The sequence below is a fragment of the Panicum hallii genome, chromosome 7 (genome assembly GCF_002211085.1).
Source record: "Panicum hallii strain FIL2 chromosome 7, PHallii_v3.1, whole genome shotgun sequence".
Classification (NCBI taxonomy): domain Eukaryota; kingdom Viridiplantae; phylum Streptophyta; class Magnoliopsida; order Poales; family Poaceae; genus Panicum; species Panicum hallii.
The window spans coordinates 37,528,166-37,581,242 of NC_038048.1; the positions used below are offsets into that span (position 1 = coordinate 37,528,166).

The window sequence follows — 53,077 nt, forward strand, 5'->3', positions numbered from 1 at the left end:
CAACACCAGTTTCATTAAATTAATCGTGATATATATCTTGATAATATATTTATGTAGTATTGTAAAGTTTGGCTTAGCATAAAACTAAGACAATCTATATTTTGAAGCAAAGGGTGTACCACTAAAATTTTTGCTCCTAAAGTGGTGCTAGCATGCGAAGCTCATGCTCCAACAAAACTTACGCCAATGTTGGGAGGCGCTGTAATCTGATTTAGCTTTTGAAAAAAAGAAAATTCGATTTCGATTTGGCACAGAGCCACGGAGTTCGTCTCAGAGAGAGAGAGGGTGGGCGGGGCCCAGGTGCACGTGGTGCATGTGCAGCCAGTGCCGGCCCAAAATGCCAGCGTTTCAAAATTTCAAATCGAAAACACTCAGGGCGCCTAAGCCCGCGAGTGCCTCGAAAATTTCGAGCTCGGGCTCAAAAATTTCAGCGTCCCGCCCATCTCGCATTTTCGATTCGGATTTCTTCCCTTTTTGAACTAGAGCCGCCGCCACCGCGGGCTGAACCATTCTTCCACCAGGCGCCCAGATTGGATTTCAGACCGAGCAAACTGTGAGAAATTTCGGGATTTCCGCCCCCCTTTCCCACCCATTTCGTGGTGTTCTGATGCGATTAAGGGTTATTTTTCTTGCAATGGTGAAGCTCTAGGATCAGCGGCCGGAGCGGGAGCAGGGATTTGGGCCAGGCAAGTGAGGAGCGCGAGAAATTTTTGGTTGCTACCAGCACATTTTGGGGCTGCTGCCGTGGTCGCCGGAGGGAGGGAGGGGCGCGGGGGCCGGCTTCGGTCGCCCACGGGCCGCCGTCAGGTCAGTCGGCGCCGTCACAAGCGCCCGTCTCTTACTCCCATCCCGCAGCCTCCCGACCTCATCGCCATCGCCGGCTTCGGTCCACCACCCGCCGCCGCACCGCCGCGCCTCCGCCTCCGCCCATTTCCCCATCCCAGCAGCCACCACTCGCCGTTGCTCCCCTTCTCCACTCTATTGATGCGTTTACTGGCTTCTGAACTCTCCAATATGTCTCTCCCCCCGCTGTGTGCGTCTTGCAGGGCCCCGAGATGCCTGAGTCCAGGGATGGCAGGAGGGCGGCCCTCGCCGACCTCTCCAGCGGTGTTGGGGGCGGAGGGTTCTTCATCAGGAGGGTGGGCTCGCCGGGAGCACTGGCGGCGAGGGGCATCCGTAAGCCGCTGGCGCGGCGGTACATTTCGCCTTCGAGGAACAAGGAGAACCTGCTCCCGGTTTGGGCCTTGAGGGCCACGCCGAAGCAGAGGAGGAGCCCGCTTCCTGAATGGTATCCCAGGACGCCGCTCCGCGACATCACGGCAATTGCAAAGGTAATGGACAGAATTCCATGTGCTGTGATGTGAGAAATTGAACTGTTCGAAGATTTGCAATTCTAGTTGACCTGTTGCCTGCTGATTCTAGTCAAAGTACAATTATCACCAAAGTGAGCTTGCGGGATTTCAGCACACAGTTATCTATTGGCCTTAGTAGACTGTAGTGCTGTGCTTTTACTAGCTAGTTGTACTCAGGAGTTTTTTACTTTTGAATTTTATCATATTAGCCCCCTGTTAACTTCTACATATCCAGAGTTCCAGAGCCACGACCGATGTTTAGTGCCAGATATATAGAGTAAAAAGGATGCTAGTGGTTCATAATTCAGAGTTATTATGCTTGACACAGTCTGATTTAGGGACCTTCTGGTCCTGGATGCTGTTATTGTTCCTTTTGAAAACATTACTTTGTGTTTTTTTATGTTTTTAATAAAACCATATAGTACTGGCAGTAGCAATTATTGAAAGAGAAATGATAATTCTGCAGTACAATTTCCTACTTTGGTGTCCTCTATTTTTTTTGAATAGTTTTATGAATCTAGTGAGAAAATTTGACTCAATAAGCTGACTAAATTGGCACTGTTCAAAATGAAGTACAAGCTATACTTGACAATCTTCTGCCTCCTATCTTATGACCGTGCAATGTACAATTTATATAGCCAAAGTTAAAATGCTTCTGAAATATTGCCCACATAATAAGCTGGACTTACTTCAACTATATTCTGAATGTCTATTTGCTGGGTGGATAGGTAATCTTTTAATGTTTGTGCTCATGTCCACCATGTTGTGTAAAATCAGTGCGGGTATACTATTATGTTTACGGGTGGATCTGTATTTTTGTAAATATGCCATCTGTGCTTAGAGATTCCTCTGCTACACTTACCTTTTTTGCATAGATTTTATCTGTGTCAACAAGAAAGTTCAATTATTCACTTAGCTGCTGTTACTATTTCTCAATAGTCCGGTTTATTTTTAAAGCATGCTAAAGTTTATCCCTACATCATTAGTTCATTACAAGATGCTGAACTATGCATTCAGCATATGTCTTTGCCCTTTGATAGCTGCCTGTCTGCTATCCTATTCTGACTATGCCTTGCTTGCAGGCTATTCAGAGAAGCCGTTTAAGGATTGCTGCTGCTCAGCAGCAAAGTCAAAGGCCTGAGCAGTCTCCGCAATCTGTAAACCTGACTACTACTCCAGCACAAGCAGAGCAGAACACACCTCACAGCGCTGATGCTTCCCTGGCAGTTGCCTCTGGTTCTGGCTCAACTGAAAGAGAAACTGTAGCATGCCCTGCAACTGCCTTGGCTGGTGACAATGTTAGGGTGTGTTCCTCACCAGTGGAAAGCTCATTGGAGACTCCATCCAAACCAATGGATCCTGCCGTTGCTGGTATTGTTGAGAAGAAACTGTCCAGCTCAATAGAGAAGATAGAGAAGTTGGTGAGGAGAAACCTGAAGCGAACACCAAAGGCTGCTCAGGCCTCTAGGAGGGCCACCCAGAGGCGCAATCTGATGTCCATGCGATGAATTGGCTGCTGTAATTCATGGTGGGGGAGAGGAGAAAGTCCACCTCATGCTTCTCCTTCCCCTTGTCTGCTGCTTCCATAGCTGCTAGCTTAACCTGCAACACATGCCATGGCATGATGCCAAGGAGCCTTCCTGGTTCTCTCCTCGAGGACCAAAGAAAATGTGGCTATTGGCTCTTTGTTTGAGGTTCTAGGGTTTGCAGCTGCTAGTGTGAGGTGCCATGAGGTCCATGCTACTGTTGTATAATTATGCTTACTTTTCTGTGTATCCCAGTGGGTGGTTGAACAGATGAATCTTGAGTTTTCTTCTGTTCTGCAATATTACCATAGCCCCTAGTGTCTGAATGCTTTCTGTTGTGGCTGCTTGTATGGAGTTTATGTTGTGTAGGTACTCTGAGAAATATAGCAGTGTCAAATCCTTTCTATAACTTCTATATCCATGTTCTTCAGGCCTAAGACCCATAACAATTCTACAAACTCTGGTTCTCAGTTAAGATCCTGTTCTTATGTTTTTACCCCTTTGACATTAATCTGATTCTTTCCATTTTTCGTGTTAGGTGTCTCATTTTCTTTTCTTGTTTTCCTGCAGTGGATGGTAGGCTGGTAGCCCTCGTAAGCTCAATGGCACAAGTGCCCAAGCGAGGACTGAAGAATACTGAGCAATTCTGCTTGGCTGTGGCTGTTGGGCACGGGATGAGAAACATAGCAGCCTTGGTCACTTTGATGTAGCCGTGTGTTCTTGTGCAGCCTTCCTGTTGCATCCGTGTAATTCGAAGCTTAAAGTGCAACCTCTTTATTTTGTAAAGTAGTTGTTGTAAAATAGATTTTAATCACAAAAAACTGCATAACGGCTAAGGTAAAAAAATATTGTTCATATGACTTGGTCATAAACTTCATAAACTCTGAGTTAATAAAGGATCTTTCCCCACCTGATTCATAACACCGTAGCTGGTCACCATTTAGCACTTAGCTTATAAACTTATCAGTGTTAAAAAAACACAGGTTAACAAAACTAACATAAACATCTCACCTCAAGAAACCGGACCAACAAATTTCACAATTCACACTAGTCAGTTCTGAAGAAGCAGTTCCAATTCTGAAAACACTTTTCTACGATATTAAAGAACAAGAATCATCTGTTGCCTAGCAGCAGTTCCAGTTTTAATCCAGAATACAATGTTCTACGGTCTACACACATCATCAGCACTCCTGTCCTGTGTCTTGAAGAAATGGAACACATGGTTTAACATCTTGCGCTATAGATCTACGCTTCATCACAAAAGGAACACGTTCTCTTAAAGCCACGCTTCTTCTGCAAGTCTTGTTCCGATCCAGACCCCTTCCAGGGCAATAATCTCATGCCGGTTCGTTCAAAGAGAAAAGTGAGTACTAGCATTAGGGGTACAGCCAAATTGCACAGAATCCAGGCTGAATGATTAGAAGCGCAATTCGTAATTTCTAGACTGATATCACAGTAAAACTGATGTTTGTCTGAAACTATCACAAAACCTCTGGATTGTTTCTTTTCTGTCCCTGGAAGCGGAAATGCAAGAGGTGGCCTTGACAAAACCCATGTGGTCCTCTGGGGTGCAGGAGGATGCGTTCTTCCTCGGAGTCTCGCAACTAGGAATGCAAGTTATATTTATTTTAGATCATTATTTCGAATCAAAAATTTGATAAATAAATTAGAATAATATTATGCATAATTAATTTGAAAGAAGAAATGAACTAAAATAGCGTACCAATACTTAGTTGACCTGTAAAATACATTGCATACCACTTGCATCCCTGCTCGCAACCGGAACGTGGGCTGCCCGTGCTCGACATTTTTGAGTGGACGGTTGCGGAAACGGAGGTGGGCTTGAGGGGCTCCTAACGGGTTCGTTTTCCCCTGAAGCAAAAGGCCCAGTCGCCCCACCGATAACAAATCGCGGCCTATACTTGCACAAACACAAGCTGATGCACACGGATCGCGGGTCATGGGTGTCTTCAGTCTTGTGGCACAAAAGCTCAAAGGCCCTCCGAGCTCTGATCTAGTCATGTATACCTGTGCAGCTGTGCTGTGCATTTGCTTACGAGGAAAACATTGGCGGCGTTCCTGCCTGCATCCATCTTCCGGGGCACCGAGTGCCATTTGCTTGCGGAACAACAAAGTTTTCCAATTTCAACCACAACCCATTTTTTTTTTCCTCACGAGTTCATCGCAAAAACAGCTTCAAATTACGAAAAAAAAAGCAGGCCCTTGTTTCGAGTGACTTGGCGCTAAACTTCGAAAATGCTGGAGTTAGAAGTGGATGTCGTTCTGATTCAGAGTAGACCCTAGCTGGATGGTCGTTGTTCATAATAGTGTCCAAGGCATCATGATTTAGCCGGGAAAATGAAACGCAGAGATTTTTTTTTTAACTAGTGGAACCATGCAACCTTTGGTAAAGCAAGCGTGCTAAACTCAGGGCAATGAGCAAAATGAGAACAAAAGAAGAAGGCAATGGATGAAATATCGAGAAAGAAACCAAGGGACCAGCAAAGTTCAAAAGGACTCGATATCGCATTACTTTTTCTTGAACATTCAGTTCTGAAGGAGGCAGTAGACCCTAAACTGAGCTGGGGTTTGCCCAGCACGGCAACAAGAGTGAGCAAAAGGTAAATGCCCTGAGCCCACGGCACTATTCCATTGCCGATGGTCAAAATACTTCAATTGCAACGAGGACAATAAAGCTCCAGCGTGACAAATAAAATAGGATAAAATAAAGGGGCTTCTTTGGTTAAAGCAAACGAGGCCCCCAACCCAAAAGCCTCCGAATTGCTTTTGCTTTCAGCACAAGTACGCACTTTGCCCTTTGCCCCCTCTTGGTTCCATCATGTAAACTGAATATGTAATAACCCAGCAGAGAAACATTTCCTGGATCAAAAAAAAGTGATTTGATTTCGTTTTTTCTTCTTCTATACGATGTTAAAAGCAACCGCCATTTTGAAGTCAAGATTTATGATCTGCTTACAAGGCAGCGACCATTTTATTTCGAGCTAACTCTGCACACTTCAGAATTCAATCTTGGAGAAAACAATGACCGTCAGAGATGTATTGCTTCAAAATTGCCACGGGTCTTTCATCCCCTGAAACTAGTTACCTGACAAGGAAGGAATACAGGATCCAAAAGAAAGTAGCTGCATATACAGGCAGTTTCCTGAGAATGATCTCGGGAGTCTTCACCAACACTCGTCCTCAGTCCTATTCAAATCCAGGCAGATGCATCCCCACCAACTCGTCGTGATGCACGTCGACTCGAATCACATGACCTCAGCTTTAGTGATCTTTTTACATCACAGCCCGTATCCACAATTGCTTCAAGCTTCTGCAAGGAAGTGTTCGTACAGTCCCTTGCTCGCCTCGTGCCACCTTGCATGCCTTCCCTTGCCGGCGACGGGGAAGCCGACCACCTAACCGACAGGCGGACACGTCGGGAGCGAACGCCCGGCGCGGCCATCCCTCGCCGGCCTCGCCGGTCATGCCGGTCATGGCGTACCCGTATGTGTTCCGTGCGCAGGCGCCACCAGTGAGAGTGGAGGATCACAAGGCCGCCAAGGACGCGGCGGCGCCTGTGCCACAGGCCAGGGAGCAGTGGCCGGCCGGTGCCAGCAGAAGCGCGCGCCCACACGGCGCCGGTGCCGGGTGGCTGGGCGGCCTTGGCTCCGGGGAGGGGCTGGCGAGCGCCTACGACCTCGTGGAGACGATGCAGTATCTGTACGTGCGCGTCGTCAAGGCGCGCGGGCTCCCGGAGAGCGCCGTCACCGGCGGGTGCAGTCCCTACGTCGAGGCGCGCGTCGGCAACTACCACGGCGCGACGCGGCACCTCGAGGGGAAGTCCAGCCCCGAGTGGAACCAGGTGTTCGCCTTCTCGAGGGACCGCGTCCAGGCCACGGCGCTCGAGGTGTTGGTCAGGGACAAGGACGCCCTGGCGCGCGACGACTGCGTCGGCAGGGTCGCGTTCGATATCGCCGAGGCGCCCGTGCGCGTGCCACCGGACAGCCCGCTCGCGCCGCAGTGGTACCGCCTCGAGGGGACTGGCGGCAAGATGGCGGCGAACGGCGAGGTCATGCTCGCCGTCTGGGTCGGCACGCAGGCGGACGAGGCGTTCGCGGACGCGTGGCACGCCGACGCCGCGTCGGTCCACGGCGGTGGCGGCGGTGGTGACGGCGCGGCGGCCGTGCAGAGCATGCGGTCCAAGGTGTACGTGACGCCGAAGCTGTGGTACCTCCGGATAAGCGTGCTCGAGGCTCAGGACGTCGTGCCGCCCGGCACCGGCGGCATTGCGGACAAAGGCCGGCACGCCGACGTCTTCGCCAAGGTGCAAGTCGGCGGCATGGTGCTCAGGACTAGGCCTTGCGCCACGAGGAGTCCGACGAGCCTGGCGTGGAACGAGGAGCTCGTGTTCGCCGTGGCAGAGCCGTTCGACGAGCCGGCGGTGCTCATCATCGAGGCCCGCGCGCACCCCGGGAAGGACGAGATCATTGGGCGCGCCGTGCTGCCGCTCACGCTCTTCGAGAAGCGGCTGGATCGCCGCCAGGTCCAGGCGCAGTGGTTCAGCCTGGAGCCATTCGGGCGCCCGGCGCGGCCGCCGGAAGCCGTCTTCGCCGGCCGTGTGCAACTCCGTGCGTGCCTCGAGGGCGCGTACCACGTCATGGAGGAGCCGACCATGTACGCCAGCGACACGCGCCCTACCGCCCGGCAGCTGTGGCGCCCGCCGATCGCCGTGCTGGAGGTTGGCGTCCTCGGCGCGCAGGGGCTCACCCCGATGAAGACGCTCGACGGCCGGGGCATGACGGACGCGTACTGCGTCGCCAAGTACGGGCAGAAGTGGGTGCGCACGCGCACCGTCGTGGACTCGTGCAGCCCCCGGTGGAACGAGCAGTACACGTGGGAGGTCTACGACCCGTGCACGGTGCTCACGCTCGCCGTGTTCGACAACTGCCAACTCGGCAACGCCGCCGCCGGCAGCGGCGCCGCCGTCAGGGACCAGAGGATCGGCAAGGTCAGGATCCGGCTCTCGACGCTGGAGATGGACAGGGTGTACACCACCGCGCACCCGCTCGTCGTGCTGCACCCGTCCGGCCTGCGCAAGAACGGCGAGCTCCGCCTCGCCGTGCGCCTCACCTGCCTCTCCCTCGGCAGCGTCGTGTACCTCTACGGCCAGCCCTTCCTCCCCAAGATGCACTACGTCCACCCGTTCACCGTCCTGCAGCTGGACAATCTGCGGCGGCAGGCGATGGGCATCGTGGCGTCGAGGCTGAGCCGGGCCGAGCCGCCGCTGCGCCGGGAGGTGGTGGAGTACATGCTGGACGCGGACTCGCACGCGTGGAGCATCCGGCAGAGCAAGGCCAACTTCTTCCGCGTCACGGCACTGCTCTCCGGCGCGGCCAGCACGGCGCGGTGGCTCGCCGACGTGTGCCGCTGGAAGAACCCGGCGGCGACGATCCTCGTGCACGTCCTGTTCGTGACCCTCACGTGCTTCCCGGACCTCATCCTGCCGACCATGTTTCTGTACATGTCCGCGGCTGGGCTCTGGAACTACCGGCGGCGGCCGCGCCGCCCGCCGCACATGGACGCGAGGCTCTCGTGCGCCGAGGCGGTCCACCCCGACGAGCTCGACGAGGAGCTGGACACGTTCCCGACGTCGAGGCCCAACGCCGTGGTGCGCCTGCGGTACGACCGGCTGCGGAGCGTCGCCGGGCGGATCCAGACGGTGGTCGGGGACGTGGCGACGCAGGGAGAGCGGGTGCGGTCGCTGCTCGCGTGGAGGGACCCGAGGGCCACGGCGCTGTTCACGGCCTTCTGCCTCGTCGCCGCCGTCGTGCTCTACGTCACACCCATCCGGGTCGTGGCGCTCGTCGTCGGGCTGTACGTGCTCCGCCACCCGCGGTTCCGGAGCCGCATGCCGTCGGCTGCCGGCAACTTCTTCAAGAGGCTGCCGTCCCGGGCTGACACTATGCTGTAGCCGGCACCTCACTTCGTATCCTCTGCTCCTGCAGTTTGATTGCAAGCTGGCCCGCAGTTTTCATGGCGAATGTATTGGTGTCCAACAGTAGTAGATTTTTGCTGTGCAGGCTACAATGGAGTTTGACAACGGTTCATGCTCAGATGCAGTATGCGCATGATACACGGATTCATCATAATGCCTGTAGCAATTATCTCAATAATTCCACAACACCCAACTCAGAATTCCTCATCTAAACAGCACATTCAACCACCAAAACAGTCAAATCAAGAAAAATGCATTCACAATTTGATATGACAATTTAAATGGTGAGACAAGATCATCCGGAGTATTGGAGTGACCTGAGGTGAAAGCATAACAACCTTAACTGACAAAGGAAACACCAAATGCACAAATCTGATCATACTCCAGACCCCAGAGCATGCAAGGTGAAATCAAAGCCATGGAAGAATGCACAAATTTCAGGACAGGACTCAGTTGTGGATAGCTTACATATATTATAGTAGTATTGTGCAAAGCAATGCTAAATTAAGGAGCAATGACTTCATTAAAGATTTGACAGTAATTCAAACGGAAACCAAAGGTTCGCCAGTCAGATACAAAATTCGAGAGCGCACTCAGGTAGACCAGGCAAAGTGACTATGGAGCTTCACACCTAGCACCAACTAATCTAGAAAACCATCTCATGAGGCTTGTCACCATCCCTGAGAGAGAACCGTGCACCAAGGTAGGTTTTCAGATCCGGCACAGCCTCAATAGCTTTGATCAGCGCAGCATCCAGAGCCTTCTGGTCATCCTTCTTGAACTGCGGCAGGTCCTCAGTGGCCTGAAAGATACAGACAGATCCCTTGTAAGTAATGCAATGCAGGGTTGCATAAAAAAAGGAAATCAAGCTTGAAATTGTTTATAGACGACCTTCTCTGTCTCGAAAAGTTCACCCTCGGTCTTCTTTGCCTTCGTTTTCTTTTCCCTGGCAAAGTAGCTGTCATCAAACTTATCCACGTTAACACCAGAGACATCAACCTTTGTGGAGGTTGCAATGACGTAGGTCTGGTTCACACGGCGGATTGGGACTCCGTTGATCTTGAAAGGTCCTGAAAGAGATGGAATACTAGTATTAATACACAAGAAATATACAACACTATGATAAGAGCATGCAACATAGCTTGGCAAACAAAGAACTAATAGTAGCTCACAACCCACTCGGATTTGATGATACCATGGCAGCTGGTACTAGCATGCAAGCATATACTCTACTCCATCATGTACAAGTACAACTGATACTAATAAAGCAGCTGATACACATCATATAGAGATGCAAAATGTGCATGAGCAAATGATACACATCAAGTGCTCCTGAATCTTACAAACAGAAATCATGTTTTAACACCATGCGTTATCATTCAAGTTTATTCATGTCAAACAGGTTTTGAGTTTGCAAATGCACAAACCATAATTGCCAGTGTCAAAGTCAGCACAAGGTCTGATACAGCATAGTATTTCTTTTGAAGTAAACCAATTGTACATATTCTTGATAAAAGAGCAAAACATTAAATGCACTAGGACCATCCATTCAGTATTTGTTTTGAAAATATGGCACACAATCAAAATATCGAGAAAACTAAAAGAAAAAAGATGTTGCAATACATCTAGAGACTCACAACCTGTAATTTCTCACTTAAAAAGATCATGTAACAGGGCTGAAGCAGAAATTGAGATAAATTCTACACTGGCACACCATTTCCCATGGTCAAATACAACAATGCAACTAATTTGCTATAGGCTCAACTGAGACCTTCCATTTCCAAATAACATAAGTCCATAGAACCAACCAATATTACTGCAATAACTTCAAATTTCACACCCAAAGACGAATGTAAGTATGGAACTGAAATATGACAACACCCTCAATTTCAGCAAGTACATGTGGTTTCCTCAATCATACAAGTGCAGTTGACAGCAGTCAGCAAACAGCAAGGCAATAGTAAGATAAAGCATGTTAACCAACGCTCAAACCAGAACATTCCACAACAGAATAAGACCAGTAAATGCTTACACGAAACTTTCAATATAGCCATTCCCTACAAATAATGCATTTGTAACATTCCCATTAATTCTCCACATATTCAGCAAACACTAGACTTGAGCTTAGGATACCAAATATCACGAAGCAATCAAACAGAATTCGAACTAAACTGTGTCAGATTGCAAAGCAGGCTCACCAGTAACAAGGAGCATGCCAGATTTTAGCTGCTTGAGGAAAACAACCCTCTTCCCCATGAACCTCCCAGCGAGCAGGATCAGCACGGTGCCCGGAGTGATGGACGACCTGCACGCATAAGAAACCGTCAGGACTCGCAGCTCACAGCAAGAAATTCGAAACGAAGAAATCATGGTACTGCGGGGAACCTGAGCTTGGTGGGTTTCGGCTTGCGGGTGCTGGGTTTGCGCGGTTTCACGTCATCAGCGGGATAGAACTTGGGCTCGGCGGCAGCGGCGGGCTTCTCGGCCTTGGGGAAGGTGCCACCGTGCTTGGCTTTGATCGCCCACAGCCCGCGGCGGTGGTAGGAGTGGGACCGCGAGGCCTTCTTGATGCCCAGCGACAGCTTAGACGACGGCGCCATTGGATCGGCTCGCGGGGCGGCGGCGGGCGGCGGCGGCAGGTAGTGGAGGCGGAGGTGGAAGAGAAGCGGGAGTGGGGGTTAGGGCTCCGCTTTTATATCTCGCGGCGGCGTGGGAATTGTGAGGTGGTAAACCCTAGTCTTCGAGTGGAGTAAGATGGGCCGGAAATTTGGGCCTATCGGCCCATTTTTTCTGTTTGGTTGTGGGCTTGCGGCTCACCGCTCACACTCAGAGCCTGGTGCTCCTTTTCTTTTCTGATAAATCTACTTTCTTTTTTTTGAAAATTTTAAAAAATCTACTTCATTTTTATCATTTCAAGAAACTTCATTTATATTTATTTATCGACCAAGAATTTGGTATAATATGATCTGCAAGACACATCACGAAGTCTCTATATTTAATCCATTTTTAACTTGTCATGAATCTTTTGCTACATGCTCTTGCCGGTGCCATGGTAAACTGTACAGTCAGCACTCAGCAAGCATCCATGGATCTCGTGCCGGTTGCTTCAAAAAAGCAAGATCAACTTCCAACAGTTTGTGTAACACATTCTGCCAAAGTTTCATCAGAAGTGACAGAACAAGTGCTATTCAAATCCTGCCCAAGCCATAAGCAAAATCAGCCCTGCCAAATTTCAAGCAATGCCAGTGATCAATCATGGAACAGAAGCAAGTATGCTAGTTCAAGCTATCATGTTAATTTTTTTTACTTGATTCTTGAGCACACAAGCCAACATCCAATCATCCATAGCCGCCCATTGCTGCTGGCTACTGGAATTCTGTCAGCTTTAAAAACATCATAGATAAATCTCTGTTTATAGAGAAAGCATATAAATGACCATCTGACACCCTCATTGACTGGATTCAATTTGATAGCGTCAAATGCAACCTTTACACTTCTGAGTACATGAGACTTATATTTAATAGAATTCCGAAAAATAGTCGAACAAGATTGTAATAACATATTAATCTGTTTCTGGGGCAAAGAACAACTGTTGATGCTGCAATTGCAAAAATGCTAGGAAATCAGGTTAGATCAATCCAAAGAAAACGAAAAATGAACTCCTTTTAGCTTGGAGCCAAGCTGCACAGACAGAGGCCCTACACATGCATCCCAGACAAGCGGGCATGCACTCTTTCCCTGCCCACAGAACTGAACAAAGTTGCTTTCTTCCTGGAATGGGAAAGTCACGGAAGTTCTTGATTCCTATCCCAATCTCTGAACTCGGAACAATCAGGTTTGAACGCCAAATATGTTTCAAACAAGCTATTAATTTATAGATCAAAACAACCAGAGATCCAAACAGAATGTCAGAGAATGAACTAGCAACAAAACAAACTGACAAGATTATAAGGGAAAGAATAACTCATACATGGTGTACACACTTATTATGAATTCTATTCCCTTTCCCTAATTTGGTATGCAGAAACAAAGTTTTGATGAAAGGTAATCTCTGGTGCTGTGTCCCCTACTACAACAATGGAATTGGAACCAAAAAGGTCATCACAGATTCAATCCAACAACAAAGAAAGAGCACAATCATCGTGGAATCCCGCTCACGCCTGATGACTGATCAAGATCACAACTCCCAATCCTCCTCCGCCGCCGCCATGGCGCGCGCGCGCACGATCACGGCGACTGCCTCCTTGGCCCCCGGCCGTGGTGGTGGATGGGGTCCGGTCCCGTCGGCACCTCCCTCTCGGACTCCGCGCCGAACCCCGTCGTGCTCACGTCCTCCGCCGCTACCTGCGCGCCGGAGAGAGCCCCCGGCCGAGAAAGAAACCATCAGAAAAGAGCCGCCTTCTCTTGACCCTAGGCCGCAGCGCGGCGCGTTGTTTACCTTGGCCACGTCCGCCTTCTCCCGCATGCCCTGCGCGTTGTCCATGGGCGCCGCCGTCTCGAGCCGTCGCAATGCCGCTGCTGCACCGCCGGCGAGGGAGCGGGGGGAAAGCGTCAGGGACTCAGGGTTTCGGGGCGGCGGAAGAACCAAGAAACGGGGTTTGCGACGCGATGCGCGGGCGTCACGTACCTGCCCGGTAAGACGACGAGGAGGCGGCGGGCGGCAAGCAGGCCAGGAGGACGGCGACGGCGATCACGGCGACGACGGCCGCGCGAGCCATCCGGCCAGACCAGGCCCCGCGGACGTAGCGGGCCGCCAGCACGCGAAAGGAAAGCGAAGAGGAGGAGGAAAAAAAATGGAGGCTTCCCTGCTCCAAAAACCCTCTGCCCTGTGTGTCCTGCGCCGCAGAGTTGGTTTCGCCCGTCTGGTGGGGGGCTCTGCTCCACGAAAACCCGGAGGCGCATCGCGTCGCCCGCGGCGGCAGGTCCTTTGCTCCCCATCCGTGCCACGGTCACGTGACGGGGGGACACCTGGCGAGCATCTGGCTCTCCGATCACGCACGGCCGGGCTCCCCCGCCGCGCCGTCGCGGCCGGCGCCGTGTGTGGGCCCGGTCTCCGAGGCGGACGTGGCCTGGCGGGCCCCGAGTGCAGAGAGAGAGAGAGAGAGAGAGAGCGGCACGGTGCATGCGTATTCGCCCGGGGATTTCTCGCCTTGGCGGCGAGCGGGCGGGCGGCCGTTCCCTCGCCTCGCTGAGATGCTGACGTCACCGACAGCTGGTGAAGGCTGTGAGCTGTTGGGCAGGCGGTCAGAGTCGTTGGACGATTTTACAGCGTTGCCACTGCTTGGATTCTTTTCCGCCTTTTACGTTGGCATGGTAGAGTAGTAGACAGTAGAGAGACTAGAGAGACGCAAGGATTTTGAACTTCGAAATATCTTCAGCATTTTCACCCTCGCCCAAAAGTGAAAAGCAATGAACAACCTGGTCGGAGATACTTTCAGACTTGGGCATCCAACCACACCTTCGTCAGGTGGCAATTGGCAACTTTCTTTCTGATCACCAGCAGACAGAATGCGGTCAAATTCTTTTTTGGAATAATAAAAATATGTTGCCAAAACAGCATCTTAAGAAAAGGTGTCGCCTAATACTAAGTAGAAAGCGATCTTGCATTGTCAATCTCTTTTTTTTTTCGTAACATCAGAAATACAGTGCACTTTCTTCTTTCTAGTTTTTGAACAACTGGATGTGCAGAGCGCAGTAGTAGAGCATTTCAGTGTGTCGCTGGCAGTAGTGTGGCACCAGCTGGGCTACGAGTTTGAACAGTGAAGAACAAAGGCCAAGCTGGGCTGCATGTCTCATGAACACAGGAGTACAGGACAAGATCCTGAAGAAAAGAAGGAGCTTTCCCAGAAAAGGATCCGGGGGAAAAAAGTACAAGTCATACCTTTGCTTATGTGGTACTACTGGAGAGGAAAATAGTCTACCAACTCCAACAGCCTGCCAAAACATGGCTCAGGGACACTGCTGATCCTGAAAATGTATTAGAGATCCATAACAACTTAGCAAGCAACTGTATCTTGATTCATTCGTTTGTTTAGTTAATCAAAAGTAAGCAACTCATTCTTGACTGAATTGTGTTTATTCCCCCTTTATTCACAAGGGAACATAATACTCGAAATTCTGCAACATCCACCAGTTACACATCTAGTTAATAGTGTTCCTCCACGCCATTTATAAATATTGTAGTAGCAATATAGAATTTATTTCAGACGAAAGTTGTACGTACATCGGTCTTGATTTTATTATTTCCTTGAAAGAAAGCATATTGCTCATCTCCATCTGCACAGATCAACGCATACAGTTGCAACTGAATGCGGACCCTTTTATTGCAGCACACTCTCTCAGCGTAAATAACACAAATCAATCGGCCTGGCACCGTCCATTATATTTGTCCCCGCGCATCGATCACGTTCATGTTCATTTCTTGAGGAACTCCTTGAACCAGTGGGCAGATTTCTTGGGGTACCGCTTGTACCCGTCGTTAAAGTCGACGAAGTATATCCCGAACCGGACCGTGTAGCCGTTCGCCCACTCGAAGTTGTCCAGCAGTGACCACGCGAAGTACCCTTTCACGTTTGCCCCCTTCCTTATAGCACTCAGCATGGCGAGGAGGTGCGCGCGGTGGTAGTATATCCTAGTGTCATCCTTGAGAGCCTCCTTCAGTGTCAGGCTCTTGTTGTTGACTTCATCGACGCCTAGAATGCAGAAAATGGAAATGTGTATGTTCATCAGGTAGTTTCAGTCCTGTTCTTTGGGTTAGGAGTAGATCGGGCTTTGTTACTTTTCTGAAGTAGACATGAGAGAAAAACTTATTCAAAGTTGCACTGCAATTTATGACTTGGTTGCAGAGTCTTTAAACCGTAGCAAGGTGTGTATAGGATGGTGCCGGGATCTGTACCATTTTCAGTGATGTAGATGGTCGGGTTGCCGTAGTATTTTTTGATATACAGCAGCAGATCACGGAACCCTTGAGGGTAGATGTAGAGCCAAGATGAACCGCCCTGCATGTTATTCACGGAAATGAGTCGCTGCGCATAAGGTGGTGAGGCGAAATTATTTACCACTAGTATTTTATCAGAATCTTGAGTTACTATACCTGAGGGCCTATGGGGACGCCGTTCCGTACACCTATTTATAATTAATTAGAGGGTGTTAACATGGTAAGTGAAGAACAGAAGGAGATTGAATCGCTGCACACATCAACACCTATTTTCTCAGAATCACGATGACTCACCGGTAAGGTTGGCTCGAGAGTCAGTGCTATAGGTCTTGTTAAGACCATTTGATGGAGGGAGGTGGGCAGCATAGTTTGTAGTGTAGTAGTTGAGTCCAATGAAGTCGAACGAACCCTTGATCAACTTGGATTGTTCTTTGGTGATCTTGGGCAGGCGATTTCCGACCAATCCACTCATGCTTGCCGGGTAGTCACCTTTGATAAGAGGGTCCATGAACCTGGATGAACATTGATGGTATAAGATTTACACTAGGGATATATATCTTCTGGACTTTGACTGAGATTGCATGAGCCACAGAATTGAACCTACCATCCAAACATGAAGTCTATGGCGCGTCTCGCCGCAGCGGCGTTGGTTTTGGAGCGGGAGACGGGAAGAAACCAGTGCGAGATTAGAGTTATGCCAATCGTTCCCTCTTGCATGCGCTGCATTAATTCGAGGAGCATTTCTAAGTTTTTTTTTCTCGAATACGCAGGAGAGCTGCGTATCAAGCATTTCTAACGTTACGCTGTCCATTTAGGGCTAAATCACTAACTCTAGGATTTATTAGTTCAGTTCATCAAAATTTTCACTTTGCAGCTGCACTCTAGAACCGAAACTTCAACTAAGCGCCAAGTGACAAATATGGGACTCCCAACCCAAATTTGCTGCATAAATAGAATGTCATCGGTGCATCACCTGGTATTTCTCTCTGTACAACCGAACTGTTTCTGCATGTGCAAGTAGCTGGTGATGGGCCACGATGTAAGGTTCCCTTCCTGAGTCCCCAACACTGCATCTGCCCAGGTCCCATGGCGAGCACCGGCCTGGGGCAGCAAAGCCGACCGCGTAGCCCGATGAGCAGAAGGTCCAGGGCTCGTTGAAGGTGATCCAGCGCTTCACTCGGTCACCAAACTCCTTGAAGCAGACGTCAGCATAGTCCTTGAAGTCGTTTCTGATACATTTACAGCTACTCATCAGTAATTCTCAGTATGTATGGTAAGCGAAACAATAACTGCAGTGGTGACACTGAACCTAGAGGAAATTAATTTTGTTCTTATGATGATGTGCTATTTTTGTTGTTATTAGTTTGTTGCTTTCAAATGCAAAGCTTGCAGGTTGATTCGTGATACAGGATGGCGTTGACTTTGTTATCAGTTATTAAAGTAGTACACAACAAATTCGCCAGAAAAATGGGCAATGATTTCTTCAAGCTATTAACTACTGGCATTCGAGGGTTTTTAATTGCTGTCACACCATGCGAAGATGTTGACATCATCTTTTTTGGTAAATGGTACGGGTCTTGGTACAATTATATCTATATAATAACTTTGTTAAAATAAACAGCTTCAGTGCAGTTAAACAGTCTTCTTATTTATTTACTGAGTTGCTTTCATGGTTAGCTAAAGTTTTGACTTACACAATATTGGGGCTAAGAAATCCTTCATATTTATCTTCTAATGCCTGAGGTGAGTCCCAGTGAAAAAGGGTCCCATAGGGTTGCATTCCTGCATATGCACAGGGATTATATCTCAAATAATTCATAAGGTGAAGTAAAGAATGGAGCTGATCAAGGAGTATCATCAAGACACGCATACCTTTGGACAGGAGCTCATTAATGAGATTATTGTAGTAATTGACACCTTCTCTGTTGATTCCACCGCTCAGACTGCCATCTGTTATATGTGCCATAGGACATGTTCATAAGAATACATGCTATCAACTTGGAACTTCTAGTTTATATTATGAGAACAATAAACTCCCTCTATTTTTAAATATGCGATGTTTAAATAAATTAAATGAACTAATTAGCTTGGTGTAAACTTTATATATGTAAAAACTGAGGAAGTACATAATTAGGGAAAATATTAAATGATAAAAAGGTCATGTACTTGGAAGAATTCTGCTCCACGAAATGGAGAACCTGTACGCATCCATCCCCATGTCCTTCATGAGGCGCACATCTTCCTGCGCATTTGCACATGTTTAATTTTGGTACTGTAAAAATATGCATGCATGCTCATGAAGATGAGGATGGCACCTTGTAAAGATGGTAGGAGTCCACTGCTACATCCCCGTTGCTTCTGTCAGCGATTTTTTCTGCAAACAACCGAATGAAATACCGTGTCAGGAAACTAAATTGCTAGCTCATTGCTTAAGCACGGTTGATATATGAGCTTCTCATATATAGAGAAACAGATAGGCAGAAAAGCACGCGTGCCTGGGTGCTGGTGCGTGAAGGTGTCCCAGATGCTTGGTCCTCTGCCCCCCTCCGTGGCACCACCTTCATACTGCATGATGGGAATGGGAATTCAGTCTAGTAAACTCTGAAGATCAGGCCAAGACAGAAACGAAGTTGCAACTTCTTTTGTAAAAGATGTAGAATAATTAATTAATTTGTTCTTGTTCCTCGCACGGGCATATTATCCACTAGCTAGCCTCTTTCTATTCTGTAGGCTAGCGCTTTCTGAAGTTTATCTCCTGTACCTGTAGGGTTTTTTTTGGCATGCATGCTCTCTTAACTGCGGAAAGGGGAAAGCCGGAAAGCTCTTACGCGCGCGAGTAGGAGTGAACTTCTTCTACCTGATAGGCCGACGAGGCCGTCCCGAAGACGAAGCCATCAGGGAAGCTTTTCCGGCTGATCGGCGGCGTGCTGGCTGCGTCGTAGGCGGCGCCGGAAGCAGCAGCTAGAAGAAGAAACGGGAGCAGGAGGAGGCCGGGCATGGCGGCGGCACTCGCAGCCATTTGGCATGTGTCATCCACGTACAGTCTCGCTGAGAGACAGCTGCCTTAGTGCAAATGCATGTGACCGGTTTGCTCTATCTCGCCGGCACCTCCATTATATATATAATGAAATAGTTCATGGGTCTCCAATCAAGCTAGTCTGATGGCGACCAATTAGAATGGCTTCTGCCACGGCTAATCAGAGATTATCAAGTTCGACACGCCACTTTGGTGACAGACAAGGGTTCAGAGTAGCTGCGAATATATATGCGATTTGCTCATTATTTCTAATTAAGCCCACGTGTGTGCACGTGCATATGGATATTCACACGTCCGCATCGCCAAACTATGCTAAAATAAGTTATTAAACGGAAACCCTGATCGGGACAATAATCACGCTCTTGGAAAGTCAATTGGGTGACGATAGGCAAGCAAGCTTTTTCTTTTACGAATTGCTGATTATACTAAAACGAACAAACAATGTCTAAATTAGACACCACAATAACCAACAACGATACCACCACCGGCTAGCACGACCGCACAACTTCTCTCAACTCGACTAAATAACAACCGGTTGGATTGGGACGTCAACACGGTTGCGCAACTCAACTTAGACTCCACTCAAAACCACCACGCCGTGCCACCACCATAACTCAACCCCGCTACCCAGGTCGGATCGACCCAGGCCTCAACTCACTCTGCCCGGTCGGATTGGGTTGTTGACTAGAGCCTCTGCACACCCTGCCCGGTCGGATTAGGTCTTCGACACGAGCCGCGCTAACACAAGCAATGTTTTTTTTAATTTTTTTCAAAGGAGGAAGAAAGGAAGAGAAGAGGTAGCACACCCTGTCGATGACCGTCACTGCTATTCGGATTAGCCTGGCATCACCTTCAAGAAGGTTACGTCGCCGAAGGCGCCGACACCAGCCCAAGATGGGTTAGGTTTTCACCCGCAACATCCAGCATGGAGAGGTGGAAAGGTGCAAAAGGACACCTCTAAGGAGGTAGCGGCGTCTGCGAACATCGCCGTCCAAGCTTTCGCTAGCACCTCGGCCAATCCCCAAGGCAACGGCAGCAGACTTGACTGCGGCAAGAGTGGTGCAGTTGACCAAAACGGGCGTTCCCATCATCACCTGGCGCCACTGGGCACAACACAGGTGTCCCCGCCGAGCACACCGCCACCAGGGGCCGCGCGCAGGCTACGGGACCGCCGAAGCGGGGCCTCGCACGCTGTGGCGCCGCCACCAACATGCCCCTGTCACGCGCAGCCACGAGAGGCACCGCAGGCGCGCCCCACCGGTCGCCCAGGCCGCGGACGCTGCTACAACCGCGCCCCACCGTAGACGCTGGGGCCGCTGCAGCCGCGCCCCTTCGGCCGCCCAGACCGCGGACGCCGCCGTCTAGGGCTGCTGCAACCGCACCCCGCCGTGAGCCGGCCGCAGCCGCCGCTACCGCCGCGCTCAGGCCTCAGACGGCGCCGTCGCCGCGCCCAGGCCGTGCCCCGCCGCGCAAAGGCTCTAGGAGAGCAGATCTAGCGGGTCGCCGGGAAAAGCCGCCGCCGCCATGGATGGGCCAGCCACCAAGAGAGAGCGAAGGGGAGGAAAGGAGAGAAAGGAGAGGAGGTGGAGCCCCGCCGCCGCCTTCCTTGCGGCCGCTTGGGCTTCCGGCGGCAGCTCGGACGGCGGCGAGATGGGGGAGCAGAGCTGGGGCCCGCGGCGCTCGGGGGAGCGGGTTCCGCCCGAGGTGCGACGCGGAGGAGAGGTTCTAAAAGTAAAAGTGAACCACCGACTAGGTCACCCGAATGTCTTCCACTCGATAGGCAACCAAGTTGTGCAGGCCACTAATTGCGTGATTGCATCTTTGCCAATATATATATATATATATATATATATATATATATAGGATCAGAGCTGAGATCATTATCTAAGAAAAAAGATCGGAGTTGGGACATTTTATAATTGGTGTAGCAAAAACGAGTCTCGCGTGCTATAACAGAACTGGCAAGAGTCTTCAGAAATTGGGGCCTAGGTTCGAGGAAGAAGAGAAGCAAGGTGGAGCAGCCGATAGACGAAGCGTGTGTTAGACTATTCCTTATTAGTTCCAGTGAAGGAACGGGCCTCTCTCTTTCTCCCTATGGAAAAAGGAGAGAATATATACGTGGAGTTCTTCTCACGGCCTCCCCTTAAGGGTATAGAGCAATTGATGCGAGACTTTACATAATCGTGAGGCCACTTGGGCCAAGAACTGAAAAACTAGAGAATATCATATCATGATTTGGCTGTTGGGGACGCCGAAGCTCTTCAACCCTGGAGGCCCCTCGCCTTTAGAAGCCGAGGCCTCAATCAGAACAAGTAGTCTAGCAACCATGAACGCCGAGTTCGGTCATTGGTGATGTCGGTGGTCATCCTGTTAAGTATCCCAGACCATAGTTCTAGAGATTGATATATATATATATATATATATATATATATATATATATATATATATATATATATCATTGATCACCATGATGACTCCATTAATTGGTATATCAGTAAACAGTAGAATGTTTTCAACTCCATCTCAAACACCTTCACCACCGGCTTTTGCCAGTCTTGAGATATAATCATGCACAATAAGATCATTCTCAGTATAAGTTTTATGGGGGTTTCATACCATATAAGCAAAACGATGACATGTCATGGAATTTATGAGGATAGCTAGAGAGGAGTTGGATTCCATAGAAATAAAACTTGATATACAACGGTTATCAAGACTTTTAATCTGGAATGGAACTCCCACCGAGAGAAATTCATTTCATCTTCATGCCTTTTGTGGATCCCGTATGGTAATACAATTCATATGGCACATATTTGATCTCAACATCATGCAACAATTAAATGCTAAGTGAAACTATGTATTGTATATTGAGTAGTCGTTTCATCAATCAACCTAAATCTCTAAAGATGATGTGGCACTATAGAAAATCGTATGATGAAACACTTCATTAATGAAACACTCCATTGAGAACGACGTAACACCTAAACATGCATGCGCAGCGCCCAAAGCTCCTACACTAATTCATCAACGCATGGAGTGTTTCATATTTGATCTCAACATCATGCGACAATTAAATGCTAAGTGAAACTATGTATTATATATTGAGTAGTCGTTTCATCAATCAACCTAAATCTCTGAAGATGATGTGACACTACAGAAAATCGTATAATGAAACACTCCATTGAGAACGACGTAACACCTAAACATGCATGCGCAGCGCCCAAAGCTCCTACACTAATTCGTCAACGCACCTTGTTAAACATTCTTATTCATCAAACAAATGCGTAAACCATGGTACATTTCAACATTGTTCTTCAAAATGAAAAAAACGGCCGTCTTGTTATCCAGCAAATCACATGATTTAATTTGCTGACGCTGAACTTAACTTGACTTTGACTCGATGGACTCAACTCCGCACCTACTTCCAGAAAGGCCTCTCGTCATATGAGATGCTGCTTGACACGGCATAAAACACATGCGGCATATATATGAGATGCTAAATTTATTTCTCATAACGGGTCGCTTATTTCTGCAGGAATTTCCTGAACCAGCGGGCGGAATTCTTAGGGTATCGCTTCAATCCATCGTTGTAGTCCACGAAGTTTATCCCAAATCGGACCGTGAAGGCATCCCTCCACTCAAAGTTATCGAGCAATGACCACGCGAAGTACCCTTTCACGTTTGCTCCATCCCTATCAGGAAGTCAGATGCGACGGTTAAGTCGCAGGCATCTTCATCATGTTCATTCAGTGATACTGGAGTGTGTTAAATGGATAATAAGTTGCTCTGACCTTATAGCACTTAGCAGCGCAAGGAGGTGCTTGTGGTAGTACTCTATCCTGATGTCATCCTTCAGGGCTTCCTGTAGTGGCAGGCTATTGTTGGTCGCCTCATCGACGCCTAAAGACAGGGTGAGGTGTATCTTGAGGCAAATTTTATTTCCAGTTCTTAGCTAGGTTCTAAGTTGTATTACAGTGCATGGTGAGTTGAATGCAAAAGGAGGAGATGGCACTAATTAAACGAAAGTTTTGAAATCAGAGAACTTATTTGACTCTGGATGATACCGTTTTCAGTGATATAGACGGTAGGATTCCCATAGGTTTCCTTCACATAGAGCAGTAGCTCACGGAAGCCTTGAGGGTAGATGTAGAGCGAAGGTGAAGCAGCCTACAAATCAAATGCATACATGCATGTCATTTCCAGAAAGAATCATTCATCACACATAAAAAGGGATGGAAGCCAAGTGGTACGGGTTGTTTGGAGATATGATTGCAAGTTACCTGACGACCAATAAGGAGACCATTCCGAACACCTGATGCAACGGACAAGGTCAGTATATATCAGCAGAAAGCGAACAATAATGAATGAATAATGCAGTTCCGAACAACGAAGTCTCAACCTTGCTCAAGATAATCTAATGCAGCAGAGGTTGCAGTTGGTATAACGTACTGCATGCCTGTCCGAAATGCTAGAACGCTATTAATTAGTTGAACAGGAGTTCTGTATGTACGTGTTTGGTTCTAGAGTCCTTCTGCCACATCCATACCCATGTTCATAGTTGTACATAGAGAAGATGCTCTTAATTGAATTCAACTATTCAAAGGCTCTTCATTAGTATTAGTTTAAGAAGAAGAAGAACAGAAAGATTGTCGACTTTGTTGACTCACTCACTCACCAGTAATATTAGCCTGGGAATCCGTGTTATAGCTCTTGTTCAGGGATGGAGGAACGTCCTTAGTGTAGTATCCTGTGTAGTAGTTGAGCCCGATGAAGTCGAATGCACCCTTGACCAACTCAGATTGCTCTTTTGTGAACCGTGGAAGGCGATTTCCCACCAACCTTCTCATGCTTAACGGGTAGTCTCCTCGAATGAGGGGGTCCATAGACCTTCAACAGTATTATTCCCAGTAAGATATGCATCGATCTTGTTCTGTTTTTTTTTTTGCTTTTCTTCCCCCCGATAAAATACTGCAATGGTCACAGAGAATATACCATCCAAGCATGAAGTCTACTTGACGCCTTGCTGCTGCGACATCGGATTTGGAACGGGACAAGGGAGTAAACCAATGTGAGACTAAAGTTATTCCGATCTTACCCTTCTGTACACCCTGCATTCAATATGTCCTGTAATTGTGAGCGCTGGACCCAGACCATGGTCAAAATGGAAATTCATTGTTACTGAATGCTGCTTGCATCACACTTGCGGACTGCTTATTGTTTCAGAGCATAGCAGAAGCTCATATTTGGATATTTCAAATTGATGCATTATTCATTCAAGAATTATATCTGTGGTGAGAGTTCACTCCTGACCTGGTATTTTTCTTTATACAACCGAACTGCTTCTGCATGGGCAAGCAGCTGATAATGACATGCAGTGTAGGGTTCCCTTCCTGAGTCGCCAACACTGCACTTGCCCTCCTCCCAAGACGAGCACCGGGCTGGCGGAAATGTGCCGGATGCATAGCCCACGGAGCAGAAGGTCCATGGCTCATTGAACGTGATCCAATGCTTCACTCGGTCCCCGAACTCTCTGAAGCAGACTTCAGCATAGTCCTTATAATCATTGCTGCAGTTAATAGTTACAGTTTTGTTTGATTAGTGGATGACTTTTATGGGCACACATACAAACAGCAAAGCATACAGGATCAAAGTGCTACTTCGAATTTGTGATGACAGTGTTAATGGAAAAAGAGTTTGTCCTAAGTTCCTATATATGAGCACTAACAGTTGTTCTTCGGTTTGTTGTTATACGATTGGAAGCATGTAGGTCCATGCATGCATCCGAGCTTGCTGAGGGTGCGTTTGGTTGGACCGTGGCTTTTGGAAAAGCTGCTGTGAGCTGTGGCCTGTGGAAAAGCTGCTGTGAAAAAGCTGCCGTGGAAAAAGTAGAAGACCGTTTGGTTAGAGCAGCTGTGAGCTGTGGGAAACTGTGTGTTGTGGGTGAAAAACCTGTAATACCCCTGAAGGTTTGTGTGGGACTGTATATAAACCAAAATACTCCAAAATCAGTGGCAGGTGGGTAATTTTTTACCCTAAAAACCACTGAAAGCAGGGGGAGGTGCTTTTGGATTTGTACTAGGGTGAAAGCTACTTTGGGCAAAAGCACCTGGGCCGTTTAAGCCCTTTGGTTGGCTTTTGCCTTTTGCAAAAGCAAAAGCAGGTGCAAAAGTCCAACCAAACGCACCTGAATACTATATATCCGTGGTTACCATACCTTTCGTCAGTTCTATTAAGAAAACTTGGCAAAAAAGAGAAGAGGAACATCTACAAACTATTGGCAACTGAAGTGGAGGATATCTTAATTATTCGTACAATTTCCATGGTGTTATAATGATTGAAGTAAAATTTGTGGTCATATTATGTTATAAAAAGATAAGGCAGCGGAAGTACAATGAAAGAATTTTATTTTACTCAACTAGTGCTTGTTAATGCTTTATTAAGCAGCAATTAGTGTTTCTCAATCTTCTTGTCACTTTGAACTGTGACTTAACGTGGCACTGAAATTAAGAAATTGTTGTCTGCAAAAGGACTAAATAATCACGACTTACATGATATTTGGACTAAGGAATCCTCCATATTTGTCTTCTAATGCCTGCGGCGAGTCCCAGTGAAAAAGGGTCACAAACGGTTGCACCCCTGCAGATTTGTGTACATACAGCATGTTTTTTAATAGCTTCATGAGGCTAGAAATCCATCTGGTGGGATGATAAGGAATTTTGTTAATGGTCCTTGTGTATACCTTTCAACAGAAGCTCATCAATCAAATTGTTGTAGTATCTGACACCTTCCCTGTTGACTCCACCGCTTAGACTTCCATCTGTCATGAGATTCAGACGTTTATGTTTGATGGTATCGAATTGGACATTGGAAGATATGCAAGACGATGCAGGAGCACATCTGAACAAATAGGTCAAACTGACTTGGAAGAATTCTTGTCCATGAGATGGAGAACCTGTATGCATCCATTCCCATATCCTTCATGAGACGCACATCTTCCTGCAGTTTTTTTGTTCAGCCTCCTTTGGGTGAGTGATGTAACAAAATTTTTTACAAGGTTCTGACAGAAAATTCTCAAACAATCGATCGACTCCAAAAGACAGGACATCTGCTTTCTTTTTCAGAAAACATCAAACTAAATTTGTACCTTGTAGAGATGGTAGGAGTTCACAGCCACATCCCCATTGCTTCTGTTAGCGATTCTATCTGCCACACCAGAAATTTGTTGAAATTTCAAAGATCGATCATTTAGTTTGTATATTCTTTGTTGCCAATTAAATTCAAGAGATCTGCTCCTTTTGACTATTGTTTCATACGTTCTGTTCGAATACTAACTTATGGAAAAGAACAACAGAAATGAACAGGTAGTGACCACTTGATTAATCCATGACTGAATATTGGACTAAAATCAACGTTGACGTTCTTTTTCATCATGAAAGCAGGGATAGATCCAACTTTGAGGCACAATTTGTTAGCCAAGGATGCAACGGCATTAGGTTTCGGTCTTTATGTTTGGTTTATAAACCTCCTAGTATCCCTGTTTTCCAAAAAAAAAAAAAAAGAAACATGCCTGAGTGCTGGTGAGTGAAGGTGTCCCAGATGCTTGGCCCTCTGCCCCCTTCCGCCGCACCACCTTCATACTGCGTGTGGACACCAAACCAACTCGTTAGGCCATGCCAAGCCAGAAACAACTCAAACACAGATCCACGATCGAGAAAAGATTTAAGTTGCTTAGTTTGTCGATGACCAGTGGAAAATGTGTAAATGTCCCATGCTGATGAGTTAGAAAGAGAAACTAATTAATGCAAGCGCATATGCACATGAAGCCATGATGTACGGATGCCGAAGAAGCTCTTGCCTGGTAGGCCGATGAGGCCGTCCCGAAGACGAACCCCTCAGGGAAGTTTCTCCGGTTCACCGGCGGCTGGCCGGCACCATCATAGTAGGCACCGGAGGCGACTGCCAGTGCCAGGAGGAGAAACGGAGGTAGAAGACGACCAAGAAGCATTGCTGCCGCAGCTACTGCCTTCGATGGATGTGACGACAAGAGAGTGCGTGGATCGAGCCTGCAGAAAGGCTTGCTTTGGCACCCTGTTATATGTAGGCTAGTTAGCTAAGCACGTCCAAAACATAACGCTATTTTTTGTGTTTCTCCTGACCACCATGACAGGCAGGGTGCAGGGGACATGTGCAACTCTTCTGGCAAAATGTGTCGGCTAGCTCGTGCACGGCCAAATCGCGACAAGATTCTGATCCATGAGCGATAACCACCCTGATTGGGACATGTGCATATCTTGAGTAGGCAGCTGTTAAATACTGCCATTAATGGGGAAAATATGGCTGCTAAAGAGCTGAAGCGCACCTCGATGATGATGATAAGATCAGTTAGGTTTCTTATGCGTACTTTACGATCATCTATACATCAATTTATATCATTAAAAACTGGATATATTCGTCGCACCTAATCGAAATCGTTTGACATTATTGTGTGATCTTATCAGCTCATTTTTTAAGCAATCCTGTTGCAGTTACTGTTTCAGTTTCATCATGTTGTGGTAGAATTCAATTACTAATTACTTCATATGTTTTACATCCTATTTATAGGTTTTCGCCCTTCGATAATGGCATATCCACGAATATTTGATATATGTTACGATGAAACCTTAGCGTCAGCAATGTCAGTTCTTGCAGCAGCCCAATCAGTTGCAACTTCATGAACCTTGGCATCACAACCGTACGAGGCGGATCTTCTTCATCACCCACCAGATGGGCTTTTATGTATTAAATATGTAGCCGCAAGAGCAACGCACGGAGAGGCCTCTGAGCGAAAGGAAGGGTGGTATGGGCTTCGCCGGACGCTGATCGGCGATTCGGCGGCGTGGAACACTGGAGAACGTCGGCCGGATCACGACGCGCGATCGTGTTTTCCTACATGTAGGGCCAGGGAATCATGCGAGGCATGTAGTGACTAGCAGTTAAAGCTAGCATCATAGAAACGTCCCCCGCCTCATCTTCTTCCTCCCACCTCCTCCGCCCCCTTGTCCACAGCTCCGGCCGGTGGCTGCCGCCGTCGCGCCGCCCGCCCACCCACCCATCGCCGCGCCGCTGGCCTTTGACCTTGGCCTTCGACCCTGGCCTTCTTCTTGCTTCGCCGTGGGCCATTGCTCAACAGGGATCCAGCCCCACCGGGCCAGTGGCGCTCTCGTACCACCCCACCTCCGCCGCTGGTCGAACTGTCACCATCGCCGGTCGAACCGTCACCACCGCTGGACCATTGCTGCCCCCGACCTCCCCATATATATATATATAGCTGCCGGCCATGGAAGTTGCCCCCACCCGGAAACCTGAAATCCTAAAACCGCCGCTTCGACCACCACCCGGGCGGCGGTGATTTCATCGCCGGCCACTCCCCCCACTTCCCACCCCTGGCTGCGGGCCGCTCCCCTCGATACTCTAACTCCGGCAGCCTTGGCGGCGTGGCGAGCGGCGGCGGCCCGCTACGTGGGCCTTTTGCGACTCGTCAACTGCCAGTAACACGCGTAACTTCTAATATTTTCAGGATGGACCATGGATAGTGAAAGTGAAAGAACACTTGCTGTCCGACATCAACTCTAGCTCACCAACATGCACACGTTGATCTTGGCACCGTGACAAGCGCACCTTTTTCCCATTATTTGCTATAAATAAACACTCACTTCTTCAGAAACTCCGTGAACCAGTGTGAGGAACTCTTGGGGTGCCGCTTCAGCCCGTCGTTGTAGTCCACGAAGTTTATCGCGAAGCGGACCGTGTAGCCGCTCGCCCACTCGAAGTTGTCCAGAAGCGACCACGCGAAGTACCCCTTCACGTTCGCCCCGTCGCTGCAGTGGATCGCACGTCAGATGCGGTAGCTAGCTGTACCATCATATCTACTAGCTGACATTACACTAGAAGACCGTGTTGCATGAGTGAAGCTGTGTGTTGCAGTGTGTCCCATGGATTAGCTAGTAGAGCTCGACCACTGACCTTACGGCGCTCTGCAGCGCAAGGAGGTGCTTGCGGTGGAACTCTATCCTGGCGTCATCCTTCAGAGCTTCCTGGAGAGAAAGGCTCTGGTTGTTATCTTCGTCGATGCCTAAAATATGGATCGTAGCAATTTTATAGATGAACTGTTTCATATTCAGCTCTTTCAGGAAAGGAGAAATTTTTCGTTCCTTGAAATAGCGACAAGAGGTAAGCAAGTAGAAGTTACCATTTTCAGTGATATAGACGGTAGGATTGCCATAGTTTTCCTTAACATAAAGCAGCAACTCACGGAAGCCTTGAGGGTATACGAAGAGCCAAGATGAAGCAGCCTACACATGTACCATCCGTGGAAATGGATCGTTATTCGTTAAAGGGAGATGGAGTTACTTATTTTGATGTGACCTGTCGTTACCTGAGGACCTATTGGGACACCATTTCGAATACCTAATAATAAACAAGACGAGATCTAGTTAGTACGTATCAGCAGAAAGTGGACTAGAAATACATGTAGTTCAGATCATAAATCCTAACAGGGAACAATATAATGTCAAGTACTAATGTCTTAATGTAATAGAGACTACAGTTGATGCAATTGCAAGATTGTCAGAAACGCTAAAGTTTTGTTAAATACCTCCTATATGCATTTCACAAATAGAGGCAATACTCTTCAGTCTTCACTAATATAAAACTGATAAACGAACAAAAGTAGGTTCACCATTGACTTTGGGACTTACCAGTAAGATTGGCACGGGCGTCAGTGTCATAGGTTACATTGAGGCCATTTGATGGAGGATAGTTGTCAGCATAGTTTGTAGTGTAGTGGTTTAGGCCAATAAAGTCGAATGCACCCTTGACCAGCTCGGATTGTTCCTTTGTGAACTGTGGCAACCGATTCCCAACTATTGTTCTCATGCTTAGCGGGTAATCTCCTCTAGTAAGGGGGTCCATGAACCTACAATGGAATTCCTAGTGAGATGTTTTCTTCCAGGACTTGTTCAACGTACGGTGGAATTCTGTGAGGATCACAAAGAATTTACCATCCAAGCATGAAGTCAATGGCACGCCTCGCTGCATCATCGTTCGATTTCGAACGGGAAAAGGGAACAAACCAGTTCGAAACTAATGTTATTCCAATATTTCCCTTTTGCGCGGCCTGCGTTGTACATTCAGTATGCGATGCGTGTTAGTGATAAACTGGTATCAACATTGGAGAAGCCCAAATTTGGAGAGTTCCAATTGATTTGCTGTTCATTGAAGAACTGCAAGTCTGCATGATCTGCTTGGAGATTTCATCACTGACCTGGTATTTTTCTTTATACAACCGAACTGTCTCTGCATGGGCGAGTATTTGATGATGACATACAGTGTAAGGCTCCTTTCCTGAATCCCCAGCACTGCACTTGCCCTGCTCCCATGGCGAGCACCGTCCTGGAGCGAACATGCCAGATGCATACCCAGTTGTGCAGAAGCTCCAGGGCTCATTGAACGTGATCCAGTGTTTCACTCGGTCACCAAACTCTTTAAAGCAGACCTCAGCGTAGTCCTTGTAGTCATTGCTGCAACAGTTAAAACCGCATGTTGACAATTGCAAAGCTATTGCCAAAATTCAGAATGAGGATTTTTTGTTTTGTTATTTGTACTCTTCACGATGTTGACAATTGTTGATAACATTTTTCAGTTGAAATAAATAGTGCGCTGAGGACTAAAAATAGTGATACTTACATGATGTTAGGACTAAGGAATGCCCCGTATTTATCTTCTAATGCCTGAGGTGTGTCCCAGTGAAAAAGAGTCACAAATGGTTGCACCCCTGCATATATATGTACCTCAATATGTGTATTTCGTATCTTCAGAAATATAAAATCATATGGTGGAATACTAAGATTGGAGCTAAGTGTGCATGGCCTACCTCTCAGCAGGAGCTCATCAATCAAATTGTTGTAGTACCTGACGCCTTCTCTGTTGACTCCACCACTCAGACTTCCATCTGTCATTAGATTAGACTCAGATGGCGTTTAAGTTTGTTCGATGAGTTTGCAGTTTGGAGGATACTCCTATACGCGAGACAGGGAATTGCAGCACGTCTAAACAACATGTCGCACTTACTTGGAAGAATTCTACTCCAGGAGATGGAAAAACCTGTAGGCATCCATCCCCATATTCTTCATTATGCGCACATCTTCCTGCATTTTTCGGTAAGTCACTAGTTTCAGTGATGTGCTAGTATTATCTTGGTATTTAGAACTTAAAGATCTTACAATAAGCTTGGTCATCCATTTTTTTACAGAAATCCATTAAAAAGCAGAATACATACATATATATATATTTAAAAAGTAAATTCCTACCTTGTAGAGATGGTAGGAATCTACTGCCACGTCCCCATTGCTTCTGTCAGCAATTTTATCTGCCAAATCAGAGAGTCTTAAATTCAAAGATGGGTCCTTGTCTATTCTTTCTTGCCAACTAAATTCAACAATAACACAAGTTGCCCTTTTTTTTGCCCCTGTGTCTATCCAGTGCCCATTCGCCCTTTGACTATGTCAACTAAGGTTTGCTGCCACAAGTAAGATCAACAATTCAACAGCTAACTTCATATTCCGTGTTCAGAAAAGCAATCTACTGAGAAAGTTGAGCTGAACAGGTAGCGATAGGCCGACTAACCTCCTGGCTACTAATGGCATGAATTGGAACTTTGACTTGTGAGAGTGTCATGAGTGGATTGCGGGTCAAGCTTATCACTGACCAGCAAAGGTTTGTATAGAGTGAACAAGATCTTCCTCGTAGTGATGTCACTGTGTGCCTTTGTAATATCTTTCTCTAGGAGGATGCCTTTTGATCCTCTGTCTTCGTCGAATCATGTACATATAGGTTCTTAATTAGATTAGAGTGTGTTCCAGCGAGTGGTGAGACTTGAGCCTCTGTTATCTATTTTAATCCTGACTCTGGCTTGCAGTAAGTTGGGCTGTCTCTTTTTATGTGAAAGTGTTGATAGACAGGCCTAAAACTGTCAAGAGATTCTGCTACCTCTGACAACATAAATGTGGCCATCAGACATTTAGACACCCATCTCCTTAGATTGTATACTAGAATACATCAAACTATAGAACAGTTAATAATTCTCCAAACATATGCAGCTTCTAGCTTTGCATATTTATATTTAATTTCCTACTGATGGTAGGTATATGAAGTGGCGTTCTGGAATAACAGCATGATGCATAGAAGAGAAGCACAAAATGGACCTAGAGAGATGATAGAGGTGTATGCATTCCTGGGTGCTGATGAGTAAAGGTGTCCCAGATGCTCCGCCCTCTGCCCCCGTCCATTGCACCGCCCTCGTACTGCATGTGAACACAACAAAGCCATCTCGTCAGAATCAGATCGTGCCGAAAACCAATGACCTTAATCCCAATACACTGCGCATGTCTGCTGTGAGCTTTGTTGGGTGCAGTTTGCGACAGTTTAGGTAGCTCTTTGTGCTAAGCCTTCCCTACTTGTCATCAGCCTACTAGGAGAAAGTTTAGGCGATAAACTAAACCCTGGACAGAACGAATTGAACTTTCACCTGGTAGGCTGCCGAGGCCGTCCCGAAGATGAACCCCTCAGGGAAGCTTCTCCTGCTGATCGGCGGTTGGCCGGCGCCACCGTCGTAGGCGTCGGAAGCCGCAGCAAGGAGGAGAAGCTGGAGTAGAAGACGACCGAGCATCGCGGCCACTCTCACAGCCACAGATGGGAGAGGAGTTTCTTGGTGCTTGGGGCAGGCAGGCTCCGCTCGCTCGATCGGCGTCCCAACAGCTAGCGGCGTGGCGCCATTATTTTTACAGACAGACGACGACTATGGCATGCCCGAAACGCGACGTCGTGCGCTCTCCCTCTTCGCGAGTGGGGTGGTGATCATCAACCGGGATCTCGGCACCGCGACAGGGACGGGACATTGGGAGCTCCGTGACCTCTTTGTACACAAGATCGAGCTAATAATTTGACAGGACTGTTCAGTGTCAGCTAGAGCCGGAAAAATTGCTCGTGGCTCGTAGCTCCCTCGACTCGTAGCCGGCTCGGCTCGGTCTAATTCCTAACGAGCCGAGCACAATTTTATCCTCGTTAGTATAACGAGCGAGTTTGAGCCAGCTCACGAGCCGAACGAGCTACGCGTATAACGTGATTTCCACCTATGTTACAGGCTGTCTAGAAGCCAAGATTCAGTATTTCCTTTATGCTTTGTGCTTGTCCAATATTCATTGAATGGACCGATCAATTTATATAGAGACCAAGACTTAGTATCTTGTAACCTCTTTGCTTATGATAGGCTAATTTATGGGCATATGTGATTGATGGAACATGTATGGTTGATAAATCATGGAAGTATCGCCAATAGAATTATATATGATCTTGAAAGTATGAAAATAGAACCATATATTATCTTAATATTTTTTTATTTAATCTATATAGATATATCTCACCTATCGGTGTTTGGCTCGCGAGCTGCCCAAGCCAGCTCGCGAGCCGGACCAAGCCTAGCCGAGCAGTCTTCTATACTCGTTAGGATAACGAGCCGAGTCTAGCGAGCCGGACCGAGCCGAGCCGAGCCAAGCCGGCTCGTTATCCAGCCCTAGTCTCAGCTATACAGAAACCGAAACGAATGTGGTTGGGTTTCTGAATTGTCTTCAAAGGAAATGCAGGAGATCGCCCAGTGCCTTTGTATTGCTGGGGACGTGACGTTCTAAAATTCGCAGTTGGAAGCTGACAGAAGGGAAGAACAGATAAGATGAAAGCGCAAGCACGGCGAGCGACCACGTGCAGGCCCGGCATGTTCTCGATGCTGAGGGTCTCCAGCTGGTCGAGCTCGCCGATGGCCGGCGGGAGCGTGGACGTGATGTCGAGGCCCCGGAGGAAGATCTCGGTCACGCGGCCCCGCTCGTCGCAGGCCGCCGGCGGGGCGCAGGCCGAGCCGCCGGGCCGCCAGCCCGACAGCGCGGCCGGGTTGCCGAACTGCTCCCTGATCTTGATGAGAGCTGGGAGATCTCGGTTGGACTGGGGCTGAGAGAGCGACCTGGTGATCAGTTGGAAAGAAAGCAGCAGCAGGAGGACAGTGTGGGTGACCATTGTGTTGTGATGAAGTGATTTGGCACTTGTACTAGCTTGTTTCAGGTGTGCGGGAATATGTAGGCGATGAGGTCAACTTTGGAGGAAGTTGATGTGTGATTTTGAAGCTAAGCGACCAAAAATTTTGGTCAAGGGCTTCCAGAGTCGTTTGATGCAGCTGCAAGGGAGAGGAACGTGGATACAGTTCCTTTACGTGTACTGGTGCAGCGACTTATGCTCAGCCTTGTCTCATTCCTGTGGATGGGCGTCCATTGCTTCTCTCTTCTTTTTACGAAACACAATACAAATACAAATGCTCAGATATGCGGATTGCTTATCTGTTGGCCAATGGAGCAGGAGAGGACCTGCGAGGCTGCAATACATTTTCTTGATTACCAGACAAACGCAGACATGCTTTATTGCAGCAAAACGCAAATGCATTTGTTTTAACACAATGTCCTTCATGCCATGCCATATGCAAAATCAATCGACGTACACCAATAAAATCTTGCACCGTTCCTAATGCATCTTCCATTAGCTAAGCAAGGTCCTTGTTTATTTCTGCAAGAACTCCTTGAACCAATGTGCTGAGTTCTTGGGGTACCGCTTCAACCCGTCGTTGTAGTCCACGAAGTTTAGCCCGAACCGGATTGTGTAGCCGTTCACCCACTCGAAGTTATCAAGCAGCGACCATGCGAAGTATCCTTTCACATTTGCTCCATCCCTGTGAATTGTGAGGAAGTCAAATAATGTAATGCTGTCGGGTGTCATCAACTGTCATATGCAAATTTACTAGTAATGGGGTACGGTGTGTTGTGTAAGCTAGCTAGAGAGATCTAACCTTATAGCACTTAAGAGGGCAAGGAGGTGCCCGTGGTGGTACACTATCCGAGTGTCATCCTTCAGGGCTTCCTGGAGTGGCAAGCTCATGTTGTTGGCTTCATCAAAGCCTGTATTGAAGAAAGAATGTTTTCAGATTGTTTCAGTTCACCTTTTTTGCCCCTCCCAGTTGAGGAGACTAATCAATACTTTCATAAAATAAAACTCATTGAAGGAGAAAATTATAAGTTATACTCTGTTCGTTCTCAGATGGATGTCATTTAAGGAATGCTTGCAGTCAAGTTTAGACATAACTTTGACCACACATATAAACAAACTTGAAGATTTGCCATATAAAATTGGTGTTAGTTTTTCTTTAGAAAAAGTATGAGATGGTTATAGTTTATATTTCTTTTATCTGAACTTTTTTGGTTAAAATCAACTGTTGAAGATGTGTCAGTGTCCAAAGCGACGAATGAACAAGAATAAAGGTAGTGTACAAAATAAGTAGATGGCATAGTATGACACTGGTTCACCCGCACTATTAATAGAGGTACTACTTATTGATTAAAAGTTACCGTTTTCAGTGATGTAGATAGTAGGATTGCCATAGTTCTCCTTAATATAAAGTAGAAGCTCACTAAAGCCTCGAGGGTACATGTAGAGCCAAGGAGAAGCAGCCTACATATATGTTGGTTATGCAAATAAATCACCACATAAAATGGGTTGGAAATCAATCTCATATATATCTGTTATTAGGAAATGATAAGTTACCTGAGGACCTATGGGGACACCATTTCGAACACCTAATATAATCATAAGAGGTCAGAAAAATATATTACAGATAATTGTAGTTTGAAACTAAATGTAAAATACTAATTATGAATACTTTAGAATTAGGGAGTCAATTGAGGGAATAGAGATTGCAGTTAACATAACAGCATGCTTGTCGAAAAATGCTACATTAATACTGTTAAAATAAGAGTTATTGTTGCATGGAGTTTGCTACAACATTCTTGTGCAAATTCAGGAAAAGAACTTCGTTCATCAATAGTAGATTGTTAAGAAAAATAGAAGATCCTTTATTTGGCTTGGTGACTCACCAGAAAGATTAGCTCGAAAGTCAGTGTTATAGCTAACGTTAAGGCCATTTGCAGGAGGAAGATTAGCAGCGTAGTATGTAGTATAGTAGTTGAGTCCGATGAAGTCAAATGCACCCTTGAGCATCTCAGATTGTTCTTTTGTGAATCGTGGCAGGCGATTTCCCGCCAATCCTTTCATGTTGAGTGGGTAGTCACCTCCAACAAGGGGGTCCATAAACCTAGGAGGACATGGCTAGTAAGTTTTGTGTCCTTTTCCTCAACTTTAGTGACAAAATTATGTGATGGTCACAGTTTTATACAGAAAGTACCAGCCAAATGTGAAATCTAAGGCACGTCTCACCGCATTATTGTTGGATTTGGATGGGGACAAAGGAAGAAACCAAAGTGAGACTAATGATATTCCGATCTTCCCTCCTTGGACCGCCTGCATGCAAATGCAAGCAATGAGTACAGATCATGGTCAAGGTGAAATTCATTTGGCAAATGTAATATATTCTTCTTATCATTCATATGAAGTGATATTCTGTTTGGGATCTATGTACAAGACCATGGCCTAACTACCAACTTATATAGTTACATCTCATATTAAACTGTACGTCTTCTGAATTTAGATCCATAAACTAGAAAATCAGCATAGGAGATATGGCCAGTAGTAGCTCTTTCTGCTTGAGAGTAAAAACAGAAAAAAAAAAGGAGAGTATATGATTCAGTTATGTAATTAAACGAGTTGACTGCATTTCTCCATGGTACACCTAGACAAAAACTGAACTCTTAACACAATTAATTTACTTATCGAGCTCAATTTTTCACATTGCCAATCGGTTCCATTCAAGAATTGCAATTGCATGGAGAGATTTTCTTTAGGAATCACACAATTCTTTTTGAGGAATTGCATGGGAGTTCATCACCGACCTGGTACTTCTCTTTGTACAAGCGAACTGTTTCTGCATGGGCGAGTAGTTGATGATGACATACGGTGTAAGGCTCCGTTCCTGAATCCCCAGCACTGCACTTGCCCTGCTCCCATGGCGAGCACCGGCCTGGTGCAAGCACTCCAGATGCATACCCTGCTGAGCAGAAGCCCCCGGGTTCATTGAACGTGATCCAGTGTTTGACTCGGTCACCAAACTCTTTGAAGCAGACTTCAGCATAGTCCCTGTAGTCGTTTCTGCAACAATTGCAGTAATGGGCGATAAATCATACGCGGAGGAAGTTTCTATTACAATGATGGCAATGGCAATGCACAAGTGTCTGTTTTTAGAGGACTTGTTGCGTAGTTCCTGCGTGCTGGATGGATATTAGCCTGACAGTTTGTAATTAACAAACTTCAAGATAATAATGTAAACGATATATTCACAGAAAAGACCAGCACAAACAACTCTAAAGAAGCCTCCAATCAAAAAAAACTATAGAGAAGCCTAAGGTTGTAACTCACATCATATTAGGACTAAGAAATCCTCCGTATTTGTCTTCTAATGCTTGAGGTGAGTCCCAGTGAAAAAGGGTCACAAATGGTTGCACCCCTGCAAACGAAATGCATAAGATTGCATACATATGGATCGCAGGAGGCTAACCAATGCATCAACACATGCAATGCAGGGATACCTTTCAACAAGAGTTCATCAATCAAATTGTTGTAGTATCTGACGCCTTCTCTGTTGACTCCACCGCTCAGACTTCCATCTGCCATAAGATTCAGATAGCTAAATTAGATACGATCGATCTACTTAGACTTCGGAATATGTCCAAGGCAGTGCGACCTAGAACGTCTGAATAATAGGTTATTTACTTGGAAGAATTCTTGTCCATGAGATGGAGAATCTGTATGCATCCATTCCCATGTCCTTCATGAGGCGCACATCTTCCTGCATTTTGGCGGCAAGTCCTCCCCATGGGTCAGTGGTGTAACATGTTTTTGTTGGTAGTTTGAGAAACTTACAAAACACTCGCCAAAGAACTAAATCAGACAGAACTAAAGACACTGCATGTCATCAGACAGAACTGAAGAGACAACACAACCTGGAGTATATCCTAGAAAATTTTTAAGGAATTATTTAATAAAAAGGACACCTATAGTTAAATATATTAAAGTTATACTTACTTTGTAGAGATGGTAAGAATCCACGGCCACATCCCCATTGCTTCTGTCAATAATTTTATCTGCCAGATCAAAAAATTGTTACAGGTTTCAAAGACGGCTCCCTGTTATGTCCATAGACTACGTCAAATTTAAGTTTCAGTGCTTGTCTACAACAATCAAACTTAATAAAATGCCAAATTGGATGATTTTTTACCTTAGCAAATCTCTTCCACAAGAAGATTTGTTTACATGAACGGAATATTTCCACAATAATCTCAGCAGCGATTAGTAATGGTAAATCCGTCGATAAATGGATAGCATGGATTAATTGTCAACAAAACATGCCGGTGCTAAGAATATAAATGTGTTCGTAGTGCTTATTTATTTATTTTGCTTCGCCCTTTCATCAAAAATTGCGTATGAACGCTCAACTTGCTTAAACACTACCAGAAAACAGGATATTCTTGATGGTTGTGAGCCATATCTACATAAGAACATGGTGAAGAAGACAAAGCAAGTTTTCGTATGAAATTCTATTTGTATCCAAAATGTTGTGTATAGTAGTCTTCTATTCATCTTTATACATGCCTGGGTGCTGGTGGGTGAAGGTGTCCCAGATGCTTGGTCCTCTGCCCCCCTCCATCACGCCACCCTCATACTGCATGATTAGGCCAATGACTGCTTTGGTCAGACTATATGCTGGATTGCTGGTTTTACTAGTAACTAGTTAGTATATTTGTTGCCAACTACCAGATCTTACTTAATTAAGTGCCTCTTCACACAAATAGATAGAAGTTTGTATAGCAGATGACAGATGGGAACTCGACGGATCTCACAGTCCTCCCTAAATGAAAAAAAAAGAGCAGAGAACTTTCACCTGATAGGAAGCAGAGGATGTCCCGAATACGAACCCCTCTGGGAAGCTTCTCCGGCTGATCGGCGGCTGGCCAGCGCCGTCGTAGGCGCCAAAAGCGACGGCTAGGAGGAGAAACGGAAGTAGAAGACGACTCACAGCCATTGTTGTGTGTGTGACGACAGAGAGGGGATCGAGCTTGTTAACAGCTCGGCTCCCTTGGCACCCCCCAATAAGTAGGCTCATGCATGGCCGCCCAAAAGTTTGCGCCATGTTTCTTCAGTGGGTGCTGCTAGCCACTGTGACAGGGACATGCAAAACAGCAGAAAAATTCTTCGAGCTTGCTGGCGCATCGCTGCCTCAGTTTCTGTATTTTCTTTGGGGGAAAATGGCAGGAGCTCCACGTGTCTTCTTTGCATTAAGGAACCTGAAAGTTGCAAACAAACTGACAAAAAGGAAAGAACAGAGAGGAGAAACAGAGATTGAGACACGGCAATATTCTTGGTAGCAGAGGCAAAGCCGCAAGGAAATGAGTATAGAACAGGTTAACTGCCTTGGCCTGGACTCTGGGATTATGCCGAAACGGTTGGACTTGTAATTGTAACCCAGGATTTCTAAATACTCCTATTTTTTTATAATATCCATGACATGTGGCACAATTTGATTGGAGGGGTATGGGTGGGTGATTTATCTTTTACCTGAAATCACGAGTCCTTTTTTATTTCATTTGAACCACCATGTTGGCAGAATAAATTCAACGAAATATAATCTAATACTTGTATATTCTAATTTTTTTACTTTAAAACCCCAACATTAAGATTGTACTACTTAATGTTTTTTAATATACATGGTTAACATTTTGGATATATTGCTTATCCGAGATGTTGACTTAAGTTTTACATATATATTGGATACTGCTAACATGAACCACCCCACCCTAGCCCACATATATAGGGTGGCCACCATGACAGGGACATAGGCATCACTGATCCTTAAGCGGGTTCCAGCTGGTCAGTTGGACAACTGTAAAACAGCAGGAAAAAAAACTGCAAGTGTCTTTTCTCACCAACAGAAAAAAATCAAGAAATAAGTAAAAAAACACAATCTTTAGTCATTACTTTTCTATTATAATATCTTTTATCATCACTATGAAATTAAATTGTCTAGTTGTTGATCACCATACATAGAACTTGAATTTTTCTAAATACAAAACGGTTTATCTGTTTGAAAGGACTCAAAGGAGTGAATACTCGTCAGCAACGGATACAAGACCAAAAAAAATAATAATAAAAGGAAGACGCTGGGCTTGGACCAAAAATAAAAGGAAGCCAAGCTCATGGAAACACAATTACTCCCTGCACGGCGCGAACACGCGCTGTATAACCATGGTCCATGACAAGCTCGGTTCAGATGGCCGCTCGCGCACGGCGGCAGCGGCGTCCCGCAGAGGCACTTGTTGTGGCCGTACGCCTCCGCCTTGAACCACCCCATCCGCCCGCCGGCGGGTATCTCCCCGCAGAGCTCGTTGTAGCTGAGGTCCAGCGTCACCACCCTCGACTCCAGCAGCGACGCCGGCACGCCGCCGTAGATCCGGTTGTGGCTCAGGTTCAGGAACAGAAGGTCCCTGGGCATCTCCAGCCCGGTCAGGTTGAACCTCAGCCGGTTCCCGGACAGGTCGAGGTCATCCACCGTCTTGCGCCGCCCGAACAGGAACGACGCGTCGCCGGCGAGCTGGTTGTTCGCGACCTTGAACTCCATGATGTACCTCTCGATCCCGTAGAGCCAGGGGATGGTCCCGGACAGCCGGTTGTTCGACAGCTTCAGGCCCAGCGGCCGGTCGGGCGTGCCGCCGTGCACGAGCCGCGGCGGGATCGTCCCGACGAGGTCGTTGTTCGCGGCGTCGAAGAAGGTCAGGTGCGGCAGCTTCTCCAGCGACGTGGGGATCCTGCCGGTGAGCTTGTTCCCGAAGAAGCTGACAGAGGAGAGGTTGGTGCGGGAGAGGGACGCCGGGATGGAGCCCGAGACGGAGGTGACCATGACGTTGAGGATGGAGAGGTGCGCGAGCTTGCCGAGGGAGTCCGGGATGGGGCCGTGCAGCCCCGGGATGTTGACGATGTTGATGGTGCGCAGCTGGTCGAGCTCGCCGATGGCCGGCGGCAGCGTGGACGTGATGCTAACGTTCTCGAGGAAGAGCGCGACGACGCGGCGGTACTGGTTGCAGTAGGCGTACGGCCAGCCGCAGTGGTCCGTGCCGGGCTGCCACTCCGCGAGCGCGGCCGGGTTGCCGAACTGCGTCTTGATCTTGAGCAGCGTCGGGAGGTCAGGGTCGCTGTTTCCCTGCGGAGACTGGGACGACAGCGACATGGTGATCAGTTGGGAAGATAGGAGGAAGAGGATGAGTAGGTGGGTGGCGTCCATGGCGATCCGCGTTCGAGCATTCGATGTACTTGCTATTGTTTGAGGTGCCTGCTGGTAAAGCGCGGTGATGAACAGTGCATTGTATAGGCATAGAGGGTCAAATGGGCGCGGAGGCGTGATGTTGAAGGTAACCCACAGTTTGGTCAAGGGTTTTTGAGTCGTTTGATGCAGCTGCAAGCAATAGGAACGCCTCCTATATATCTCAAGGCTTCTGAAAATGGCAAAGTTTCATGGCGATCTAACGGTCAATGACGTCGCCTAAAGAGATGCCTCAAATCACGCACCTAAGAAATAAACCTCCCTTCAACTTCACGAGACATTGACTTTTAGAAACAGATTTGCTCCTCGTCAATCGTTTGAGAATTTGTATATCCATCAATCGACACTATAAGCCATCTGATCAAGGCTGAACGTCTATGATGATTCAGTGTGTAATCTGAGTTGTCGGGTCGGCGAGCGCATTTTGTGTTGCCGTTTAGCCATTGTCGGATCCGTCTGTCTTGTCCACCTGCCCGTTTAGCTCGCCGGGCAACCATCACTATCGCCCCCACCCCATCCTCACTCTCCCGGAGCCGCAACAAACAGCCTGGCTAAACCTAGATCCAGATCTCAACTCCGGTAATCTCCCGGCCATGTCAGCATGCCAAGCTGTCTCCTCTCTTCTCCGCTCTCCTGTCTCTAGGAAGCCTCTCTCACCGCCCCGCGCCTGCAGGCGCCGCCGCACTTCCCATCCCCTTCCAGGGTAACTCATGAATCATGCAGCCATCTTTATCTCGTCAACTGTGGCTCAGGTGATGCCTCGCCACCCTGCCATCGGAGACTGAGAAGATCAGGTAAGCACCAATAGTATGGACGAGAGTTTGAGACGGAGTGGCCTGTTTGCGGTCAGTGTATCCTCATTATCTCGGAGGCCATCACGCACTAACCATGCAGGTAGACCCATGCATCAAAGGACGAATGTGTGGGGAGGACCAATAGCAACAAGGCAAGGGGATCCAGGGTCCCCATGATCAGCTGCTCGATCTATGACGACTGCTATGATCAGGCACTTAGCGATCTTGGGACAAGCGTGAACATTATGCCTAAGGTAATCTTTGAACAATTACAATATCCTGGTCTCGCTCCAATCCTAATGTACGTGCAGCTCGTTGATTCAACCATTCGAAATCCTGAAGGGATAGTCGAAAATCTTCTAGTGCGAGTGAAGAACTCCTTTATCCTCGCCAACTTTGTGGTCCTCGACATGAAGGGTGACCTAGGCGTGCAGCTTATCCTTGGACGAGCCTCCCTAAGGGACATCAAGGTGACGATAGAAGTCGAGATCGGAGAAATCCGCTTCCCCATCGGAGTAGACAATATGCGCTTCAAATTTCAGCTCAGGGACGAGCAGAGCTGTAATACTTTGAGATAAAATAAATAGATTATAGATAATTAGCTCATGCTAACTACCCAAATTATTGTGATGATTTTCTATTGGTCTCTTGTTTATGCATGCCTGCAAGAATGATATCATGTGCCCGTACTACTTATCTAGTGACTATTTTGACCACCGTAATTCCTATTTGTATATGTGCATGTGTGTTGACTCGTGTGTGTGTGTGTGAACAGAAAAGGTTTGAGCTGACCTGATGTATACGTAATGCCTAGCTGCTGCCCACGTTAGCATATCCCACCAGTTGCCTCTTTAGCACAGCAGTATATATCAGCTCCTGGTGATAAATACCAGCCCACGGTGAAAAAATAAATTAGCAAAACAATCAGGATAATGACAGCCATATTGGCCGGCGGCCTGGCCCCTTCTGTACTCTTGTACATTATTCCGCACTATTCTACCGCACTCTACAATAGTTGAGAGCCATGCACTGCTCAGTACCCTGCATGCCCGCTCGCCTCCTATAAATAGCGCTGATGTGCTCCAGTCGATCCACGCACACACCACATGCAATAACAGCGCATGTAATAGTTAGTGCTGCCGCTGCCATAGGAAGTCTCTGCTAGCAACAAGAACAGTGCTAGAAAAATAGTAGAAGTTCGCAGCTGAGTCATCACGCCACTGCTTATTCACATTCTTCTCTTCTCTTATTTTTCGTGTGCGTTTTAAATAACAGTCAAGGTGTTGGTCTTACTTTTCGTGTGCGTTTTAAATTTTAGTTAAGGTGTTGTCTTTACTTTTCATGTGTGTTTTGAATTCCAATTGAGGTGTTGCCTTTACTTTTTGTGTGAGTTTTATATTACCAGTCAAGACGTTGCCCTTACTTTTCGTGTGAGTTTTACATTTTCAGTTGAGGCGTTGCTTTTATTTTCCATGTGAGTTTTATATTTTCAGTCGGGGTGTTGCCTTTACTTTTCGTGTGAGTTTTACATTACCAGTCGAGGTATTGCCTTTGCTTTTCGTGTGAGTTTTATATTCCCAGTTGAGATGTTGCCTTAGTGTGAGTTTTACGTTTCCAGTCGAGGTGTTACCCGAACTTTCATGTGAGTTTTATATTTTCAGTTGAAGTGTTGCCCTACTTTCCGCGTGCGTTCTAAATTTGCACCGTTAATTTATCTTCCAGTACTATCTTTAATTTTAGCATGCATTTTTATTAAACTGGTGTTGCGACGGTAATAATATTGTATCGGTCATGGTTTAGAAATTGGACTGTCGTAATTCTCCATCAGAAATAGCTCTTATTCTGAATAGGGTACCAGGTCATGGATCCGTAGGAGCCACCGAGTGCTAGTAGGTCAAGAGATGTATTCCTTGAAGGGCTAAAGAATTCTGCTCTTCTAAAATATGGTATTCTAGTAGAGACTGTCGATGTCAGAATACCCTTCTATAGAGTTTTAAAGTGTGAAATTTCACCCCTGTGATTCCCGGGTTGGGAAGCTTGTGGTTATGTATGGCACCAGTTAATTCTTTATATTGATATTTCTACTTCTCGAATTTTATATTAACCATTACATACGCTCTGAGTATGACTTTATACTCACCTTTACTTTTGAATTAATTTTTACAGCATCGAAATAATGGACTAACCAAGCGGGGAACGGGACGATTAGGCTATAGGACTATGTTAATTTAGAAAAAGATAAAAAAAGTGTACTACTTTAGTTTGATTTGTCTTACACCCTTGTAAAATTACTTATGAAATATCAATAAAGTGAAAAAGAAATATTATGATCACTTCTAGCCTCTATTTACTTTTAGACTTATAGGTTATAAATTAATTTTTATAACCGTGTGGCGACTGTTACGTCTAGATCCTAGTTTGGGACGTGACAAGAGCTTCGTGACACATCAAAATCACGATGGGAGTGGGATATAGGGAGGACCACTACCCCAAGCCGAAGACGCACCAACCACACCAGTAAGAAGAAAGAGAACAGAGAAGGTGTGGTGGATGGTGAGCAGTGCGTCTTCATCAACTTCTCCACGGTGGGACACCAAACAGTAACACACGCCGGAGAACAGTCTTGCCCGTCGAACTCAAAACAATGAGCTCTTACCGAAGGTAAATTGGTACTTATCTCATATTTGATTTTATAAAACTTGCTTTTCTCAACATTTGGTTTTTCTCATTGCATATTTGAAATTTTCAACTTTCTTGCATGCTGGAATTTTTTCTAGCCTATTTTCTCTTTTTACAAAAATCCTGAAAAATATTTTCTAAGCATAAAATCCTTTGAAAAATATTGTTGAACAACTTTTTGAAGCAAAATTTGACTAGGCACCAAAATATCAAAGCAAGAGAGCCGTTGGAGCGCGTGGATCCAGGAGGGGGACCATCCAGAGTTTGGCCGACTCAGGCCTAACGGCTCTTGGACCCCACTTCCTCCAACGGCTACTAGCCGTTGTGCCCGGTACCTCCTCGAATGTTTCGTGCCAAGCTCTTTAAATGGAGCCCGAGAGGGAGCTCTTCACTCTCACACACAACTCACTTATTCCCTCACTCTCTCAAACTTTGCTCTCGGGTTTTCATTGATTTTGTGCTCAAGTTCAAGTGCAAGAAATCTTTCTCTCTTATTTCTTTGCTACAAGATTGCCCACACTTTTGGAGAAGCAACTTTCAGGTAAGAGCTTTCATTTCTCTAACATAACTCGAATCGAGTTGTTCTTGTTCTCCAAGCTTCAACACGAAGGGTATGGGTCGAAAGTTCTCCGATACATTGAAGAAAATGATGGATGAAAATTCATCCCATTCACGGGATGGCTGGAGCTCTCACCACACCTCCCCGCATCAACACCCCAGACCCGAACCGCTCGTCAGCTTCATCTATGGTGAATTGGTGAGACTAGTTTGCCACGGCTGCAGCTTGCCTGTCTCTTTGGCGTATCTTCATCTGTATCCCCGCACACGTGGAAGTAGTCTATTGCTTCCCGCTATAGGCTGGGCCCTCTTTTTTTCCGTCAACAGCCCAACACCAACCAAGAAGACGGAGACGTCATGCGGCTCCCTTTTCCTTTTTTTAGCGTCACGCAACAGTTAACGGAAATTAATGGAGGGAAAAAGAGCTGCCTAAGAAGTGGCGCCAATTACGACAAATATAGATCATCAATTGGCATCTTCCTCAACGACACAACAACAATGGCTTCTTAACCAAATTTCCCTACGCCTCACCAGAATAACTACATAGTTGTGCTAGTGTCATTACTTCCATAAGTACAAAGCATCATCACGCCACCTGCTACTGACGTTGCAACATCCTCATCAAATTTCTTCATGATCAACACTCAGTCTGGTGACACATAAAGGATAGAGTTAGAAAAGATAGAATTAGACATTGTAAGTCATACCCCAATATCATTCATAGTATGAGTTTTTTTTTCTATACTTTATGTCTAACTTATTGCACACGGCACCGTCTACAAATCCAACTAGGATTCTAGAAAAAATGATTCTGCCCAAGTAGAAAATTCTCTGGAAGACAACATACCAAAGGTTGGTATGAAATTCTATGCTGAGCAAGAGGCATATGACTTCTACAATTTCTATGCTCGAGTCAAGGGATTTAGCATCCAGAGGAGTAGTTCACATAATGTGAAAAATACTACCACAATAAATAATAAAACTTTTTGTTGTTCTCGTCCAGGTATAAAATGAAATTATGTAATATTACTTTTATCCATGGTTCGGGATAGAACATCTTTTTATCAAATTATTTATTTATCAATAGGTATTCGAGGTCCTGATAAGAAAGAGGAGTCTTCCAAGTATAGTAGACCAAGACCCGATATATGTGTCAAGCTCTCATGAAGATCAGTCTCAAAGATAGATTCTACTACATCTATGAATTTGAGCCTGAGCACAACCATATTCTTACTATTGAAGACCAGAGACCTGATGTCATACGTTGAAGATACTTGATATTAACAATGTTAAAAAAATTCCTAAGCAATACATATTGAAAAGATGGACGATTGATGCAAAAGTTCTTCATATCAAGAGAAATTCTGAGACACAAGAAGATCCCAAAACAAAGCTATCACAACGTAGAAAAGAGTTATCTAGAATATTTCTTAAATTAGCTGCCCAAGCTGTAGAATCTGATGAAACATTCTTTATGGCTGTAAGCAGTGCAGAGCAATTAGCAGAAGATGTGGAGAAAAGCTTGGGAAAAAGATTTGATCCAGACTTGGATAGTTTGACTCATACATAAGGTTTGCACTGTGCTATAATATGAACCTGAATAATACTTATGTTAATACTATATAGCTGCATGATCAAACTGTTATGTCTGTTTTTTCCAAACAATCAACTTTTTGTAGGAACACAACAGAAAGACGAGGTTATAAAACCAAGAGGTATCGAGGTCAAGGAAAAGGAAGATCGTGGATATAAGAGACCAATTGGTGGTTTTGAGAAGGCAACACGGCAGCGAAAAAAGATCAAGAATGACCTAAAGGCATCTGATTCAGCATTGAAAGTAAATACTAGTTCTGCATCAGGTTTCGAGAAGACAACACGAAAGAGGAAAAAACCATGAATGACCCAAAGACATCTAATTTTCCAATAGAAGCGATAGCACATTCACATCCATATAACACTATCCTAGTATAAGATTTCTACGGTATTTACCATTGCAAAGACTTATATGTTGTGCTGATATTAATATTCCTCTTTTGTTGGTATGCATGTCCATTTAGAGACTAGTACACACCAACATCACATACAAATACCAAGCTACTATCTGGTTGAAAATGCTTTCATGCCTCCATACTTTGGTCCTTTCTTTGGGACTCCTGACCATGGTCAAGGGACACAACCAGGAAATGCTACTCAGTCATTTAATGCAAATCCCAACAGTATGTTCTTTGGGACTCATGATCAATGAATCCTATGTATGCAACAATTTATTTTACAAAGGAACTGGACTATCTGTGTCTCATTTTAATTATTCGGTAAGCTAGATTTCATTCCATTCAGGCTGCATAAAAATATAATCTAAAGTGGAAAAGTGCATATTCCTAAACAAAGGGACTAGCATTGGAAAAGTGCATACCTCGCTGCCACACACACTGCTGTAAGAAGAGGTTCTAGAAGTGTTACAGCTTGTCCCGCTGCAGTGACTTCAACTCGACGCAACTAAAGAGAAAGCACCAAAATCGAACTCCCCCTCGCCAGATCGAGATCCCCCAGCAAGAATCGAGTTGCTGATCACCCAAATCGAAATTAGAAAGCAAAAATAGAGGTCCTGACCATCCAAAATCAAGATCAAGCAGCTAGAAACGAGGATCCCCCTATCATAATCAGCTCGCCGCCACCGAGCTCGAGTTTGCTACTACCGCTTCTTGTCAGAATATGAAGTTTCTCTCTTCCCAAATCGATTGTCTCAACCTAAATGGATCTTCTTGCCGCACAGATTAAGCTTCCCCTGCTATATCGAGCTCTTCAGATTCCGTATTGCTATACGTCAGACGAGAAGGTTGGAGCGGAGTAGGGGAAGAATAGAACGGAGCAAAAACGGGGAACAAGACGGCTCCGTTTTCTCGGTGCGGGACTTTTGACGGGAAGAGAATAGAAGACCCAGCTCCTGGTAAGAGCCAATATATGATTTTCACGTGTTGGGGAATACGAATGGGGATAGGAAAAGGAATAGGAAAAGGGAACAGTCAAGCTGCAGCCGTTTGCCATCAGGAGCCCCGCCGGACCGCTCCCGTGCGCCACGGCGGGTGAGGCGGTGCTGTCGCCAGCCGGATTTTTTTTTTTCCACCTGCAAGCAAGCAGGACTAAGGGCCTGTTTGGGACCGCTCTGCTTCACAAATCGCAGCTCAGCTCCATGAACTTCACAGCAGAGCAGCTCAGCTTTAAAGTTGCAGAGTTTTTGAAAGTGTTTGGCTAGCAGACCAACTTCAACTTCAGAAAAAAGAGATTCGGATTGGAAAAGTCTCTTATGCCCTTGAACGATGTATGAAAGGATTTTATTTACGATGTACAACATGGCTGATGCCCGCCGCGCCGTGGCCGCCCGCGCCGCCCCTGCCAGCCGCCCGCGCCGCTCCTGCCAGCCGCGCCCGCCGCGCCGTGGCCGCCCGCGCCGCCCCTGCCGTGCCCGCCCGCGCCGCCCCTGCCGTGCCCGCCCGCGCCGCCCTTGCCGCGCCCGCCGCGCCGCCCCTGCCCGCCGCTGCCGTGCCCGCCCGCGCCCGCCCCTGCCCGCCGCTGCCGGGCCCGCCCGCGCCGCCCCTGCCGGCCGCTGCCGTGCCCGCCCGCGCCGCCTGCGCCCGCGCCGCTCGCGCCCGCACCGCCCGCGCCCACGCCGCCCCTGCCGTGCCCCCGCCCGCGCCGCCCGCGCCGCTCGCGCCCGCACCGCCCGCGCCCACGCCGCCCCGCCCGCGCCCCCGCCCGCGCCCGCGCACCACGCGCCCGCCGCGCCGTGGACCGCGCCCCACGCGCCCGCCGCGCCGCCCGCGCCGTGGTGGGAGATGGGAGGAAATAGAGGGACGAGAGCAGACAGGGGGAGGAAGATGGGGGGGCGCGGGTGGGATAGAACAGATAGAAGAAAAACGTTTCAGGTGTGTAATCAGTGGCATTGGTGGGTAATTTTCCCCCAACTTCACGAGGGAGTTCAAAACGGCTACTCGTGAAGTACCCTTTTGGCTGCTTCATGGATTTCGTGAAGTTGGGGCTAACTTCACGTTTTTTGGTGAAGCTGAGCTGGTGAAGCTGGGGGTGTTTGGCTACAGTTTCGCGAAGCGAAGTCGAATTTCGTGAAGTGAAGCAGTACCAAACATACCCTAAAGCACATTTCAGCGCGGGGCAAATCGCGTCGGGCCTCGAATCCCTCTCCTTTTGTTGCAACCAAAACGATGGGCCAAAGATGCTTTCCAGCCCAAATGGGAGCGCTTGCAACAGCCCAGGACCCCAGGTATCCCCGTCCATGCACATTTTGTGGACAAATGTGATGCATGCATGATCCAGCCCAAATAGAATCAGTTACTCAAATCTTTTTTTAGTGGATCAGTTACTCAAATTTGAATGAACCAGTTTCACCGACTGTTCGAGCTAGCTGAAACAATGAAACAACCCCAAGGGGCCCCCAAATTCAGAGCGCGCCAGCACTGCTCACCGAACCAACCGCCGCACGCCACGCCATCCCCGTCACGTAACGGTAATTTCGGGCTCGATCTCTGGACGTCCTCCGACGGGAATCCGGGGCAAATTCGAAGCCCCCCGTGCGCCTGCGTACGTGCGCAGCAGTTAAGGCCGCTCTGCCGCCCTTGGTGGCTGGCGAGCTGGAACCTGGAAGGAGGGGCATGGAATTCCTTCCCAAACGCCTTGCCTTAAATACGGCAATCCCGCGGCATTGATTGCGCGACGGGCACGCCCGCCCGTTAATTCCGTGCCGCCCTCTGCCTCTTTCAAATTCCATCCCCATCCCATCCCCCCTCGCGTCTTCGTTCCTGGAGCAGCACGGGAGCAGAGCGGGTGCACGGGCGCGGCGGAGCGGAGGAGATCGGGGGGAGTAGTAGAAGAGGTATCGAGGCCCCCGGGGGCCGCCGCCGGGCTCCGCGATGCACGCGTGCTTCCATGTCGCTGGCGGCGGCAGCAGGGTCGCCAAGTCCATCGGCATCATCGCCAAGAGCGTACGCCCCACGCCGCCCGGCCCCTATCGCTCCCCCCTCACTGTTCGTTCTTCCCATGGCGGCGTGTGTGATGTAGTGTAATGTGTTCGTGTCCGTGGCGTGGGCAGATGAAGGCCCTGTCACTCACCAAGGTGAGGGCGGCGAGCGGCGGTGACGACCAAGAGCGGGCGCCGCGGCGACAGCGGCGGCGGCGGCAGCACCGGCGGCGTTCCCACGACGCCGAGGAGCCGCGGGACAAGGACGCCGCCGCGGCGTCGTCGTCGTCCGCGTCCTCGTCCGCCAAGATCGCGCCGGCGCAGCCGCACGAAGCCGACGCCGGCGATCACCACACGGATCGCCTCCACGCGGGCGAGGAGCAGCGGGAGCATGGAGGGGCGAGGCACGAGCACTGCGACAAGTGCTGCTCTCCCTTGGACGCCGGCGGCGGCGGCAGCGGCGGCCGCGCTGGGGACGAGGAGGAGGCTGCCGCGGGCGTGGCGGACAGCGACCGGGAGTGGGCGGCGGAGCCGGAGCCCGGGGTGCTCATGACGCTGGTGTCGCGCGGCGACGGCACCAACCACCTCCGCCGCATCCGCTTCAGCGAGGAGTACTTCGGCGACGCCTGGGCGGCGCAGAGCTGGTGGGCCGACAACTGCGACCGCATCGTCGAGCTCTACAGCGTCGTCGTCCAGCCCGAGCACCCCTCGCACGGCGACGAGGACGACGACGATCCGGCAGCCCCCGTCACCCCGTGCCAATCCGAGGACGACGACCACCAACATTCGGTACGCGTTTGATTCTATTTCCCGCTCGCTGCTCCGATCACTTGCACTGTGGAGTTCGGCCACCTGCCTCCACCGTACCGGAGCAACTAGCAGCCGCGTACTGCAGCGAGGCAATAAAAGATTTGCAATGCCGCCATAAACCATGATCCGATTTGGCATCTCGTTTCAAATTCATGTTACGATCGTTGGTACCAGTACTCGCAATCCAGCCTTCTTTTCGGCGATGGGAGTACACCTTTCTTTCTCCCTTGCTACTGGCTGTACGCCTGATGATAAATATGCGGCAGAGTACTGATCATACTTTCCTGCAGCAAATTAAATCCCCAGCTCACACATTGCACCGACTGCATAGAATCTTAGTTTTGCCACTGGCTTTTGTACCAAAGTATCTCACCTCTCACAACTACTGCATGCAATCTGCTCTGCCTTTTCGCCTTCTAGAACAACGAAGGTGGACTGATGAAGTGATGACGATGATGATTCTGATGATTGCATCGTGTGGGGTTCATAGGATGGGATCGGGGAGCTGGAGTACTCGGCGTCGGCGTCCGGAGGGTCCACCTCCAACTTCTCCGGGCCGTCCAGCGGCAGCGGCAGCGGGTCGGCCAACAAGGTGGACTCCCCAATCCTCGGGCTCGTCACCGAGGCCGACAGCTTCACAAGGGCAGCCCAGACGAAGCACAGCTACAAAACAACGAGACAAGGACAGTGACACTTACCTGGAAGATTATACGTGTTCATCAGCCTCATTACAACCTGATGAGTAACTGATGGCGACCCCTGCTGCATCCTGACTGAAATCCTTTACAAAACCGTTTCCAACGGTTGTTACAGTGCCTAACTTATAGTTGCACACTACGGCTGTTTGCTTGTATGATATTTTGCTGAAATGTACATAGTATTTACAATTTAGCCCAGATTCGAAATGGAAGATCGAACTCGATCCTATAATAAAGTTTGTTCATATCACCTTATGAGCTTATCATGGTGTAGTGTCCATTAAATAAAAAGTTATCAACCGTATGGCCAGATAATCAATTGTACATCGCATGATATGAGCTTCCCATAAGCACTCTCAAAACAGGTACAGAACAACCTCTGTTTCGTCAGAAACAGAAAAACATCCAATTTTGCCAATATATTGGTGATCAAGCATGGTGGAATACGGAAAAAACACTTAAAGATTGTACAATCTGGCCACCTAGTTTATACTAGTCCCCTCAACCTGAAGGGAACACTTCTACATCCTTGCTCGACGCTTCTGCTTCGACTAGGCCTCCAAGTTCAGTTTGCCCTAGGTGTGCAAAGGAGTCTGGTCTACAAGCAGAAGGGGTGCAGAACATATCATCCACTGTGACATTGAGCCAGAAACATTCTTCTCAATGATATTTCAGCCAATGTCGCCCTGGATTGGCGTCAAGAACATCAGCATCCCCCAACAAATTGGATGTTGATCCTTCTGGGACTTGTTTCTAGCAGGCCAAATGCTGAAGAAGAAAGGATTCGTGATACAGGAACAACACCGAGTGACTCGGCCATAGGCTGCTGCCGATCTGGCCAGATCGACTTGCTGGTGGTGGTCCACGAGGAGGCTTCCTTTGGCATGAAGGGCCAAGAACTGGAATGGTCCGTGTCCGTGGCCCTCTGGTGCCCCCAGGCATCCATAAATAGGCGCAGGTTTTTTATGGAGCTGCCGAGATCCCTGTGCTTCCTGAATCCTGATCCAGCATCCTGCGTAGGTTCAATTTAAACTCAGCAATGCTGCATGCCGTCATAAATAAGCTGCAGTCTCAAAAGAGATACTAGCAGACACTAAATAAGTTCCAGGCAGGCAGGGACATGAACTAATAAAATCTTCGGCTATGCAGTGCCTTCAGTGAGTTCAGTCTGCTGCAAGAAATTTGTTGAAGCAAATCACCCAAATCTCTATTCCTGAGTAACAAGTCCATAGCCTAATACCACCAACAGGCCATGCTTACCGCTGCATTTGCAGGTGTATATGGCGAATGGAATCACAAGTTTGCGGTTCAATGCGGTTTATGCAATAC

At 47.5% G+C, this 53,077-nt stretch overlaps 11 protein-coding genes and 1 long non-coding RNA gene across 13 annotated transcripts in view; 4 read left to right on the forward strand and 8 right to left on the reverse strand.

Annotated features, from left to right (window-relative positions):
- Positions 1 to 500: 500 nt before the first annotated feature.
- Positions 501 to 3,204, forward strand: LOC112901116 (protein POLYCHOME-like). Its single transcript, XM_025969955.1, has 4 exons — positions 501 to 553; positions 644 to 807; positions 1,047 to 1,331; positions 2,435 to 3,204. The coding sequence occupies exons 3-4, from the start codon at positions 1,056 to 1,058 to the stop codon at positions 2,858 to 2,860; spliced, it is 702 nt and encodes a 233-aa protein (XP_025825740.1). The 5' UTR covers positions 501 to 553; positions 644 to 807; positions 1,047 to 1,055; the 3' UTR covers positions 2,861 to 3,204.
- Positions 3,205 to 6,356: 3,152 nt separating this feature from the next.
- LOC112899711 (FT-interacting protein 1-like) lies at positions 6,357 to 8,928 on the forward strand. Its single transcript, XM_025968282.1, has one exon. The coding sequence runs from the start codon at positions 6,363 to 6,365 to the stop codon at positions 8,847 to 8,849; it is 2,487 nt and encodes an 828-aa protein (XP_025824067.1). The 5' UTR covers positions 6,357 to 6,362; the 3' UTR covers positions 8,850 to 8,928.
- Positions 8,929 to 9,308: 380 nt separating this feature from the next.
- On the reverse strand, positions 9,309 to 11,540 carry LOC112899716 (60S ribosomal protein L6-like). Its single transcript, XM_025968288.1, has 4 exons — positions 11,259 to 11,540; positions 11,072 to 11,178; positions 9,765 to 9,943; positions 9,309 to 9,675 (listed from the first exon to the last, which is right to left on the reverse strand). Exons 1-4 carry the CDS (start codon positions 11,471 to 11,473, stop codon positions 9,520 to 9,522), a joined length of 657 nt encoding a protein of 218 aa, XP_025824073.1. The 5' UTR covers positions 11,474 to 11,540; the 3' UTR covers positions 9,309 to 9,519.
- A 1,246-nt stretch (positions 11,541 to 12,786) lies between these two features.
- On the reverse strand, positions 12,787 to 13,836 carry LOC112899717. Of its 2 annotated transcripts, none has more exons than XM_025968290.1 (3): positions 13,501 to 13,836; positions 13,312 to 13,388; positions 12,787 to 13,217 (listed from the first exon to the last, which is right to left on the reverse strand). In XM_025968290.1, exons 1-3 carry the CDS (start codon positions 13,589 to 13,591, stop codon positions 13,101 to 13,103), a joined length of 285 nt encoding a protein of 94 aa, XP_025824075.1. In that variant the 5' UTR covers positions 13,592 to 13,836; the 3' UTR covers positions 12,787 to 13,100. The 2 variants fall into 2 exon arrangements, with proteins under 2 accessions (XP_025824075.1, XP_025824074.1); XM_025968289.1 differs by having other exon boundaries at positions 13,312 to 13,391.
- Positions 13,837 to 15,018: 1,182 nt separating this feature from the next.
- LOC112899712 (beta-glucosidase 12-like) lies at positions 15,019 to 18,890 on the reverse strand. The gene is made up of 12 exons (XM_025968283.1): positions 18,668 to 18,890; positions 18,306 to 18,375; positions 18,126 to 18,184; positions 17,977 to 18,052; positions 17,683 to 17,760; positions 17,505 to 17,592; positions 16,784 to 17,039; positions 16,415 to 16,530; positions 16,105 to 16,322; positions 15,967 to 15,998; positions 15,769 to 15,871; positions 15,019 to 15,565 (listed from the first exon to the last, which is right to left on the reverse strand). The coding sequence occupies exons 1-12, from the start codon at positions 18,827 to 18,829 to the stop codon at positions 15,288 to 15,290; spliced, it is 1,536 nt and encodes a 511-aa protein (XP_025824068.1). The 5' UTR covers positions 18,830 to 18,890; the 3' UTR covers positions 15,019 to 15,287.
- A 3,209-nt stretch (positions 18,891 to 22,099) lies between these two features.
- Positions 22,100 to 26,906, reverse strand: LOC112899713 (beta-glucosidase 12-like). The gene is made up of 13 exons (XM_025968284.1): positions 26,703 to 26,906; positions 26,415 to 26,484; positions 25,992 to 26,050; positions 25,768 to 25,843; positions 25,587 to 25,664; positions 25,396 to 25,483; positions 24,158 to 24,413; positions 23,840 to 23,955; positions 23,523 to 23,734; positions 23,128 to 23,159; positions 22,912 to 23,014; positions 22,639 to 22,747; positions 22,100 to 22,539 (listed from the first exon to the last, which is right to left on the reverse strand). Exons 1-13 carry the CDS (start codon positions 26,850 to 26,852, stop codon positions 22,371 to 22,373), a joined length of 1,518 nt encoding a protein of 505 aa, XP_025824069.1. The 5' UTR covers positions 26,853 to 26,906; the 3' UTR covers positions 22,100 to 22,370.
- A 1,629-nt stretch (positions 26,907 to 28,535) lies between these two features.
- On the reverse strand, positions 28,536 to 31,032 carry LOC112899715 (beta-glucosidase 12-like). Its single transcript, XM_025968286.1, is given in 11 exon segments — positions 28,536 to 28,704; positions 28,850 to 28,958; positions 29,076 to 29,178; positions 29,262 to 29,293; positions 29,584 to 29,801; positions 29,887 to 30,002; positions 30,150 to 30,405; positions 30,572 to 30,659; positions 30,759 to 30,836; positions 30,956 to 30,986; positions 30,988 to 31,032. Coding segments are annotated over 11 exon segments (1,230 nt in total). The 5' UTR covers positions 31,018 to 31,032.
- Positions 31,033 to 34,328: 3,296 nt separating this feature from the next.
- Positions 34,329 to 39,534, reverse strand: LOC112899718 (beta-glucosidase 12-like). Its single transcript, XM_025968291.1, has 13 exons — positions 38,808 to 39,534; positions 38,519 to 38,588; positions 37,952 to 38,010; positions 37,640 to 37,715; positions 37,456 to 37,533; positions 37,286 to 37,373; positions 36,763 to 37,018; positions 36,159 to 36,274; positions 35,851 to 36,068; positions 35,522 to 35,553; positions 35,326 to 35,428; positions 34,770 to 34,878; positions 34,329 to 34,652 (listed from the first exon to the last, which is right to left on the reverse strand). Exons 1-13 carry the CDS (start codon positions 39,054 to 39,056, stop codon positions 34,484 to 34,486), a joined length of 1,623 nt encoding a protein of 540 aa, XP_025824076.1. The 5' UTR covers positions 39,057 to 39,534; the 3' UTR covers positions 34,329 to 34,483.
- Positions 39,535 to 39,889: 355 nt separating this feature from the next.
- Positions 39,890 to 41,239, reverse strand: LOC112899714 (polygalacturonase inhibitor-like). Its single transcript, XM_025968285.1, has one exon. It carries the CDS (start codon positions 41,199 to 41,201, stop codon positions 39,984 to 39,986), a length of 1,218 nt encoding a protein of 405 aa, XP_025824070.1. The 5' UTR covers positions 41,202 to 41,239; the 3' UTR covers positions 39,890 to 39,983.
- A 3,896-nt stretch (positions 41,240 to 45,135) lies between these two features.
- On the forward strand, positions 45,136 to 47,556 carry LOC112901199. The gene is made up of 3 exons (XR_003230261.1): positions 45,136 to 45,254; positions 46,760 to 46,842; positions 46,951 to 47,556. It is a non-coding gene; the product is annotated as an uncharacterized LOC112901199 (long non-coding RNA).
- Positions 47,557 to 49,854: 2,298 nt separating this feature from the next.
- On the forward strand, positions 49,855 to 51,949 carry LOC112901723 (putative protein Brevis radix-like 5). The gene is made up of 3 exons (XM_025970693.1): positions 49,855 to 50,265; positions 50,373 to 51,029; positions 51,541 to 51,949. Exons 1-3 carry the CDS (start codon positions 50,194 to 50,196, stop codon positions 51,739 to 51,741), a joined length of 930 nt encoding a protein of 309 aa, XP_025826478.1. The 5' UTR covers positions 49,855 to 50,193; the 3' UTR covers positions 51,742 to 51,949.
- A 148-nt stretch (positions 51,950 to 52,097) lies between these two features.
- LOC112901725 overlaps positions 52,098 to 53,077 on the reverse strand; it is a 1,763-nt gene continuing 783 nt past the window's right edge. Inside the window, exon 2 of the mRNA XM_025970694.1 lies at positions 52,098 to 52,760. The gene's annotated coding sequence lies outside the window, so the exon portion shown is untranslated. The remainder of the gene's footprint in view (positions 52,761 to 53,077) is intronic.

Coding starts and splice junctions, on each gene's coding strand:
- LOC112899716 (XM_025968288.1), bottom strand. CDS start 11,473: ATGGCGCCGTCGTCTAAGCTGTCGCTGGGCATCAAGAAGGCCTCGCGG. Junction 11,179..11,258: donor CCGAAACCCACCAAGCTCAG/GTTCCCCGCAGT, acceptor TTATGCGTGCAG/GTCGTCCATCACTCCGGGCA. Junction 9,676..9,764: donor AACTTTTCGAGACAGAGAAG/GTCGTCTATAAA, acceptor TGTATCTTTCAG/GCCACTGAGGACCTGCCGCA.
- LOC112899713 (XM_025968284.1), bottom strand. CDS start 26,852: ATGCTTCTTGGTCGTCTTCTACCTCCGTTTCTCCTCCTGGCACTGGCA. Junction 25,484..25,586: donor TGATGAGCTTCTGTTGAAAG/GTATACACAAGG, acceptor ACAAATCTGCAG/GGGTGCAACCGTTTGTGACC. Junction 23,956..24,157: donor TGTATAAAGAAAAATACCAG/GTCAGGAGTGAA, acceptor TATTGAATGCAG/GGTGTACAGAAGGGTAAGAT.
- LOC112899711 (XM_025968282.1), top strand. CDS start 6,363: ATGCCGGTCATGGCGTACCCGTATGTGTTCCGTGCGCAGGCGCCACCA.
- LOC112899712 (XM_025968283.1), bottom strand. CDS start 18,829: ATGGCTGCGAGTGCCGCCGCCATGCCCGGCCTCCTCCTGCTCCCGTTT. Junction 18,376..18,667: donor CGGCCTCGTCGGCCTATCAG/GTAGAAGAAGTT, acceptor CCCATCATGCAG/TATGAAGGTGGTGCCACGGA. Junction 17,761..17,976: donor GTGGAGCAGAATTCTTCCAA/GTACATGACCTT, acceptor CACATATAACAG/ATGGCAGTCTGAGCGGTGGA.
- LOC112901116 (XM_025969955.1), top strand. CDS start 1,056: ATGCCTGAGTCCAGGGATGGCAGGAGGGCGGCCCTCGCCGACCTCTCC. Junction 1,332..2,434: donor ACATCACGGCAATTGCAAAG/GTAATGGACAGA, acceptor CCTTGCTTGCAG/GCTATTCAGAGAAGCCGTTT.
- LOC112899714 (XM_025968285.1), bottom strand. CDS start 41,201: ATGGACGCCACCCACCTACTCATCCTCTTCCTCCTATCTTCCCAACTG.
- LOC112901723 (XM_025970693.1), top strand. CDS start 50,194: ATGCACGCGTGCTTCCATGTCGCTGGCGGCGGCAGCAGGGTCGCCAAG. Junction 50,266..50,372: donor TCGGCATCATCGCCAAGAGC/GTACGCCCCACG, acceptor TGGCGTGGGCAG/ATGAAGGCCCTGTCACTCAC. Junction 51,030..51,540: donor ACGACGACCACCAACATTCG/GTACGCGTTTGA, acceptor TGGGGTTCATAG/GATGGGATCGGGGAGCTGGA.
- LOC112899717 (XM_025968289.1), bottom strand. CDS start 13,591: ATGGCTCGCGCGGCCGTCGTCGCCGTGATCGCCGTCGCCGTCCTCCTG. Junction 13,392..13,500: donor CTCGTCGTCTTACCGGGCAG/GTACGTGACGCC, acceptor CCGGCGGTGCAG/CAGCGGCATTGCGACGGCTC. Junction 13,218..13,311: donor AGAAGGCGGACGTGGCCAAG/GTAAACAACGCG, acceptor TCCGGCGCGCAG/GTAGCGGCGGAGGACGTGAG.
- LOC112899718 (XM_025968291.1), bottom strand. CDS start 39,056: ATGGCGCAAACTTTTGGGCGGCCATGCATGAGCCTACTTATTGGGGGG. Junction 35,554..35,850: donor CTTTCGAGCTAATCTTTCTG/GTGAGTCACCAA, acceptor TGATTATATTAG/GTGTTCGAAATGGTGTCCCC. Junction 34,653..34,769: donor GCCCTCTTAAGTGCTATAAG/GTTAGATCTCTC, acceptor CACAATTCACAG/GGATGGAGCAAATGTGAAAG.